This window comes from Magnolia sinica, chromosome 18 (genome assembly GCF_029962835.1).
Source record: "Magnolia sinica isolate HGM2019 chromosome 18, MsV1, whole genome shotgun sequence".
Classification (NCBI taxonomy): Eukaryota; Viridiplantae; Streptophyta; class Magnoliopsida; order Magnoliales; family Magnoliaceae; genus Magnolia; species Magnolia sinica.
This window is the reverse complement of record NC_080590.1, coordinates 52,066,243-52,138,331: the sequence shown is the minus strand read 5'-3', so window position 1 is coordinate 52,138,331 and position 72,089 is coordinate 52,066,243. Positions and strand designations below refer to the sequence as shown.

The following is a 72,089-nucleotide window of genomic DNA, read 5'->3' as shown; positions in this document are numbered from 1 at the left end:
GATCGCACAACTTCTCTTGGGCCAGATACGGCCACACATCCCTAAAATAAGTATCTTGCATAGAGCTGGGCATGAACCGACTTGACCCAACTAACTTGACTCGTCCGACTCGACCTGAAACTCAATCCATTAGACTTGACTCAAGTATGGTATGTGTGTGTGTGTATAAAACCTAATTTCTAGCCCAATCTACCCTACTCTCCTCCTCCTCCTCCTCCTCTCTCTCTCTCTCTCTGTCTCTCTCTCTCTCTCCTCTCCTCTCCCATCTGGCAGGGGGCAACCAACTGCCCATCAGGTGCGTGTCTAGTTTTTTTTTAATTTTAAGAGGATGGACCATGCAGGAAATGGTGGAGATGGAAGGAAGCGAGTTGCGAACTGAGTAAACTCTATGAGGTCCACCATGATTTATGTATTTTATCCCTTCCGTCCATCCATTTTATCCCCTCCGTCCAGCCCAATGACCTGATTTGAATCGATGCCAACTCGATTCGACTTGGTATTTCTGATCGGGTCGAACTCAGTTCGGATCAAACCAGTCCAGACCTGAACTCGGATCAAGTCAGGCATGTTGGACTTAGTACCGAGTCGAATCGAGTTTAGGTCAGGCAATTTTCAAAACTGAATCGAATTAGGTTGGACCTAACTCGGTCCAACTCGACTCGATGCCCACCTCTAATCTTGCTTTTCATCAATCTGAACATGAGTATCATTCAAATCACTTGAACCATATGTACGATTGTGCATTTCAGAGCATAAGTGGTGAGCTCAGCGAGAATTTTCCTCAAGATTAGACATCACCGTATTAGTTAGGTATAGTTTTATACAAGAAGACATACAAAACAATCCATGATGCAATCTTATTTAAATATATGAATGCGTGAATGCACATCAGCCTATGAATGCTCATCTACTAACTTTTGTACAAAACCCACGAGTGGGGTGAAACCCACATGCAATCTCAAATGGCTAATCACTAGCAAAAGTACAACAAGTACATGATCAAATGATAGCTCACACAAAATTGGACATTCATACAATGCATTGGTCTTTCTAAATAGTCGACTAGACACCGAATAACGCCTATGTGCCATGAAATGTATGATTAGCCAGCCTTTATAAGTCTAATTACAAACAACCATTTTAAGAAAGCTCAAAGGTCATTATGGGGGAGCTCATCACCCAGCATAGGCAGACAACTCGAGCATAGTGTCCCATAGCACTTTTCCCGACTCATGAGACTCCAACACTAGAATGCTTAATGGTAACACCTTCACCTAGTGGCCAATCATAGTTCAAAAAGTGAAACTTACCATCACAAGGTTATACAAAAATAATCCATCAAAGCCACATAGGGTAAATAGTCCATCAAAAGATGCGATAAAAATGGATTATTCACAAAATCCACATACAAATGATTCACAAGATGGTAAGTCCACAACAAAATTTCATTTAATCCAATAGAAAAAAATAGTCATTAGATCGAGGGTCCATTGCAGTCATAATCAATCAAGTTTACATCCCAATTATGGATATACATATATAAGTGAGGTTTTCCACTAATTGACGTGGCAATTCAAGCTTCATGAATAATCCACAAGTATGAGAAGATATTCATGTGCAACATGTAAGTGTTTATACAAGATGAATGTTGATCATATGATTTGAGGATCTATTCCAATAATTAACACAAGTAATCATGAAATAAAACTATCGATTATCAGTTAAAATTAAAAGAAAAACTCTATACACTTAAACTAACATGAAAGCAGAAAGCCGAAGGAAAAAGGTCATCACCTTATGAGTCGAATCACCTCCTAATGTTGCTAGGAAGTGCGTGCGCCCTTAGAATCGAATCCTCTTGTCTCAAAATGCACAGAGTTGATTAGATTTGACTAGAATTGGATATAAATCAATTGAATGTAGGCTCAACTAAAGAAATTGGAGAAAATAAATCCCTACACTCAAATTAAGACTTAAATTAATTTTAAAAAAATAAATCTATTTCAAACTTTAATAAGAGCCTAAGGGATCAACTCACCTTAATATTTGAGTCATCATAACTTGATATCAAAACCCGAGCTCAGCTTGCTACAACTCAAAAGGGTTTATCTAAGTATGAGAAATATAGCTTTAATCCCCAACTAATAATTGAATAAGATGAACATACATGTTCGCATGATTCGACTCGAATCGTTCAAACCTGAACTCAGTTAAACTTGTACTCGCTTTTGAATCAACTCGAAGTCAATGCACTCTATCATGAACAATTCTAATCTAAGTATTGGTTCAAAACTAATTAATTCCAATCAAACCTGATTTCATACACTTCTGCAATTAAATTTGATAGAGAATAAAAACATTGTGATTAACTTACCCAATTGTTGAGTCAGCTCAACTCAACCCAACTTGATTTGGATGCCAGTCGATCTCTAATTCAAATTTGCTTGTTGGAGGTTTATTTGAGATCAGCCCTTATAGTAAGGAATTAAGAACCTAAAGTCAACAATCCACCACTCAACTGATATTTTAGGGACACACACAGTGACTCACTTACTTACAGAGTCAATTTGACTCGTCTTTGAATCGAACTAAACTAACTTAATACGATCTTGGCTCGACTTGAATTAACACTTCACAATTACACTAGATTTAGAGTAGGCCCAACTTGGTTCTCTCTTCAACCCAAACTCAATGGTTGAACTGAGTCAACTCAGTAACACAAAAGAGCCTGATTAACTTGATGAACCCGAGTTCAAAACTATGTACACCCAAACCCATGATATTGCAACTAGTAACTGGACCAAGCCTAATTATAAACTAGGTTACTAGATTTAGAACTCACCAAGAGAATCCAAACCCAGAGCTGAAGTCAACAGAAGCTTAGACGACTTAGCTCGACCCGAATCTAACTCAACAACAAAACCTTCCTATCTTACTCTTTAATTTCCTCATTCTTCCTTCTTCTTCTTCTTTTTATGTCTGAGAATATTTAGCGAAAGCTGAACTCAGTTGAACCAACCATGACTCACTTCAATGACCAAACAACAAGTCAGGTTTTAAACAACCAAAACCTAGATCGACACTCAGACTCGAGGACCAGTCGTTGTCCGGCCTCCTACTCTTTTCTTTCTTTCCTTCTATTTCTTTTCCTTATTTCTTCCTTAGCAGATCTTCTTCTAAGATGTCCAGGAGGATCTGGACTCGACCAGACTCAACCCACAACTTGCCCAGAAACCGGCAGATGCGGCGCTACACAGCTAAGTCCGACTCGGTGATGACCCACACCCAATCAGTGAGTTGAATACTTCCTTTTAATGAAACTGGATCGAGTTTCTTCTCCACTCACAAAATGGAGAGGCTGAAACTCAGTTAGAGTCACCCTAAACTCAGTGAAGCACGGTGTGGCAACTCAGAAACTCTCATTCTCTCTCAACTCTCCTAACTTTTTGTGAGTGAAGGGATGTATGGACGAGCAAAAATCCATGTTATATAGCTCCAACCCTAACTTAGAAACTTCTAAAACTAATCATGACATTAGTTATGAAATCACATTTAAATTCGCATGTGGAACTTAATTCTTGGTTGTTGTTACTTTTAGGATGGCTATCAACCTACATTTAGATTGAAGTTTGTTATCATGGTATACAAGCCCCATAGCCCAACCAATGATCAATTTTGATCAATTAAAGATCAAAGTCCATTCACACAAGTGCAATTTTTTCATCTCGACGAAGAAGATGACTCCCTTAATCATGACATATCTCGATCGAATAGTTTATCTTTTGATCTGAAGGTTGTGAATAGTTTGGATTGGTTAATTAAAGCTCCATGGACCACAAAAGCAAAGGTTTGGATGCAGTATCCTTATGGGTTAACAAGTTTTCCATCTGCGCAGGTTTTCTGGTGCCCACGAGATCTCTCCTGAGAACTCCAATTTGTTAGAAGCTTTCGAGTGCCCTAAATCTAATGCCTGAGATGATAAGAGTGCTATCGGATGGCTTAGAGTGCACCTGGCGAAATATCTTCTAACTGAAAGATTCCCTCTTCAGCTTCTCTCTATCTCTCTTTTATAAAACCCTAGTTCGAATGCTTGGTTGGAGGGCTAGGATTCTTTGGATGAATGGTCAGGATAAAGAGAGATTTTCTCAGATTTGCCAGCTCACTGAGCTAGAAACAGGATTTTTGCTTTCAAAAATCATCGAATGTAACTACGTTTGTGCACACACATGTGCAGTTACACGTTCAATCAACGGGTTTAGGTTGGAAGCCTCGTTTGAACATGATGGATGGCTTGGATTGTCGAAGCCATTCATGATGGTGAGCCATAGTCGATGGAAATGAAGGCCTTCTATTTAAACCATTGTTGAGTTGGAAATGGAAAATGAGAGAGAGCCCTCTCCTTTTTCGGGTTTGCATCGCATTAGCGCCTGGTTTGACCTTATGACTAGTTTGGTGAATTGCGCGTGCACCTGCTGATGTACACCCGCACACAGTGAGTGTGGGGCCCATGATGATCCTATGTGATATCCATTTTGTCCATTTGATTCTACTGACCTTAACAAGGATCAATCCAAAGACAAGGGAGATCCATAGTTTAGGTGGGCCTTACTCCTAAATTTTGAGTTCTAATTGTGGATTCATGTTGATCTGATGGTCAAATCGATTCACCATTACTCGCCAATGATCATTGAATGGTTAATTAATTATTTATTTAGTACATTGGATGGTTTTAAGGGTAGATTGTCTAATGGAGCATCATAGGCTTGATGAACAATGGATCTTGTGCTTCAGACTTTGTAATCTAGGATGGACATTTATATTTACTTAATTTAACTCTGCACAAAAACACGCGCAGGGATGAAGGGAAGCCTATTGGAGATTTAATTTTTCAATCATGAGGAAGAGAATACTATATACAATATGGGGTCTTTAGTTTAAGTGCACTATAAGTTTTCAATCATGAGGAAGAGAATACTATATACAATATGGGGTCTTTAGTTTAAGTGGACTATAATTTTTCAATCATGAGGAAGAGAATACTATATACAATATGGGGTCTTTAGTTTAAGTGGACTATAATTTTTCAATCATGAGGAAAGGAAGGGATTGTTTTAGGGCCAGATTTGGAAATGAAAGATAGAAGTACCTTAAACCAAAGTCCTACGCTTATATTTATGAATCTCCATCCTAAAAAAAATATAAATAAAAACTAATTGTAATATCTCGTGAGTCATGATGGTAATAAGGTATACTAATTTATTATGCTCCATCTTAGTTATAAAACTCCATCTACACCCGTTAATTAAGTAAATCTAGTGTAAGTCCTCTAAAACTTATCATCACTAGGGGATTGATATTATAACAAATTTATAAATGGACTAGAAACAATTCATCTAAACTCCAATCACTTGTCCTAGACCATTGAGTTTAATCACACTCAATAGAGCATATTTGGTTCCATTTATGCACGCGCACAAATCTTAATGCTCCAATTATTACACGTGCTTATCTATTTTTGAGATCGAACGAATTTTATCTTCGCAAACCTAATCAATCAAAGCCTATTAAAAATGTTAATTATAATAAATAAATATTTTTAAAAAATAGTTCATAATAAAATCCAACCATCCATTCAATGTAGTGCCTAGATACATTTGATGTGCATCATCATTATCGTACAATTAGTTATGATATTGTTATTTTTCATCGTCATACTCAATTTGATTTAACTGTTTTCCTAGTATACTTTCAATCCATCCGAATATGTGCACATGGCCTTGAGAATACACGTTAAAGTAACATCACCTCATCGCAATCTTGCCACAACTAAAAAGTAATAGGGACTTGATAGTCACCTATGAGACCTAGTATACTTATAAAATGACTAGATTGAAACCATCTATTGGTTGTATGTAATTGTTCTCATAGCACGTATAACTTAAATTACATATCGTGGCATTTATCTTATATGCGATCATCACGCGGGATCCAATTGATCAACTAATGATCCATACCCACTGTCACGCCCCAAACTCGGAAATCGGATTCACAGGAATCCCGATCACCAAATCCGGTGCCAACAGCCTCCGTAGTACCCCATTCTCGGTTCCTAGCATCCATATGCTAGATTCCGATTCTGGGATCCTACAAGGAGGATTTTTTTTGTACATTTAACTCATAATAAGCATAACCATAAGATTACCTAATTCACAAAGGCAACATCATCATCACATATCTACTAATATAATCATTTGAGTATATTACTGAAAGGAAAAATACATAAATCGAAAATCATGCTCCAGACGATCGCTGCACACTCCAAGCCTAACACTGCTGCAACCTAACATCACCTGCACGCATCTATTGTGCATAAGCTTATAGAAAGCTTAGAGGGTGCTATAAGTGTGTGCACAAAGTAAGTGCCAAGTATTCAATACAATGTCATAGTCATACAATACCAAAAATACTGGTAATCCATAAATCATACAATGTAGGAATAAACACAAATACTGACAAGATCATGAATTATTAGAGTAAGCAGAAATACTGACAATATCAGGAATTATCAGAGTAAACAGAAATACTGATAAGATCACAAATCATAAGATAACAGAGTAAGCGAAAATACTGACAAGTCCATAAGTCATACAATATTAAAATACACAATACGAATCAACTATGCAAATGAGGAGTCATAAAGCGCCAAATATCAGATGCAGAGGATGCAATGTAATATACATTCCTGATGAGTAACACAAATAGCGTCAGCCGTACCTAGACCATATAAATGCAGAAACACAATAACCCAAATTGTCATATGCCGCAGATATAATGTAGTATGCGATGCGAATGGAGTGATCATGCTAGAGTGTGAAGTCGGGATGATAGTACGTAGTATCGCAGGCTATAGGGCCCATCACAAGAAACTTCTATCCAAACTAGTCTCATACCTAATTTGGATAGCTAGTCTCAATGTGATAAACTCCTTATCTCAGGTTAGTCGCGCGCCCCAACCGAAATCCTGGCCATTGCAAATGTACACGTAACAAATAATTGCGCACTATAAGCCCGAGTGGATAGTGAATGAATGAATATACAACTCCTGCTCAATAAGTCCACGTATCAGTACAGTTCATCTTTGGGATCATCATCGGAATTTAGTACACTGTAAATGGCACCACCTCTCTCCCAGCTGCACAGTCCAAGTGAGTGTAAGAAACCTCACTATCCGCCTGGCTAATAGTCTGTCAATACTTATTCGGTATGTCAATAGCGGACCCATTTACGAGTTGGTCAAATTTAGCCTAGCAATGCCCCCTACGCTCGGGCAAGTAAGGCCACACCCCCTCCCAACCGACCACGACACAGTGAAAGACGCAGCTTCCTGGTATTCGGCACTCAGGCGCTCATGTATCCACTCGGTCTCGACGTTGGAGCGTCCTCTGGTACCAAGAGGGTTTATGGATTTTCACCCAGGGCCATCTATGGCAGCCCGATGCTAGAACAAATTTTCTGTGTCTCCTTTAGTCATCCACGATAAGCCTGTGGAGGCTATGGCCCTGATGTCGCTAGGGCGTACAGTGATTATAATGCAAGATGCATGAGTCATACAATCCAGTCATGCATCAATCCTACGCATATCGTGCGCTCGTATGAGATAACCTCCATCGATCAGGGAGTCTCATAATAACATGCTCAATGACATATGCAATGATCAACCACATCTCATAACAAACATACAGATGATGCGTATAGGCATGTATCATGATGCTATGTTGTCACATACTTATAATCAGTATCAATAACCGGCATTGATAATCAACCTTGACAATGTGGACATTTAACTAACATTGCCCTCAAGGAATGACCCACATAGAGCCTAACATATAGTGGACCCATGGCCTCACACAAGAGCCAAATATACAACACCATGGGCCTCACTCAAGAGCTTAATACATATCACGATGAGCCTCTCTCATGAGCCTAATATATATCACAACGGGCCCCATCGCCTGGCCCTCAAATGCACCACAATGGGCCTCATACAATCATAATGGGCTACAACACATGGGCCTAATACACATCACATGGGCTGCATCACATGGGCCTATATACATCGGATGGGCCACGTCCCATGGGCACCAAAGACATCACAATGGGCCTATATACTTCGGATGGCCCACGTCCCATGGGCACCGAATACATCACAATGGGCCACAACTTATGGACCCCAAGCACATTGCAATGAGCCTCTCACAAGGTCCATTATGCATCGCATCGAGGTGGGCCTCAATGGATGGCCATAAATACATCACATTAGGCCTCATATACATCCAGTGGGTCACATCACATGGGCCATATATACATCACAATGGGCCTCTAACACGGGCCTAATATACATCACAATGGGCCTCTAACACGGGCCTAATATACACTACAAAGGGCTCCATAGCCTTATATACATTACATTAGGCCTCGACAATTGGAATCGACCTCGATAATCAGAATCGGCCTCAACAATTATAATCAGCCTCGACAATCTGACTCGACCAAGATACTCGGCCTCGACAATCGGAATCAGCAATCGGCCATGATAATCAAAATCGATTAATAATCGGAATCGACAATCGGTCACGATATTCGACCTCGATTGCTAATCGGCAATCGGTCACGATAATCGACCTCGATTGCTAATCGGTAATCGGTCACGATAATCGACCTCGATTGCTAACTGACAATCGGTCACGATAATCGACCTCGATTGCTAATCGGTAATCGGCCCCAAGGCGGGGTTCATAGATGGATGACCAATGATGGATCAAACAATATCAAATGGGCCCAAGCGTTTGGGTTAACTCATTGGGGAACGATGAGAATGGGCCTATCCAGGCCTAAAGGAAGGTCACAATGTGGATATTAAACCATCATTGCCCATCAATGTGGCCTTTTAACCAACATTGCTCCCAAGGAGTGGTCCACATAGAGCCAAACATATCGTGGGCCCATAGCCTCGCACAAGAGCCTAATATACATCAAATGGGCCACACCAACAGGCCGCATCACATGGACCTCGAACACGTCACAATGGCCTCACTTATGGTCCTCATATACACCACAAGTGGGCCCTACACATGAGCCTCAAATACATAACATGTGGGCCCTACACATGAGCCTCAAATACATAACATGTGGGCCCTACACATGGGTCCATTATGCATCAAATGGGCCACACATCTGGGCCTTGAATACATCAAGTGTGCCGCATCATATGGACCTAGAATACAACTCAATAGGCCACGCCAAAAAGGGCCATAAATACATAACAGGCGGGCCCTGCACATGGGCCTAATATACGTAATAAGTGGGCTCTGCACATGGGCCTCGTCGTATCAAGTTAGGCCGTGTTAATGGGCCGCACCAATGGGCCTCATGTACAACAATTGAGCCGCATCGTTGGGTTGTACTAATGAGCCCCATAAATATATCAAGGTAGGCCTCACAAATAGGTCACAAGTATATCAAGGTGGGCACCTCGAATGGACCACAAAATACATCAAAGTGGGCTTGACGGATGGGCCACAAAGTACATCAAAGTGGGCCCGACAAATGGGCCACAAAATACATCAAGATGGGCCCGACAAATGGGCCGCAAAATACATCAAAGTGGGCCCGACAAATGGGCCACAACATACATCAAGGTGGGCCCGGTAAATGGGCCACAAAATACATCAAGGTGGACTTGACGGATGGGCCACAAAGTACATCAAAGTGGGCCCAAAAAATGGACCACAAAATACATTAAGATGGGCCTAATCACATGGGCCTCATTTATATCCAGGTGGGCCTCAACATCGGGTCTCATATATCACATCGGGCCGAATCAATTGGCCGATCGAATGGGCCGTGCTAATCATCCATCAATAGAGGTCATTATAGAGCATTAAATAAATAAATCAATAAATAAAATATATCATATCCAAAGATCATCTGGACCATACCACAAAAAGGACAGTGGTGATGTTGATTTCCACCGTTGAATCCCAGTGGGCCCCACCGTCGTACTTATTTTCCTTCCAATCTGTCCTTAAGGTCATAAAGACTTAGATTTAGAGGAGAAACAAATATCATATTGGTTCCAAAGCTTCTGTAATCCCTAAAAGGGTTTCAATGGTGGGTGTTCAATCCACTGTTTTCTGTAGTGTGGTCCACCTGATAACTGGATCTATCATATTTTTAGTCTCAAGCCTTGAGACAAACTCACCAGATGAATGGATGGTTGGGATGTAACCCTCACATCAAAGGCGGGGTCCACTGACCGTCCAGCAGCCCATGGCTGGATGGCATGTATAAAACACATACACCGTGGTGAGTGCCACCGTCCACAGCTGTGGACGGTGAGAATAAAACACATACATCAGTGGGTCCCATGTGGGGCCCACCATAATTTTTATCTGCAATCCAACTCGTTGATCAGGTCACACGGTACCTGAATGCAGAGGGAAAATAAATTTCATAAAAATTCAAAGCTTCTGTGATACCTAGAACAAGTTCAATGGCAGATGTTCAATCTCACTGTTTCCTGCTGTGTGGGCCACCTGAGCTCCACATGTAGCTGATTTTTGGGGGACCCACTATCCCAAAGGGGACCCAGCAAATGCACGGTGTGATGAACAACACACATCATGGTGGGGCCCACGGTCGAGACCGTGGGTCCCTGCCTGCCCGTACGCCCGTGGCGCAGGACGCCTGCGCGTCCTCAGCACTGACAGCAGCAGCAGGCACTGTTGCTACTTATACGTATATATTTTTATTTTTATTTTTGGAAAGTGATTTCTTGTGGTTTTTCACAAGTGGGGCCCGCATCAGAAAAATCCAACCCAACCATTGGTTTCTTCAGCTCAAGACAGACCCATCAAGCCCAATATTGGATTGGTTTTGGTGTACAAAAATATCAGGGTGTATTTCAACGGTAACTATACTATTCTCTATGCTATGGCCCGCCAGAAGGTTGGATTAACTTCATTTTTTGGCTCAACGCCTAAAATGATCTGGGGAACGGGTTAGATGGTGTGGATTAGATCAATGAATCAAGATGGGGCCTTTAGGAGTGGCCCATCCAAAACCACTCTTTCCCTTTCTTTTTTTGTTGACATTAGTACACCCCACTGTCCTCACACTTCACTAATAACGTCCAGCATCCCTAGACACTGGACGGTTGCACATTCATCAAGGTGGGTCCCACATGGACGTGGCTCACTTGATCATTTGATATTTATGTTTTCCCATCACCGTTAAGTAAGGCCCATTTCGCTTGGACGGCCATGGGGTCCATTTGATGAACGGCTTGGACATCACATACATCAAGGTGAGTTACATCCAGGTGGGCCACACGGCCACATCATCGCACCAAAATATTAAAAGAGAGGGGGGAAGAAAGAGAAAGAAGCACCCACCTCTAAGTCTTGAACTCCTCCTTCCTTCAATAGGTCTTAGAGCTCCAAGGAAAGAATTTCAACAGTTGAGATTGGTTTCGGAGGGTGGAGATGAGAGATAGAAAGGTGGGCCACACTAGCTCCTCTCATAGAGCCATGGACGTTGGGTGCTCTCATGGGGTGTTGTTTGAAAATGGAGAGAGAGAATGAGAGGGAGAGGGGTGATGGGAGAGGAGTGATGGGAGAGAGGGATGGATGGGTGTACTTGGGTAAGGGATAGAGTTGACTTTTAAGGGTTGCTTTTGTACTTGGGGATAAGATAGATTAATGTGTGTACTTTGACAAGTGAAGTGATTGATGTGATAGATTTTCTAGGGATTGCAACGTGTGGCATTTTTTCTCGAACTGAACGCGGGCCCACATCTCCTGGCCTGGGTACCGGCTCAGTGCGTGATACACGGCGATGGCGCGGTCGCAGTGATATAAGTCTTAGGTCGAGCCGACTCAGACCGACAGCATCCGGCTCAGGATCACGCGCAGACGCCGTTTACAGATTATGAGTCGCCAGAATACAACTGGGAGGACCGTAAAGGCATACGAAACGGTACAGGCTAGGATACGGGTCTTACACCCGCTACTATACATAGGCTTACACAATCTACTTGAGTACAGAGCCGATCATGCCAATCTATAAGAGATCTCATGTTGATTGTATTATAAATCAGGGTGGAGATACATTTCATATATACATGCATCTTAATATACATTACACATTACATGTGTTATGTATATCTGCATAATGGTTTACGTCGAGAAGCGGATCAAACATTTAATTAACAAGTTTTGGCCACATATCATCATGGAGGACAGTTAGAATATTTATATGCATACATTAGCATAAAATAATCACATCCTTACATATAAACCTAAACATCAAAAAATTTCAATATAATTCAATGAATAAATATATACTTATATCAATAACTGTCAATTGGGCCGCACAATATCTAACAAGTTTAATTTGACAATTTTCTTGGATCGAATCAAAGCTTAGCTTTGTTTTTATGGGGATGTGGAGATAAAGAATAAGGAATATAAAAAAGAAAAAAAAAGGATATGATGATAAAGATGAAGACTATTTGTAATAAAATATTTATTATATTATAATAAATAATAATAATTTCTTGTCTTCAAAATCTGATTCTGAAACGTCTCGGAAAAATTCGTACAAAGACCCTAGTACCACCTTAGGCAGAAATCCCTAAGGACCGTACCCTGTAGAAATTAGACGAAAATTTAATTAAGTACTGAACTAAAAATCGGTGGATTTAACTCCAACTACTATTTATACAAATGGCAAGACCCAAAACCATCAGAATCGCTAACTCAACACTACTTAAAAACTCAGGAGAAATCTCAAAAGCCTGTTGCTCTCGGGAGCACATTGAAACTCCGTATCGGACCTGGACCACACGTCGAAAGTCCGATGACCCTGAAACTATAGGATTATGACCGTCTTATTGGGCTTGATAACCGTCGGGGGAATTGAGCCCAGATAGTATCCTAAAACGCACAACTTGAGCCCTGAGCGAAGTGTGTGAGAAACGTGAATATCTTTAAAAAACGTAACGAAACTTAAGTAATTTGGGCCTTTCGCTTGCGAGCAAAATTGAAGATTTCGAACTGCACCCATGGGTCAAGGAAATTTCCCTGCATATATCTGTATACTCGTGGCCCTGATCGAGCGACAACGATCGTTGATCTGACACTGGTCCTCCGCGATCGATCCACTAATCCGATTGAACCGAAATCATAACCTGACTTAAATCCATGGTCAGGGAACTTTCCCTATGACGTAGGTGAGAAATAGACCTTCCTAAGGGCCCTGTTTGTCAGAAACAGGCACTCTTTGGTTAGGACCTAAGTATGCCATGGCCCTGGGGCCATTGACATCACTTATGAGCCTATATAAAGCCCTTAAACCACCCCATACCTATCCCATACAAATTTTCTCTAACCCTAGGAGAGAGAAGAGAGAAAGGAAGAGAAAAGAGTAGGGAGTGAGGGGAAATTCTTAGAGTTTGCTGCAGTGATTCTTTCCTGCTACTCCACGCACTGGATCGCCTTTACATCTAGCTAACCGATTCATTTCAACTACGATTTGGGTAACAAATCCTAACCCTAATCTTGATTTAGAAAGCCAGATTAAGTAATCGACGAAATAGCTAACCTATTTCGTGATTTAAGTACCCGTTGTTTTGTGTTTGGGAACGTAGGATTCGAACAGCGTCCGAATCGAGCATTCCGATGAAAGGTGCAAACTATAAACATTTAGGTTATGGTTTCAATGCTTTCAATGTCAGCTAATGATTTATATCTGACTTGATTGCTGCCATATGATGTTAGTCACGACATTTTTGATAAATTATACATGTGCGAACTATGTTGAATATATAATGCATCTCATATGTTTATTGAAATGTTTCAATGAACATGAAAATATGATTTGTGTTTGCCATGTCTACTGATCTAGGAGTCATCGTTATTATATGCATGCTGACCTCTTTGTATAAGGATTTGCTAAAATATAGGTTGTAACTAACCGAGTCTATGTATTTGGTGTATTGTTGCCTAAGTGTTTGTTAAATTGTCTGAATGAGAAATTGTTGATGATTTGTACTTAGTACAAGTATTGACTTAGGATTTTGTATTGCCTTATACAAATGTATAGTTCTTTCATGTAATCTTATTTACCTCTACGCAAATATATGGACGAAATGCAAATACTTGGTAACATGGTCAATGTGTTAGATAAAATGCTCAAATGAAGTATTTACTTGGATTGTTTGCTAAATGCTGATATGATTATCACATGTATCTACCTACTGCATCTGAGTAAGATTGGGGCCATACCCTGGCCCAAGCAATCGGTAACAATTCCTGTTTGAGGGCGGAATTAGTCTCGCCACATTTAATACGTTCGGTGAATCCGAGTCGTATAACGATTGTCGACAGTGGTTAGGCTACGTGGAGTGCTTATGCACTCCATGTCGATTAATTCAGCGTGCACTCATACCAATCGAATTTATCCAACAAAGCTGATTGGCCTATTGTGTGCTTACCATGTATGAACATCCCTGCTTGAATCTAAGGTACCGTTTGCCAATGTAAATGCCCATTTCAACCATGGTACCTTGATCCGCTAAAACTCATGAGCCGAGTATGGTGGTATGGGACACCGTAGTCGAGCTGTAGGCCTACGCTGGGGTGACGAGCCTCCCCGTAGTGACCAGTGAGCAACCCAAACTCGTAAATTAGGCATGGTGGTATGGAACACCGTGTTCGAGCTATTGCCCTATGCTGAGGTGACGAGCCTCCCTATAGTGACTTTAAATATAAACTCTTAAATTTGCCCATCCGCTGTTTTCATTAGGATGATGCCCTACAACTTGCCTATCGTATGTGGTTAACTAGGATTGACGACCCTAGATGGATCCTTTATTTGGGTAAATGATTTAAAGGGAGGTACCTTAGCTTTCAAAATCTATTGTATGAATAAGCCTAATTAAGAACCCAGCCAACATGACCATGCACTGCATTGCATGTGCCTTTATAGATGAAGGGCATGATTAAGGAGTTGGACATCCGCGAATGACTGATGTTGTCGCTTGTGAGGGAGCTTTGTGTGAGTGCATGCATCATTACTGTACTTCATTCTTGCATTAACCAGAGTATTTAGGAAGTGATTGTTGTATTGCTTTATCATTACTACTTGATTGAATTAATAACATGTTAACCTTTGCCTTATAGTGCCACTGAGTTAATCACTCACTCCCACTCTGGGACGATGTTTTAAAACACCAACCAGACTCTGTTGTAAATGTAGGTGATGATGGAGCCTATGCAGCTGAAATGGACTTCATGGATGAGGAGGAGGAATTCTCCTACGTTCAGCTATTAGGTAGGTCTTCGTAGACCTTGTTCTGATTTAACGGGATTGCGGGTTTATATGGATTAGTCGGACATTTACATTTTGATATTTTGTATATTTTGAAACAACACTTGTATATATTCAGCCTGGTACATATTCATACTCCGGTTTATGAAACACTTTCATGTGTTAATACATGTACTTAAGTCTTCCGCTTGCTTAATTTGATTGCACCTGGAGTATAATATGCTGATTTAGTATAATCCATCTCATGTTTAATGCACTAATATGGACAACATTTAAATATCATTACCTATGTTGCATAAGTGATGCATTGGATCTTGGGAATTGAGCTTTGCTTGACCCTCGAAATCCGGGGCGTTTCAGATTCATGGGTTAACTAGTCATCGATTCACTAAGTCTTGTTTGCAAACTTTGTTAAAAAGGAATATTAAATATGCAATTATTAAGCCAACAAGTATGGAACCATTGCTATGCCACCATAACACATGTGTAAGAGAGATATGACATTGTTATCACGTTCTTCTAGTATTAAAATAGAACCGCTTCACTCCTTGAGTGGACCACATTGCACGAAAACAAATGGATTGCTATAAAAAATTATTTTTGTTACCAAGTCTACTTTGTACACAATGAGTCACCCAATGAATAAGATGGCTTACTTTCTAGGTTAGAAGGTCTAATGATGCATGCTCATACCAGATGAAGATCCCATACTGTAACGCCCCATGTTTTCAAGACCCAAGTATATGACCCGTTTTTCAAAAACCCGATTGTTAACCTAAAAAGAGTCAAATTCCATATATAAACATTTTCTTTTATCATAGTTAACAGATAAGCATACAATGGATAAGTCAGCATAAAAGAAAATTTTTATTTACATTTAGAATATATAAGAGGTTGCTCATAATGACTTATACAAACCAATGTCTCTACATTATCAATTACAAAATTTACATACATGAAAATTTTAAAAGCATATAAAATATATCAACGAAAGTCGCAAGATCACGCAGCTCCTCTTAGCAATACAGCCGTGCATCCCTAGCACTTGTACCCGGCTCTTCATCATTCTGAACCTGAAAGTCACCTAAGCCACCTGTGCTACATGTACGGTTATGTATTTGATGGATGAGTGACCAACTCAATGTGAATTCCCCTCAAGATTACACACCACCACATTAGCTAAGCATAGTTAAAAACAACAATGCAACCAAAATAATACGTGATGCAGTCTTTTTAAATGCATGGATGCATGAATGCACATCGACTTGGGGATGCTCATCCAGTCAGACTTGGACTCATCACTCATGCAATCATTAATCTGGGAATTATCATCCAGTCGGACAAATAGGTCGATATTCGGTAGTCTGGGAGCTAGCGAAATGATACCCCAATGCTCCTAACGGCATGTGCTACAGCATCTAGAATTAGCCACCCGTCATCGCCAATATGTTATGGATGCATGATTAGTCAAACCATTATTATTCTAATTACAATCAGTCAATTAAAATAAGCTCAAGGTCACTACAGGGGCTCGTCACCGCATAGGCTGACAGCTTGGGCATAATGTCCCATGACCACCATCCCCGGCTCATGAAGTTCTCTCATCTTAGGATGTTTAATGGAACTCATCAACTAGTGGCCAATCATATTTAGTATATGGGGCTTGCCATCGCATGATTGCACAAAATAAAACATCAAACCCACAAAGGGAAAATACCAAAATAAACTCACATAGGACGAATATAAAAAACTAAACCACATAAGGCAATTATAAAAAATTATGCAATAAAAGACCATCCTTAAAAATCACTTAGACACAGTAACCCCTGGATGGCAGGCCCACATCAAAATTCAATTAAAACCACCATTCAATAACCAATAAGTCGCAAGTCCATTACAATCACAATCAATCGAGATACATCCTAAGTATGGGTGTACATTTATAAGTGGGGGTTTCGCACTGATGTACCAGTTTAAATTCCAGAAACAATCCACAAGTAATCCACGAGCATAAGAAAGTATGTAGGATAAATATTAAGCATGTAATCTAACAATTCAATTCCCACAGTTAACTCGTGTGATCATAAGATAAAGATATCAATTATCAATCGAATTTAAATAAAAAGTATTACTTAAACTAATTTGAAGATGAAAAGCTCAAGGGGAAGAAATCATCACCTGATGTTTTGAACCGCCTACGTCACCGCTACGAGGTGCGTTCCCTTAGAATCAAATCCTACTATAAATCACAAAGTTGTACAGTTAGATCCAACTTACACACTATTTGGGGTTAAGGTCTTAACCTAGGGTTTGAATTGATTATTCTTAGGGTTTCATCCTAGGGTTTAGTTCTAGGAGTTGTACTATGATGTATGTGTGGTTTAAACACAATGTAATAATGTGGTCAATTAAAATTTAACGTTAATGATGTATTTTAATTTTTGTGACCCTGGTAATAATAAGTGTTACAGTGGTAATAAAATAGTAAAATCTATTATTAAGGATAATATTTTCAGGTGATGGATACCATGCTAATAATATTAATAATTTCATGGTAATGATATAATTGATATTAGTTAATAGGACACCAATAATCATTGTAATGGGAGCAATTTGTGTGCTCTACTATTAAGGATGATTTTTAAGAATGAAGAATAAAACACTTTTATTTAACCATTGAAACCTGTATGTAATAACCGATATTAGTATAGGTAACTCACTAATGGCTATTAATAATCCTAATAAATGTTAATTTAATAGTTATAAGATATTTATTAACATCAATGTTACGACTAATGTTAGCTAATGTAGCAATAACAATTACTATCCAAAATAATTATTTAGGATGATAAATAAAATACTACCATTTAATAATTGCAATTTGTTTATAATAATTAGTTCTAGTATAATGATCTACTAATGGCTAACCATTGCTAATATTAATAATCCTAATAATAAAAATGGTAACAAATGATAACAGTACATCGAAATAAGACTAGAATGGGGAGCAAAGGTTGACTCACCTTAATGACTCGGTTCGAGTCGAGTTGACTCGGCTCAACACAAGCACCCATCTTGTTCTCTCTCTCCTTCTCTCTTTCTTTCCGCTGGAATTTCCAGCCATACCTGGATTGGACCCAAGCTCAGCTGGACCTAGACCAAGTCCAAGCTCAACTCGAACCCAGACTCACCAGCCACAAAAGGTAGCGAGTCGACTCACTCTCAAACCCACTCTCTCCTTCTTTCCATCTGTTTCTTCTTTTCTTTTCCTCCTTCTTCCTGTTTAAACGGGTCCAGCAATACCTGGACTCAGCCTCATGCATCAGGCCCAACTCGTAATCTAGCGAGTCGAGTCGAGGTGGTGCAACGGCCCACCTCCCTCTCTCTATTTCTTTCCTCCTTCCCTTTCTTTCTTCTTATTTCCTCTCCTTCACTCTCCTCACTACTGGAAATGTCCAGCAATGGCTGAAACTCGACCCCGACTGGTGGCTCGGGGGGGCCAGCATGGTGCAACACCTAAGATGGCAGCAGCCGCTGCTTCTCCCCTGAACTCTCTCTCTCTCTCTCATTTCTCCTCCTTCTCTGCCATCCCCTCCTTCTCTATCTTCTTTTGTTGGAGCTCCTACAAAGCCTAGAGCGGACCCGAACCCACAAACTCGATCCGACTCGGCCTGAGCTCGAGTGGGAGTGTGGCAGCGACACCCACCATGAGCAAAGACTGCCCGCTTCTCTCTAGAAATCTCTCCTTTTCTTTATTTCTTTCTATGCTTTTCCTTCCTTTCTCTCTGCTAAAGGTCCAGCACCCTAGGACGACTTGGTTCGACTCGACTTAAAACGCGCCAACTCAGTGTGGTTCGAACGGGGAAGAAGGAGGTGGTCGACAATGACAGATCTCCATATAGGGTTTATTTCTTCAATAGGAAGGCATTGGCTGACTCGGATGGGTATGAGAGAGCTCGTAGAAGAAGGATTTTGAAGTTTGAACGAAGATTTCTTAGTGGGTTCAATGGAAGAAGGGAACGGCTGGTTTTCTAGAAAAACTGGGAAGGACGGTCGGTTTGGTTTTGTTATGGGAGAAAACCCTAAACCACGAATTGGGTGGCTAAGATCTCACCGAATGGAAGGCTGGGATTGACGAAGAGGAAATCACGGGGATTGCCAAGCTGGCAGCCGCAGAGACAGTTTCCTTTTTTAGAAACATGATTTTTCACAGTCCGTGTGCGACTAGATTTGTGCCCTTAAGAGTACACATCTTCATGTGAGACGACCCGGGTTTCGTTCTAAATTGACCCATCTACAAGATGGGTGGATCAAATCAAGTGCCTAGGTCGGATGGTGGGCCACTAATGAAAGAAAATAGTATCAGTTCGTTTGAAACGAACGCTGGTAGGAGATCCGCTTTTTTTGGAAACAATCGGGTCAAACCCGATTTGACCACCCTTATGGTTCGATACACAGTGAGCGCTCCTGCACTATGTACACGCGCAACCGAGTTGGGATCCACGAGTGGATTTGACGAAATCCACATCGTCCATTCCACTTGGGGGTTCCCAAGAAGGGCCCTTGATAAAAAAATCTAGCAGATTAAATGCCTAGGTGGGGCCCACAACTTGATTTGTGGTCCTAATGGTGGTTTTCCACCAATCTAATGGTTGGATGATTCCATGATTGAACGTTAACGGTTAAAAGTACTAATGGGCCATATCTATATTCAAGACCCTCATAATATGTTAGTAAGCGATCAATAGTTTTAATGTCTTATTATTACTTTATTATTATTATTATCTTAATTTAGAATTGTAGGGCCTATTTCTAACCAGAGCCGCCCTTGCGGTAGGTTGAAACCTACAAGTCGTGCATCTAATTCTCAAAATATTTTAACTGTTAAGTGGAACACGCTGTATAGATGCCTAATTACCACTCTTTGATATCCTGACCATTCAACCAATCTAACGGTTGAATTGATTCCAATCCACGCTCCAGAGTCCTAGGAACTTGTCTGAGTGGTCGGGATACTTTTAGGGCCTACTATGGATGGTCAAATGGCCAAGTTTGTGATTAAATATGCTCATAATCTAAACCGTTAAATGATCTCGAGATTCAATGGATGGTTTTAAGGTCCAATGGCTACTTGTTTTAAATCATTGATCAATGGCCTTGGATCAGTTTACACAACTAATTACTCAATGATATCGGATCCTAAAAGTCTAATATTAAATCTTGAATTGAATAGCCAATCCAACACATTTGAGTGGGGACTTTGCCTAACCAGATATCATGGACTACTAGATAGTGGATTTGGTGATCCGGATTAGCCTTCAAACATGCTTAAGTGTTAGTGGGCGTTCACTAACGATCACATGATTAACGATCATGACATTCCATGGTCTACAATGGATGACTAGATGGTCGATCTTGCGATTGAACAGAGGTATAATCTAAACCAAATGATTGATCTTGATGATGATGGCATGGTTGGCCTTATTTCATGGTCATGAGGAAGGTTGTTGATCGAGGCCCTAGAAATCAAGGTGGGCTCTCTGATTCCTTCATCAAAGTGATTGGTGTCCTAAAATAGGTTTCTCTAATGACGTGATGGTCCCTCTCAAGTAATAACAGATGGATCGCTTTGCCCTATAAGTGGGGATTTCTTTCAACAGTCAGATTTAAACTAGGATGCATGTGAATGTTTGCTTAAGCTAGACTTGCATTCTGCTAAATCAGGTTACATGGTAACACTCGAGTATTGGAAAGTACGGGGTGTTACACATATGTCGTGCATCTATGTTAAATTGGCATGTGCCATTTTATATGAATGAATTAGAATATTAATTTCATGTGCCGCCTGCTGCGGGGATTCCTGTATCCCTTAGCTCTATGGGGCATGAAATATTTCTACTAATGTTTTTTGGTGTCCACCATTTTGCTATCTATGGTTGTTCTTCGACTCAAGGTGAGACTCGTAATATATATAAATAGTATGTGCACATTATTCATCAAGAAATATTCCACGAACATGTCCAGGATTGAGAAATAATTCTTATCTGATAGTAAGGCAAATAAAATGATATAAGAAAATGGGTAATTAGAGAAAGAAGTAAGTGGGTCACTTGATGAGCGCACTAATGAATTTTTGCTATATGGCATGTTCACCATGTACACCACCTAAAATGTTTCATATCTATCCCTTTGTGAATTCAATGGTGGACTGAGATATTCTATCAAAACTCTCTACAATTATTCTTTAACATATCTTGACTCCTCCAATTAAGAATTTTACTTCTCACAGTACATATGTCATATGACTGACATTTATGTTGATTGGAAGTGTTGTTGATTAAGTGAACTCATGTGGATGGTGCGGGACCCACCGTGGGTATGATAGGCTGGGTTTGAGGCGCGACAAATGATCCACTTGTTAAAACTGGGAGTAATTGGAAAACAAAGTATTATTAGTTGAATGTAAACCACTGTTTTATCCTCATGCAAGAGTCCACTTAGTGTATGGCTATGCTGATATAGTACCATTTTCCTTTGGGAATATATGTGGCCCATCAAGGAACATGTGCATTAGCATAACATGTCCACAATATATCCTGATGTTTGGAAAAAAAGATTTATACATCCATCAAATTCATGGCCTCATTTAGCACAATGGATTTGAAATATTCTATATTAGAAATCCTCTAGATTTGAAATAATTTGGATGTAGAATCCTTCAGTTGTGCTTAGCACCTTGGATTCAAAATCCCCTATAATCCAAAAGCAGTTATACACAATACATTTATAGGGGTTTGAATTTAATTACTAAATCAACTTTAAATCCCTAATTAGTGTATGTATGTAATGTTTGACATAATGATTGTAATAAGCTAATTGAAATATAAACTTTGGTTGAAAATGGTGAAATTCCAAGACTCGAATGGCCACAAGCATAGGATCACATCCGAGCAACTAACCAATGATTTTTAACCATTGATTTACATGGGCAATGTTTGAACTGTACATATCATCATATTAAAGTAATTTCAATGATGCACTTGATAATCTGATTGTTCTAGCCTTCTGGGATATCATCAGTGGGCCACGTTCCCAAATAGATTAGTAACCTAGTGTCACACATGTTACCCACACGACTCGTATAAGGATTTTAGATGAAATCCTAGCTTCCACCTTGGATTTCAAACCCTCTCTTTGAGGGGATTTGAAATCCCCAATTACTTTATGGTGCCAAACAAGCAGGGGATTTGAAATCTCTTTAACTCCCCCCAAATCCATGGTGTAAATAACCTTTGAGTTTTTTGCTTGATTTATTATTTAATTGCATAATAAATAAATTTAAAAGTAAACTATTTTTTATTATTTAATTATTTAATTCAATTAAGTTGACTTGACCAAATTCAATCATGTCATCACTTCAATTCAGCCATAAGAAACTAGGTGTAATAATCCAATGAATGTTAAAAATGGATTTTATTAATGTAAATTTGGGTAATTTTACTAAATTATGATATTTTCTTTTCTATTAAAATATGTATCTGTTAAGATCTTTACAGATCTCTTATAAATCTTTTTGCTTTTTTGTATCTTTCTATTATTCTTGAAATGAACAAGTTTTAGTTTTCATAATGTAGTCTATTATAGTTTAACATGATATCATAATGATATTAATCTGATCAGTGCTCATTTCATCACCACTATTAGTTCCAATTTTCATTCTTCACATCTGTCAAACCCTAATCATGCGATTGTCGTGCTTGTGTCATTCATCAGCCTGACACCAAGATCATGTTTTTGATGCATGCCACCTTATTTTTGACTGCTTTCATCTTCTATGAAAATCTCATCTCCATCATCTCCACTCTTTGATTGCTGAAGATTTAAACAGATTTATAAGATCTGACGTTGTCTTCCTCTATTACTTATTCAAATCCACATCATCATTATTGCAACACCACTGAACTCTATCTCTGCATGAGGTAATCTCGTATATACAAAAATATATGTGTATATGTGCTGGAGGACACGCGGAAGTAACCCCAAGTTAGAATCAAATAAACCAAGCACACAGAGAACACAAGGTTTTACGTGGGAAAAAACCATGGCCCAAAGTGACAGTGAATCACTATGATAATCAATGTTACAAGAGATAGAAGAGTTTGCCGATTCGAGAATACACCTTGAAAATCACAAAAAAAAAAAAACAACCTAGCTTTAAACTCCATTTACTCACCAAAATTCCTAAGCACATTTCTAATAACCTAAACCCTTACTACAAACCCTTAAAACGATTAAAAATGAATTAAAAAACAGAACCTACAATTCCATGCGCAAGTCGCTTGATAGGAGCTTCTATCATATCGAGTGTCATTGCTGACCCATTGATGGGATTAAAGCCACATTTGATCAAATCGATTTAGACTAAAAAATGTCCAACGATGGGATCAAAGCCACATTTCTCGATGGGATTAAGTAGGTTGTCGATGGAATAGACAACTGCTACATAAGATCGAATGGTCTGTCGATGCCATCAACAAACCCAATTACAGACAAATTAAAGACATCTAACAACAATCTTCAGCATATTTTAATTATTATGAACCACAGTTCTAAGCTCCATCTCTAATTACCTCCATCATAACTCCACCATCATCGTCGCTTCTCATGCACACTCCGCCTTCGTTAAGCCTTCGCCAAACCCAGAGAAGTTGCAAAGAACTTAAACTTTTCTATAAGAACCTAAACTTTTTTATAGGAACCACCTTCGTACTCATGTCCGCTAGATTCACGCTTGTGTGGATCTTCTCAAGAGTCATTCCGCCTTCCTAAAGCACCTATCAGATAAAATGATAATGAAGATCAATGTGTTTAATATGAGATTCGTAAACTGAGTTCTTCACTAAATTAATCGCACTTTCACTGTCACAATTTACTGGCACGGCTTCCTGCTAATCCTAAGCTAATTTATCATCCATATCAACCAAACACCTTATTTGAATGCTTCTATCACCACTATATACTCTGCTTTGATTGTGGAAAGAGCTACCGGAGACTAAAGCTTCGACATTCAATTGATCGCTCCACCCGTTAGCACAAAATAAGTAGCCAGAAGTCAATCTCCTGTTATCCACATTTCCTGCATAATCAGCATCCACATAGCCTACCAACTTGTCCTCAGACCTTTTAAATGTAAAGACGTAATCTATTGTACCTTGAATATACTGAAGCAACCATTTTACTACCTCCAGCATTGTTTGTCGGGATTAGCCATGTATTTGCTCACAACACCCACTGCATATGAAATATTAGGTCTCATAGAGACCATGACATACATCAAACTGTCAACAATGCTCGAATAGGGCACACGAGACATCACTTGCTTTTTTCATCTGTAATAGAATATTGTTCAAAAGAAAACCTAAAGTGAGCAGCATGGGGTGTGCTAACCGATTTCACCTTGTCTATATCGAACTTAACCAATACATTCTCAATGTATTATGCCCGTGATAACCATAGCCCACTCATTTATCTGTCTCTATGAATATCTTTGCAACCCTCGGATCTTTCATTTCGAATGTCTCTGATAAGTGAGTCTCCAACGTATCGATCTCATATATGTTATGGCTGATAATAAGTATGTCATATATGTACAATACTAGTACGATGAACTGTCCATCATTCAGTATATTGTAATAGATACAATAATTATATTCACTTATCGTAAATCGTTGACCTATTATGAAAGTATCAAACCTTTTATACCACTGCCTATGCGACTGTTTTAGGCCATATAATGACCTCTTTCACCTGCAAACTTTATTCTCTACTCCTTTCACTTCGAACCCTTCTGGTTGTTTCATGTAAATTTGCTCCTCTAACTCTCTATGACAGAAAGCAGTCTCCACATCCATCTATTCCAATTTCTAGTTGTATTGAGCATCCGAGGCCAATACAAATATGATAGACTCCTACTTGAAGTGGACACCCTCTTTCTGTGCATGCTCTTTTATAACCTTGCCTTATATTTATCCTGTTTCTTCTTGTAAATTCACTTACAGTCTATTGCTTTACACTCTAGTGGAAGCTCTACCAACTCTCATATTTCATTCTTACGCATGAAATCCATCTCATCATGCGTGGCCTCTATCCACTTCTCAATATCAAAACCATCTAATGCTTCCTGAAAGGTAATCCATAATAAGGGTGAATTCAACATTCAAGCCATCCCTGTATCGAACTAGTAATCTACGATATCTTGGTGGATTTTTTATGAGATATGGCAATTCCACCTGCTCTTATACCTCTGCCCACGGCTCAAGATCTGGCTGTGTATCGAATTTTTTAATCTCGACATTAATGACCATCTATTTCTCCGATTCATTACGTTCGTCCTTGCGGAATAAGGAATCTTCATTAAACCTGACATCTTAGATAATTATGATATTTCACATGACTCAATCGTATAGCCTATATCATTTCATATCATCACCATATCCCACAAAAATATACTTCTTAACCATTTAGTCTATCTTATCTCTCTCAGCTGATGGTACATGAGAGTAAGCATTACAATCAAATATATGCAAATGTGAGTTGTCTATCTTATGACCACTACACACTTCCTTAGAAATCTTGCAGTCTATTGGCGTAAACGGAGATTGATTCACCAGGTAACAAGCCATGTTAATGGCCTCCGTCCATAACTCATTGGTCAATCCAATATTACTCAACATGCTTCGGGCTCTCTCTAAGAGAGTCTGATTCATCCGTTTTACTACTCCATTCTGCTCAGGAGTGTGCCTCACTATATTGTGTCTCACAATCCTCTTATCTTTGCAATATTGATTGAATTCCTTCAGTTTCTACCTTGTCTATCTTTTAGCAATTGTCTTTCATACTTTAAATGTAGCAAAAACATCGGATTTATTTTTGAAGAAATAAACCCACACTTTTATAAAGTAGTCATTGAAGAATGAGACAAAATACGATGACCTCCTAGTAAAAACAACATGCGAGGAGCCCCATACATCTAAATGCACATGCTTAAGTACACATTTACAAACATGCTTTCCAGTTTTAAAAGTTAGCCTTGACTATTTATGATATATACAATGCTCGCATACACTATGTTTAATACTTTTAAACATAGGAATCAAGTAATGATCAGACATCACCTTTATATAGCGGTCACTCATGTGGTCTAGGCGTGCATGCCACAATTGTGCCAGCATGGATTCTACTACAGACGTTGCGTCTCTACCCATTTCAATGTTTACAATCAACTTATATAAATTATTTCTCTACTGTGTTTTCATTACAATAAGTGCCCCTTTTGAAACTTTATAGATCCTGTCATAACCAATGAACTTGCAACCAAGTACCTCAAGAACCCCTATAGATATCAAATTCTTCTTAAGGTTTGAAATGTTTTGAACATCTGTCAGAACACACTCCATCCCATTGAATATTCTGATGCGCACTGAACTAATTTCAGAAACTTTACAAGCAATGTCATTGCCTATAAAAACATGTCCATTGTTGTACTCGCTATATATAGTGAATCAATCCCTATGAGAAGTCATGTGGTAAGAGGCCCCCGAATCCAAAATCCAATCGTTAGTAAGGTAATTGGATTTAGATGTGATCAAACATCACCACCATCCACCTCCTGACATGATTGCATTGTGTTGTTCTCTTTTGACGCATTCTCTGATTTTTCTCCCTTTTAAGCCTTAGAATTCCTACAGTCCTTCATATGCCCAGTCATCCTACAATTATAGCACGTTATCTTGTCAATCCCTTTCGATTTTGATCGTGATTGAGAATTGCCCTTCTCCTTTTCAGTATTCCTTCCCTTAACAACTAATGCATTCGTAAAGATAGCTCCGTTACTGTTTTTCTTTCTCAACCGCTTCTCATATAAGGCTGAGATGATAGTCTCTACATTGATGGTATCCCTACCGTGGATAAGCGTGTCTATCAAATTCTTGAAAGATGGTAGAAGCGAATTTAAGAGAATCAAGGCTTGATCTTCCCCTTCGATCTTAACCTCCGCATTTGCAATTTATATAACAACTCGCTGAAAGTGCTCATGTGTTCATTAATGTTAGACTCATATGTCATCTTAAGATTATATAATTACTTCTTAAGATACAAACGACTACGTGAGGATTTATTCATGTACAAACCATCCAATTTTGTTCAAACCCACGTGGCGGTCTTTTGATCCAGGACATTATATAGGACATTTTCCGCTAGACACATTTGTATCGAGGTCATGGCCATCTCGTCTAGTTTATCACACTCTTTATTAATTATAGATACGGGACACTTCACCTTGCCAAGGAGAGCGTATTGCAATTCTTGCTGAATTAGGAACCCTCTTATCTTAACCTTCCATAGTTCAAAGATATTTCTCCCAGTGAACTTCTCCATTTCATACTTAATATTAGATCCCTTAGAAAACATATTTTTATATTAAAAAAACTCAAAACTCCAACGTTATCTTTGATACCACTCATGGGGGGATGCGTGGAAGCAACCCTGAGTTAGAATCGAACAATAAGAGATCAAATAAATTAAGCACACAAAGAACATAAGATTTTATATAAAAAAATCCTCGCGAAAAAAAAAAACACTGCACAAAGCGACAACAAATCCATTATGATAATCAATGTTATAAGAGATGGAAGAGCTCACCGATTCAAGAATACACCTCAAAAACCATAAAAAAAATTCCTATATTTAAACTCCCTTTGCTCACCAAAAGCTCTAAGCACGTTTTCAATACCCTAATCCTTAATTACAAACCCTTAAAAAGGATTAAAAATAAATTAGGAAATAAAACCCACAATTCTACAAAACTGTACAAGTCGATCAATAGAGCTTCAACATATCAAGTGCCATCGATGGGATTGAAGTTACCTTCGATTAGATTGATTTGGACCAAAAAACCGTGCAACAAGCAAAGGCCAAAATACATGATTTTCTAGATCGAGTGGGTTGTTGAGGGTCAAATATTGCATATCAGACCCAATTGCTGCATAGTTTTACAAGCATGATACCGTTTAATGGCCTGATTTAATTGTGTTTGTGATGCAGAGTGTATTTACGAGCATGGACTGAAAAAGGGTGGTAAATGCATGGATTTGACGCTCCAGGAGCACCAAGGCAAGGAACGGACTCTAGAAGACCAAGAACGACGGAATTATACACCAGGAGTCCGCGGAAATCGAGGAATTGAAGCTCAAGTGGCCTGAAAAGTGTCCAGAATGCAAGATCATAGGGTTCCCACCATCTGATCAGTTCGAAACTTCATACGTGGCTTGAGGACCATAAATAAACCGTACACATAAAATTTCAGCCCCTGGATCACTGTGGAAGTGGCCCAACGGACAGATCAGCCCCTTTAATCATTATGTGGGGCCCGCCTGATATCCGGATATGCTTCAAAATTGTTCTAGACTGTTTAAACCACGTGTCAAAGCGGATGGACGGAGCGGATTTCTCACGATCATCACAGTGGACTCCGTATGCACAGCGCGTGTACATAGTGCACCGCTGCCCGCGCCGCACCGGACGGTCAGCCCGGTCAAAGACAGGCTGACCCGTCTTCTTCTTCCGCATCAACAGCGGACGGACGCTGTCCGTCCGTTTTTCATTAGTGGGCCCCATCCATCACAGGTATCGGAAATCAGAACCGTCCATACGCTCTGCAAGGTGACTAACACCGTCGCCTAGCCTTCCTTTTTGGCCCATACACACACACAAAGGCAGATTACCTGATAAACGTCAGATGGACGGCGGAGTAAGCTAGCTTATGGACCACACCGATTTTCTCCAAAACTCACTCATTTTCGGAGGGTTTTTTGTCCTGAACTTAGTGGACGGAATGGATTTCTCAAAATACATCACTGTGGGGTCCACCGACCATCACAGCGCTCAAACGCGTAGGCTCTGTTTCGCAACAGAGCCTGCGGCGGATCGTTGTGGGCCACTCTCTAAGGCGATCGGTTCAATCTGGACCATCTAATGGATTCCAAAGAGGCCTGGAACCATCACCTAGGTGGAAGTTTTCTAGGAATCAACGTGTAGCGGATTTCGACCGCCAAAACTCATGATGGACAGCGGAATACAATATCCAGTGGGCCATACAAGAACCTGCAAAAATCACTCTTTCCTGACTGGATTTCCATGAGGATTCCAATGGACGGCGTGGATTTCGTTGACAAAACCGATTATGGGCCCCATCAGCAGCTCAGCGCAAGTTTTGCGCAGACAAAGTCTCCAAGGAGAACACGGACGCTGCCGTGCGTAAATGGGTCTTGGGCACTCTCCGTCTGTAGGAAGGATAAAAGGAGAGAGGAAGTTTGGAGGGCTGGTATCGAGAGAGAGCAGGGTGTGCTCGGTCTTGGGTTTGGGCAGCGTGAGGAGGAAAGGAAGAAAAAAATAAAAGAAGAAAAGAAGGAGGAGTGCACGATTGAAGGTGCTGGGTTCTAGCTGCTGGCATGTGTGCTGGAGCAGAGGCTTGAACGGGAGGATTTGAGACGGTGGAGGCAAAGGCAGAGGTTTCTTTTTCTTCTTGTTTTCTTTTCTTCTTATTTGTATTTTAATTTATTTATTTTTTCCAGCCCATCCATGTCCGGCTGAACCTCTTAGCTAGGGCCAAGAGGTGAAGCTTGTAGCCTGATGGGAGAGATGTTGCTTGTGCCTTTTGATTATATTAAAGAGATTTTTGATTTAATTTTATGGGAATATTTTTAGTTTTTAATGGCATGTTGTGACTGAAATTACAATGGGCTTGCAATGGCTTTGAGTATTCCTCTTCTCCTATTTTGATTATAATGTCAGGAAGCCCTGATGTTCACCATCGTCTCCTGGGCATGGTTGGATGTCGGTACCCTTCCTAACCTTCATAATCATCTGATTGGTTGGTGATTAGTTTAATTCTGTTATTTGCTCTGTCTCTTGGGCATGGTTTGATGATGGAATCTATTCTGATTCAAATACCTTTCATCCCTTTAAAGTTATATTAGAGGAAATTCAATTTAATTTCCATGATTCCTGATGCAGGCAAAAGATCTCCCTGATCCCTACAAGTGGATCCTCTGAATCCCTAGTATCCCTTTTCTGAATTCCTTAAGTTTTAGATAATTATTTCACAATTATTCCTTAAAATTCTATTTGGTTAGATCACATCTTAGTCTAGTTCTAGTTCTACTTGGTTTCAGATAACGTACAGGTATCAGTCCCTGTGGATTCGACCTCGGTCTTACCGAGTTTATTACTACATCACAACCCTGCACTTGGGGTGTGAACATGGGTTGTAAATGAGATCGACAATTGCTCAATGGGATCAAGTGGTCTTACAAATATCTATATATATATAGTTGTCTCATCAATGGTCGCTTGCCACAACAATTGCATACTATCGCAACTTGTGATAGTGGCTGATCACCACTCCTCTTGTTTATAGTTGTCCAATTACGATCCCCAACATCTCCATTTTCAGCGTCTTCTTCATCGGATCTGTGTGTCGCCCTCCATTGTCATATCTAGATCTAAAAACCATACCCTCACCTTAGGTTGTTAGGGTTCTCAAGTTAGATTTTTTTTTTTTAAAAAAAAAAAAAAACTTACACTTAATAAAATATATTATTTCAAGTGTGGGTTTTATTGGTAAAGAGGAATTAAATTGATTTTAAGTGATTTTTTAATATATAAATAAGCTCCATGCTGCAAGCTGTCTCATACCATAAATAAACCAAAAAACTCAAGAAATCCATTGGACAAGTAAATTCACATAACGTACCACCTACAAAATCCTCTATTTTGAAAGTAGCTAGAATTTACTTAGCTTTATATATGTCCCAATATATCATTTCAAATAAATTTGTTGGGCAGGTCCTACATGTTGTTAAGCTTTTGATATTCAAAACCTCTCGATAAAAAATAATTATAGAATCCAAACATTTATCTATCCATCTATGAGGTAAATTAGCATCTACTCTCCTGACGCGAAAATAATTATGCATCATTCTCATATATGCGACAACTTCAAATAGATCATGTAGCAATTCCCTGTTTCTAAAAATATACCAAGGGGTTGTTTATTTACTACTTAATGTCTCATCGAAATCTTAAAAACATATTTTGGCGACTTAATATGTTATTTTGGGTATTTATGTAACACACTTAAAAATAGTTCTTAATTAAAATGAATCATGAAATTAATTCAAGAGTGGTGTATGCATCAAAAGAGGTAAGTGATGTGGCCATAATGTGGTAAGCAGCTTTAGGTTTTTTTTTTTTTTTTTTCCTTCTTCTTCTTAAAATGGCAACTTTGCTCCTTTCCTACATTATCATATATTGAAACCTACTCCTCCATTTTGACGTATCAAAGTCCCATGGGTTCCATTATGATGTATTTGTTTTATCCACATCGTCCAATCATTTTTTCAGATCATCATAGGGCATGACCCAAAAATTGAGGCAGATCCAAAACTCAAGTGGACCACACATAGAAAGCAATGGGGACAATGACATCCACCACTGAAACCTTCCTAGGGTCCACCATGATGTTTATTTTCCATTCGACCTATTCATAAGGTCACATAGACTTGGATGAAGGGAAAACACAAATATTAGCTTGATCCAAAACTATTGTGGCCTCGAGAAGTTTTCAATGGCAGTGTTCAATCCCCATTATTTCTATGGTGTGGTTCACTTGAGCTTTGGATCCCTCTCATTTTGGGCTCATGGCGAAAATGATTTGACAAAATGGATGGATGGTGTAGATTTAACACATATATCATGGTAGGGCACCCCATCTAAGTATGCTAAATCCCGTGGTCAAGGGGTGTTACCATGTTAACATGTTAGTGGATGTTGCCCTGAACGTGGGGCCCACCTTGACGTATATATGTTTTGTATATCTATGCCGTCCATCAATTTTTACAGCCCATTTTTGGTCATGGTCTACAAAATTAAGCATATCCAAATCTCAAGTGGAACACACCATAGGAAATAGTGGCATTGAGTGCCTGCCATTAAAACTATACTAAGGCCCAATGTAATGTTTATTTGCCATCCAACATGTTGATAAGGTCACGGGACCGGGATGAAGGGAAAAAATGAATATAGCTTGATCCAAAACTTTTGTGGCCCACAGGATGTTTTTTGTGCTGGGCATTCAATCTTTGCAATTTGGTCAACTCAGATTTGGATCTACTTCATTTTGGGACCATGGCATAAAATGAGCTGTAAAAATTAATGGCCGACGTTGATGTACAACACGTATATCAAAGTGGGCCCTACGGTCAGCGCAGCATCCATTAACGTGTGAACCATTAATCCAACAAATCCTAAATGCCTCAAGCCACATCAAATGAAAAGCTATGTGACTCAAATCCATCATAAAACCCCTATCCGAGTTGAATGAAATTCAAGCCGGGTTGCAAACAATCAATGTGTATTTGAGTTAAGTTGAGGTCGGATTGCGTCAAGAGTTGGGTTTGAGTATTGATGGCTTCACGAGTTAGATTCAGGTTAGTCCCATCACCTCTCCTGGCAGGGTTAGGCTGCGTGTTGTGTCCTCTTAAGGCTAAAGCTAGACTTGGGTCGATCCTTAACCCAACTCAAACTATCTAAGTTTATCCAAGCTATCTATGAAACTCTTCATAGACAGGATCTCGCACTTGGAAACCATTGTTTGTCTTTATATTTGAAAATTAGGACGTGATTGGATTTCACAGCTAGATGGTATAACATAGTATTTTTTAATAAAATATACATTTCAGCTGGTTCGAATCCAAACATCAACACGTAGTCTGCTGGCGGCCCAAGTACGTCGTCGAACCATTTTGCATCGTCCATGCGTCTCGTCCGTTAGACTACAATGCAGGCCGTAGTGCATTGCTTTCATTGCAATACACTGTCATATCAGAGAGATTTTAAAAAAAAATAAAAAAAACCTTCTCATCCGGGTCGTTCAGCGAACCATTCCTTGATGCTACTCTCTCTTTTGCTTTTCTCCTGCTTCTCACAGCATCGGATGTGAGAGATCCTCCGGGTGGTTCAGTATGAGATATGTTATTCATTTTCTCATTTGGGGGTTGTTGGTAATCAGATTCACGGGGCACACATGGGAAAAACAATCACAAGGAGAAGGAAGAATTACTATCTCAGTTATTGAAAGTTCGACCCCCAATCAAAAGTAGCAGTTCTGGAACATTAAAACAATAGGTATGCTCCCAAAGAACCAATCTTCCAAAAAATCTCAATGGCAGAGATCCAATGCTTGTGATGGATGACCCGTTGATCGAAAGAAACCAATCAGTTTCATCTAATCCTTCTGCATAGAGAAGTCTTGTTCTGAAACTCAAGAGATTGCCGGAGGATTCCATGGCTTCTCCAAGGAGCAAGAGAGTGGAGACCTTGTCCAACGTGGATGGTCTCACAGATAATGGGAACAAGTCCCCAGAACTGCCAAGCATAGCTTCAATCCGTCAACAAAAGGCACTTCTTCTAAAGCTGGTGGTTGTGCATTGAAATTTGTAAGAGCTCTTGAAAATCAAGTCTCTTCTCTGAGAAGCAAGAGAGTGGATATCACACTGATTTTTGAGTTAAGGCATCTAGACGATGAGGATCACCGTACTTCATGACTGCAACTAGTGTAGCACAACCAAGACTCCACTCCCAAACATTGAGTGTGGAAATCCAAAATGTTGATGTATGCAAGTGTACTCTTACCCAAACAATATGAGTAATAACCACAATTTTCATGCCAACTTGCTACAATATTGCAAATACCGTGACGGGACAGTTTTGCATTACACTACAATACTATACGCGAATCCAAACAGGCCCATTAGATTGGTTGACGTATGATCCCTTTGTTTTTCGAAAAAAGACCATTGGATATTTTTCATTTATAAATGTCTAATAATTGTCCAGTGGACAGTTTAGCAATTTCTTAATAATTTCCAACTCCTTGCGTACCATCCATCAGAGTATGCAAAAATGTACGGAAGATTGGAAGTATTTATTGTGGTTAAAATGGTTTGTAATTGTATGATTACCTACAACTAGATCTGAGTCACCAGTCTCCTATCACGTGCACCGTACGTGGTCTCTATTCCCATATAACATCCTCTCGAAGTAGAGCTGGTGCTGCTACTATTAACCTAGGAAGCAATATGCTGAGAGCTTCCTTTCAAAAGCTCCGCCCCAACATCAAAACAAAGAAGAAAAAGAAGTCAGCCACTTCCCATACCATCTCCGAAACCAAGAAGAAGAAGGACAAAAAGCCAAATCAAGACGATCGCTTCCCTATCCAAACCCCATTTCTTCCCCAGGAATTTCAAGGAGTCGAAGAAGAAGAAGAAGAAATCGAAGAAGAAGCACCTGCTTTTGACATAAAATCATCAGCTTCTTCTAACATACACGGCGTCCAACCCTTAGGCAATCTCCTCCTCTCTCACTCTCCCTACAATTCCCGAAACCCCGGCCTTGGCAATCTCTCTTCCCTCCCTGATGACCTCCTCATCGACATCCTCTCCCTCCTGGGCCCCACCCAACTCGCCCAATTATCGATCGCCAGCAAAGCCCTCTATGTCTTCTCCAACCATGACCCCCTCTGGCGGGCCCTCGTCCTTGATAGCCTCCACAGTGGCTTCTCCTTCACCGGCTTGTGGAAATCTACCTACGTCTCGGCGTTCTATCCGTCTCTCTCCGGTCAGGCTTCCAAGGGAATCCAAGTTCGAGACTTCTATTCGGACTACCTCTTCCAGAGCTGGCTCTGCGCGAGCCTCGAGATGAAGCCAGAGTGGCTGGAAATTGATAACATTGAGCGTCGGTGTGGGATTTCAGTGGAGGAGTTTGTGTTGGGTTTCGAGGAGTTGAATAAGCCGGTGCTGTTGGAGGGGTGTTTGGAGAAGTGGGCCGCGGTTGAGAAGTGGGATTGGGACTACCTTGTTCGGGTTTGTGGGGATACTTCATTCTCGGTGGGGCCTGTTGAGATGAAACTGGGCGAGTACTTCCAGTATGCGGATTTGGTTAAGGAGGAACGACCGCTGTATCTGTTTGATCCCAAGTTCGCAGAGAAAGTTCCACAACTGGGCGCAGATTATGAGGTGCCTCCTTACTTCCGGGAGGATCTGTTTGCAGTTTTGGGGGTGGAGCGGCCGGATTACAGGTGGGCCATTATCGGCCCGACAGGGTCTGGCTCGAGCTTCCATGTGGACCCAAATTCGACTTCAGCTTGGAACGCAGTTATCCGGGGATCGAAGAAGTGGGTCTTGTTTCCACCAGACGTGGTCCCGCCAGGGGTGCATCCAAGCCCAGATGGAGCCGAGGTGGCATGCCCGGTTTCGATCATTGAGTGGTTTATGAATTTCTATGGGGCGACAAAGAAGTGGAAGAGGCGGCCCGTCGAGTGCGTTTGTAGGGCTGGGGAGGTGGTTTTTGTGCCAAATGGATGGTGGCATCTGGTGATCAATCTCGAGGATTCCATTGCCATTACTCAGAACTATGTTAGCAGGTATGGTTATTTATCCTGCTTGGCATTGCCAAATTAGTATACTTTGATTCCCACTATTATTTTATAGTTAGGGGTTGTTTGGCAACCTGGAATTAGGTATTTTCTTAATAATCCTATCCCAGGAATTGGAATCCTGAGAATTTCATTCTGTCAGCCTTGCTTGGCAACATGGAAGTGGAATCCAGTTCCCAGGTATTTGCAATATGAACTTTTGAGAGAGAATCAGAAATGGCTTAAAATCAGGAATTGATTACAGCCAAATTCCAGGTTACTAAACATGAAAATTGGTCCTGGAATTGGATGCCAATTCCAAAAGGGCAAATACCAAGCTGCCAAATGATCCATTAAGATAATATGTTTTATGATTTGATTATCGTGATTGGATAATTGGTAAGAACACATTCAATCCGATTGGGATCACGTGAAGAATGATTCAACTTGAATTCTGTTTGGTGATACTTGTAAATGAATTGTACGACGCAGAGAGTCATGCCATAGGATGCCACGATCATCAAATATTGATGCTTTTAAAAAACGTAATTCGTCATGCTCAGGTACTCAGACCGAACTTGGCAACCACTCCTTCATTAGCTGTGTTAGACTTGGATGTGAATTTTATGAAGGGACAGCCATAACATTATTGAGTACGGGACCTTTCTATGAAATCCTTGTTTTGGCATGAATATCGGCACTGAGCCAACTTCATACTAGTCCAAGTTAATTTCTGAGAATTATTTGAAAATATATGTTGCAAAAGAAAAGCAACTCACCAATAACAAAACAGGAAAAAAGAAATAAAACTGTGTGAAGAAGTTCAAGTAGGGAAGTGGGAAGTGCAACAGTGATGAGAAAATGTGGCTTGGGGTAAAATCTCATTGCTCATTCTACTTGAACTGCAGAATGTCAGTTCCAGAATAAAATGGTAGGTATTCCCCCTCCAAAGAACATATTTTAATCCTATTGTGGTTTTAATTAGAGAGTAGAAAGCCTTAATGCCCCTAAGTTTATCCATCCTGAGGAAGTTATTCTTGTTCTTCCGATTATGGGATTTTATTGAAGAAAGAAAAAGATACAAGATCAGTTATCAATTCAGGCAGTGGACAGTGATTACCAAAACATAATTCAATCTTGGGACTCCTTAGCTAGGACATGGATTTGGACTGGAGTTCATCACCTAGAAAGTTCTCAGTGGCAGTGGGTGTCCCCGCAGCCCAAGCAATGGCCCCTAAGTGAATCAACGAAAAGTGAGATGCCCACTTTGATTGCTGTCAAGTCCGCAAAATTAGATTCTTCACTCTCCATCACTTGACAGAGTGGAAAATACAAATGGGATGATGCCTTTGTTGTTGCTAACAACGCCTCCAATGTTGATGTTGCTTGGATGTCCCGTGGAGCATCTGTCAATACTTAACTTCCAAATGCCATAAGTGGTAGCTTTTGTTGCAAGGTATTCCATAATGGTAACGGTGGCCATAATAGCCACTGCTATAATCGTTACAATATGGGCCATTACGGGTCAATTTTTCCGTAACAGCCATTATGACCCATAACATGTAATGGTTACCACTGTTACCATTATGTAGCAGCCATTATGCAACCGTTTTGGGATATCTTGTTTGTTTGCCGGTCTTCTTTCCAGGATTCGATGAATCTTAAATAATAGCTCCTAATTTTGGTCACAGTTGATGCTCTCACGCCTTAAAAAACTCTGCAGTTGCCCCCAATTAATCAAACATGCCCTAATTATCTCTTTTATGCTTCAGGTGGGTGATATTCTTTTGTTTCTCTCCTTCCAAATACCCACATGATCACATGCAGAAATCTGTTCCAATGCATTGCTCTTCTTGGTTTAAGAGGCCGATTATCCAACCTTTCATAACTCATAAGGTCCTCCAGCAAACTTGGTTGAGCCCAAGATAAGTCAAGCATTCAAAAAAAGAATGATCAAATCTCTCAAGCTGACCCACACTGAAAGAGGATACGATCCACCTATTTTGCATCTTTCCAACATACAAAGCAACTGTTTGTTTTAGCAATGTTCCTTTTCCCCATGAAGGTGTTTTCTGGTCAATATTTGTTGGCCATTTTTGTCCAATAGGGCTTCAACACATGGGGGCTGCATGGGCTCCAAACCTTTGGGCACGGGGGCTTTTAGGAGGCTGGTCAAACACATAGCCTTAGATAATTTTTTATAGGAGAATATTCCTTTGCTGAAGGCTCCCAAATGATGTCATTGTTCTCTTTGGGGAGAACATGTTCTGTGTTCAAAATTATCAATGACTCTTCAAAATTTTGATTTCGGAGTTTTATAAGTTCCTCTTAAACACACTTCGAATAATCTTCCCTCCCAAGTCCCAACAATGCAGTTTTTGACAAGGATGTTCTTGGAGGAAAGACTGTAGAGTCTAGGGAACCTGGAAGCTAATGGTTTGTCCCAAATTGAAACATCCTTCCAACAATGAACCCTTTCCTGTTGGTGAGTTTGAATCTAATCCCGATAGAGTTCCACCCACGCCTCTCAAGGGTTGCTGAACATCCCAATCTGCTTCTTTTTAACCTTTTATAAAAAACCAACTGAATGATAACAATTAAAGAAAAAACTTGCAATTGTGGAGAACAACACCAAGCAAGAGGTACTTAGAGTAGAATGGTCAGCCATCTGAGGTGTTTAGCAGGTGGTCACAGTGTACATGTCCAGTATGCTGGAGTCTGTTCGAAGGTGGAGTTTCTCAGATTCCGCAAGGGTAGGGTTTATGAGGGAGAGGGATTCAGGAAACCTCGGGGATTTGCCTTTGTTTGGTTTGTGACATAGGAAGAAGTTGATTGCTATCAACTGAGTGAATTGTAAAATGCTTAGGGAGGAGCTGATAGAGGGGATTTGATGAAAACTGGAAGCACATCTCACAAGAATGGAATTGGGAAACAAAAAGGGATGTTGGGGAATTCCAAGTGAAGGGGATTGCTATTCACTAGCCCAATCACCACCCAACAAGGAAGGGGGAGGCATCCAAGCTTTCTCTCTCTCTATTCTCAACAGTTTCTCCAAACTCAAAACTATAGTCCAGTCAAAGACAAAGCATTTGTAGAACTCTTGCAACTAACCTCTAACTGATCTTGAGATTAGTGTGGCAATCACAACTGATCTTCAAGCAACATCAATCAACCTAACCAACCTCCTCAGCACCTAATTAACGAGTCAGGGATGCTATGGAAGCCATGCTGCTATGGGTGTCCTTGACTGGCCAAAGATTGGATGCAGTTTTTGAATTTTGAAGCCATAATGTTGAATTGGTGCCATATTTTTGTGTTCAAGGGTGAGGACAATGGAAATAGGCGGGAGAGCATAGCTTTCTTACTATCTTTGAATTTCTGCTAGATCTTGATCACCCTTTCATCAAGAAGCAGTGGATGTGGTTTATAATGGAGAGTTTGTTTCCGACAATAGCCAAATCTTCGATGACAGGTTCTTCAATTTACATGGCATCATTGGGGACTTAAGACCCTTTCCTTGATGGTGAGAGACCCGACATTTCGTGTGGAGCCAATCCAATAACTTGGCATCGTGGATTCCTAAACATGACGTTAAGAGGTTTGATAAATGATTTCAAAACTATGATGCTGCCATGTTTGATCATGATGCGGTGTACAATTATGTCATTTGTAAAATAATGCCATCTTCAAAAAAGAAAGATGGTTCTCCTGAATGTGTGTGTGATGTGTTATCGAAATGCAAAATATGTGGATCATCTTTTCCTTCATTGTTCCTTCGTGGGCAAGATGTGGGAGGGGTTTTTCAAGTTGTTTAGTGTGGATTGGGTGATTTCGGGCTCTATCGGTTCGTTCTTTGAGGCTTGGCATGGTGGAGGTGAAGGAAAGGTTGGGAAATATCAAATATGTATGGCGCATGGCGTTGTTAGCGGGTATTTGGTATATATGGCTAGAAAGAAACAATGGATGTTTAAGAAATAAGCAACATTTGGTGCCATCGATCTTTCGAAAGGTAATATCACTTGTCAAAGAGTGGGTCTTTGCGCCTAAGGGTGTGGTGCAACAGTTCCGTGAGAGTTGGGTTGAGTTGTAATTTCCTTTGTTTTGTTTTACTTTTTTGGCCGTAGCCTTTTTAATAAATTTATCATCGTTTAAAAAAAAGAAGACAGTCACTACCATTTTTTAAATGGTGCAAAACTAGCATAGGAGTACAACCCACTTACCCAAACTCTCTAAATTAGAGAAGTTGAAAGGGTGTATCCAAGAAAGTCTCAGGCTTGGTATTGATATCTTGGGCTAGGCCTGGGCCTCTCTGTTTAGGCCTGCTACGGGCCTAGGTTCTACTTAACAGGTTTGGCTTGGAGAGACCTTGGCCCAGCCTAAGCTCGGCAGGTTGACAGCTTTAGGCATACTTGAATTGTGCGCCATTTTTGCCTCCAGCGGACCACCAACCACTAGGAATGCAAGCCGTTTTGGATGGAGGGCCATGTTTGGCGGGAATAATTTCCTCTAGTTTAAGATCCACCCTTGGCTGGCAAAAATCCATTTTCCACCACCCATGGCCATCCTTCTAGTACAGCCATGTTGGTGATCCCAATGGTGGTTCATTAGAGGTAGAAATGGCTCATTGTTAAGTACATCCTTGGGGGCTTCTCTCTAGGTGTTCTTGGCGCATCTAGCTGTCCAAATGTGGGTCCACAGGGTCCACAATGAAAGGGGCTCCGCCATCCTCTCGATTGAAAATGAATGTTTGCACATGACTTGATTTCAATCAGAGGCTCCAAATGACCAAACAGTGGTCTCCTCAGTAATCACATGTATCAGTTGTCAAGCTTGATATGGTTGGGAAGAGAGGTAAGGAGGGAGGCAAGGGAGGAGCAGAGGAAGGCTGGGCCAGAAGGGAAACAAATTCCACCAAGGGAGGAATCAGCTTTTGGGGTGGGGGATGAGACATATAGTGATTTCTCTTCCAGGGGTATACCTTTATAGCAAAAAGAAAAAGCCATAGCCTGCATAGTGGAGAAAGATCAGTAGAAAATGGTAATGATTAAGCAGAGAATAGTGGAGGAGATGAGTGATAAAATGAAAGGAAGTTTGATTTGAACCGTGTTTAGCAAGCGCACATCTATAGAGGAGATTTCAAGTTGGTTCGCAGACGGTAAACACTCTAACCCCATAATGAAGCGTCTCAGGGATTGTCATGCATGCTTGGTCAATCAAGGAAGTCAAAAAAATTAAGCAGGGGTTGAAAGATTCTCTGAGGGTCCTCTTAAAAGGTTGCTATGCTGGGAGGTCTTTTCCATGGAGTCTTCACTTGCAATACGGGAAAAATTGCATGGTATCCTGATCCAGGCCTGGACCGCCTGGTGCTATGAAGTGTTGTGGTCCGTCAGCTCTTGTCCGGAGAATTGGAAGCAACGGACAACGTTTATGTATTTGACCATATTGGTTGATATTTCTGCTGTCATTGGTCAACAATACAATACCATCCCAAAATACAAAAAATCCAATGTATTGGTACATGCAGTATATATTGCGATATCTGCAATATTTACTGATATTTCCTGCGATATCCGTAATATTTAGTAATATCTACATTATTTCTGTGCTATTTCCCACTCTATCTTCCTCTTAATGATCTTATATTTCCCTTTGTATCTTCCCCTTAATTAACTTACTGAAATCGGTTTCTCTTCATTAATCTTCTCTACTTCACATCTCATTTTCTTTGTATCTTTCAATCATGGAAGTGACTTTTAATCACTTGTACTATAACTCCTTTGTCATGTATTCTTTCGCCGAAACTTCTGCCCTTTTACTTGCTTATTGATAGCTCTCTTATTACTCGAGTTGCTATTCGGTCTTCCTCTTTCCTCAAGTGCTTGCCATTGTTTCTCACAATTGGCCATCTGATGTACCACATTCCATCCCTTTGATTTGTGGGCCATTTGCTCCATAAGATCCTATTACTTCTAGTACCTTGTAGTCTACCCTTGTTGCACTGGTACTCATTAGAAGATGCTACTCAAACTTAGCACAATAGCACTCCTCTTTGTTATCCTCCAGGCTTCCCTAGAAGGATGTTTGTTTGTCTCTTCTTTTGATAACATTCTACAGACAAAAATGAGTTTGGATCAGCGAGACAAAAGCACTCTTTAAATCTTCTTGTTGTTCTTCTTCAAGCTTTTGAAATCCCCAATATCATTCCCACTCTCTTAACAAAATACGAAAGTAGTGAATCAAATATGAATTTTGGTCTCAAGGACCCTTAACTTACCTCTAGATACAAAAAGAAAGAATAGAATTTAAAAAAATTAAAAAAATGATTTAAAAAAATATACATGTCAAAAAATATACGTCCTTTTTTTACTAAATTGTATCATAATATTCATGATCAAGTTGTACTGTTTGAATCCAGATCATATGATTTGATATGATTTTGATTCAATTGAACATTCATAAATTGATTCAATTACATTGTTCATTCACTTGAAGGGTGTGGATTAGCTTCCTTAGGATGTTCAAAATTTCGTGGGTGATGCCAGAATCAGTTGGTGATCTTCTTTTGGTTTGGCACGGTGTTGCGCTTGGGAAACAAGAAAGGGTCATTTGGAGATTGGTTTCGATGGCTGCCCTCTGGGCTATTTGGGGGGAAAGGAATGGAAGATGTTTTTGAAATGTGAGTAGTGCGACGGTGGAGGTCTTTAGTCTAAGCTCCATGTAGTGGAATAGACCTCTTTTATTAAAGCTCTAGAGGATTGTAATTTTTTTTTTTTTTTTATCCCTTCTTTGGGTTAGTCTTTTGTGCCTTCTCAACACTTTTCTTTAATAAATTAATGTCACCTTTCAAAAGAAAAAAAATCGTGTGCTTTTAATCACATTGGTTGTTGGAGTTGTCAGTCAGTTCGCGCATGCTCCTAGGATGGGTCATTTAGATTGTGTATTGGACCCTAAGGTATTTGATGAGTTCTCTTGTTAGGGGTATTGTTTACTCCAACAATGGTTATCTATACTGTATGTAAACTAGCAGCATTTGACTAATTTTACCCGCACAATTAGTTTCTCTTGGGCAGAGAACTTAAATATTTAGGAGCCATGGGAAGACATTTTAAAAGAAGTTAGGGGTATTTTGGGAGCTAAAAGATGCAACTGCTGTCCAACGCATAGTTTAGGTGCCAACGCACAGTTTAGATTTCACCCACAAAAGCCACTAAACGGCTGGGATTCACTCGCAAGAAACTGCAGTGGAAGCATTTGTCAATTTTATCCCTACAATAACATCAACAAGATATGTAAGCTTTGGTTTTTACAATCATTTTTGCCCTTTCCAATCCCTCCTACAAGTAGCCTGAACCCATCTCTTCTCTTTGTGTGTAGCTCGCACAAGCGTCTTAGTAGGAGTGTGTGCGATAAAGGCTTTATGAGGTACACTGTGATAACTGTGTGACATCCACTCCATACATTTGTTGTGTCAGCTCGTGTTAGGATGTCAGCCCAAAAATGAGGTAGATTGGAGACTCTAGTGGGCCACAACATAGGAAAAAGTGAGGATGGACTGCCCACCATTGAAACCATTATGCACCTTCCTCTTTTTTTTTTTCCTCTTTGCGTGTAGTCCACACATTTCCCTCCATTTCTCTCTCCTTTTTCTCCCCTATCCGTTCTCTACATGCGTTGCACATGCCACACCCCCCTAATATTATGTATAGATAAACTTACAATGATGTAGATTGGATTATGCATAAGTCTAATCAGGGATTGAATATTGGCTATTGCATGGTGGGAGGCGGTTATTTGGTTAAATGAAAAAGTTCAAAAGAAAAGAAAAGAAAAAAAAAAAAAAAAAAAAAAACCAAGTCAATTGTAGGGTTCAAGTGCAAAGGCAAAAATATAGCCATGGTGGATGGAGCATGTGGGATTATGTGGTTAAAAATTCTGCATGGAGAATATTATATTGAGGTGCAACTTCCCATGAAGCTTGATTGCAATAATATGGCTGCAATACACTGCTGTTATGGTCCAATATATTATAAAAGGGCCAAGCACATTTTATAAGGAGAAGGTGACATGTAATGTGGTATACTGGTATGTTTACCTTATCAGTGTAGGTTAGTGATGTTGGATGGAGCATGTGAGATGATGTGGTTAAAAATTCTGCTTAGAGAATAGGATATTGAGGTGCAACTTCCATGAAGATTTATTGCAATAATATGGCTGCGGTACTTTGCTATTGTAGTCCATTATATTATGAAAGGGCCAAACACATTGAAATTGATTAATATAAGGAGAAGGTGACATGTAATGTGGTATGTACACCTTATCAGTGGTTGATGGATCAACTGGCAGATTTTCTTATGCAAACTAGAATGAGAAGAAGTGGGGAATAATATGGCTGCGTTACATTGCTATTGTAGTTCATTATATTATGAAAGGGCCAAACGCATTGAAATTGATTAATATAAGGAGAAGCTGACATGTAATGTGGTAACCTTATCAGTGGTTGATGGATCAACTGGCAGATTTTCTTATGCAAACTAGAATGAGAAGAAGTGGGGAACACAGGCATAGGCCCAAGCTTCTATCCAAGAGCAAACATGTATCCAAAGTAGCCCAAAACAGAGGCGAAACGGACCCGACAATCTAACTATGGTTTCAGGAAAACCTGTCCCAACTTGTTGGAGAAGAGGGGTTGTGCATCAGGTTTTGAGGATGAAACAAGGTTCACATCAGCTGCTGATGTCATCATGAGTTGGGCCTTTTGGCCTGAATGTGTATGCACAAGGCTCAAATCAGCTGCTGATGTTAGCATGACTTCAGGCCTTTTGGCTTGAATAATGTGTATGCACAGGGCTCACATCAGCTACTGATGTCGGCATGCTTACATCAGCTATTGATGTTGTCATGACGTCAGAACTTTTGGTCTGAATCCTTTGGGAAGTCCAAAGCATGTGACTTGTATAGCTTTACATGGAATTTTTTAGCGACTGCTGAGTTTTGCTATTCCTTTAACTACAGGATATGGCACGTGCAATGCACGTGGAGACAGGAAGGGAGAAAGAAAAAAGGCATAGAGGAGGAGGAAAAGGTGTGGGCTACACTTACACACATAGAGAGAAAGAGCAAAGAGTGCCCATCCTCACTCTTTCCCGTGCTGTGGCCCACTCGAGTCTTCGATCCACCTCGTCTTTGGGTTGACATCCTAACATGAGCCGATGCAACAAATGTATGAAGCGGATGTACAATCATCATGGTGGGCCCACATAGCCTTTGTTGCACGGGTTCTAAAGTAATATGCTTTATGCGGGCTACACGCAAAGAGTAGAGATGAGTGCAGGTTACTTGTAGGAAGAAATTGAAAGGAATGACAAAAATGCCCTTAAAAAATCAAAGCTTACATGTGTTCGTATACCATTGCAGGGGTAAAATTGTCCAAACAATGGTCACGGGTAAAATTTTAAGTTGTTTAAAGGCTTTTTGTGGGTAAAATGTGAACCATATCTTGGACAACAACCACATTTTCCAGTTCCCAATATACTTATGACTTTTTTAAATTGTCTTCCCATGCCCTTTGAATATTCAATGTTCTCCACCCTATGGAAATTAATTGTGGGGGTAAAATTGTCCCCCGCTATTCGCGGTATATATAGTATAGATTGTTTTTTGAATGTTAGCCTTGTTGTTCTTCAAAAGTCTTTGAATAAATTTGGATAGTGGAGATTTTATGAAAGCAAGAGCTGAGATTTAAAGTAGATTTTAGGTTTATTTGGGACTATTAGGGAACTTATATAGGACCACTCAAAAAATAAATTAGAAAACTTAGCTAGACCTGTTTTCAGGCATATGGTGGAATGGCTATTATTTTCCTTTTTTTTTTTCTCACCCTTGTTTGACTTCGTTGATGACTTGAAAATGTTGAAATATATTGGGTTTTGGGTTTTAACCTGGGTATTTAATTTAAGTTGTGATCTTCTCTCCATCATGACACTGTTGCATGTGGTGCTGGTATGTACTTATTGTTATTGTTGCTGAGATTCATTCTAAGTGCTTAAAATTGCATTATTGGTTGACAAGATTCATCCCAGGTGCTGAAAACTACATCAGAGGATAGGATGGGTTGCTGGAATTTTAGCTAGCGTTGCTGGGAATTTAAGTATAATTGCTTGCAATCTGTTTCATGGGCTGGAATTTCAAATTTTTTGATGGCACTCATCTCCAGCTGCTGGACTTATCCATGGGTGTTGGAAATTTCTCTCTTTGATTCTTGTTGAAAATTTTGAGAAATATTTGTATTCAAGGATAGAAATTGTTCCAGCTCAATTAGTTTGTGGTTCTAGTGCTGGTCATTTCCTTCTTCGTACCTTAGCCTACCTTTATGCACTGGCAAGCCTGCAAAGCATCTGTTGGACAAGGTTATTGAAAGAGTTGAAAGGAAATTGTTGAGGTGAAAGCCGGCACCTCTCATTGGGAGGAAGATTGACGTTTATCAAAGTAGCATTATCGGACTTTCTGTTTTACTTTATTTCCCTTTTTAAGTGTCTAAAGGCTTTGTTGGACAGGTTGGAGAATCTTAAGGTGTGACTTTTTGTGGCAAGGTGCAGAAAAGAAGCAAAAGTTTCATCAGTTGAAGTGGGATGAGGTGTGCAAGTCTTATGAGGAGGGGGGAGCAGGTATAAGGAAGTTGGAGGTTATGAATTTAGTATTGCTAAGAAAATGGTTATGGAGATTTGGTACGGGAAAGATTCATCCTTTTATAAGGCTTTGGTGTTGGGGAAGGCGGTTATCAGGATGGGACCAAGTTCAAGGAGGGGTTGATTCTATTTAGGAGATGAAAAGAGGATTCACTTTTGGGAAGATGTATGGACGGGTGAGAGGGTGCTTCAAGACGACTATCCGATTTTAGCTAGATTATTTCCAAATGCGAACACTCTCATTGCTTAGTGCTATTCAATTTCAGGTAATGGGATGGTGTGGTCTCTATGTCGGAGGAATTTGTTGGAGGGGCAAGATGATGAGTTCATTCATCTATTGGAGCAGCTTCATAGTATTTATCCTTCTTCATGAGTTAGGTGAGTTGGTGTGGAATAAAGAGAAGTCCGGTAAGTTCTTGGTCAATTCTTTCTACGTATTGATTCTCAGGTTATCTTTCGGAGAACATAGTGGGTAGTGGGTACAATGGTTTCATGTGGCACTATGGGGCTCCCCCTAAGGTAGCAACTTTTGCGTGGCCGACAAGAAGAATTGAGGTGCTCATAGTTGATAATCTTTGGTGATCACTAATTTTTGCATGTCGGTTGATCATGTCTTTATTCACTGTCCCTTTGCTAGTGAGATGTGAGAGAGGTTCTTGGAGACCTTTGAGGTGTTGTGGGTGACGCCAGGAGCCATTGGGTCTCTTTTTGTGCTAGTATGGGGGTGGAATTGGGAAGAAAGGGAGCCTTAAAAAAAAAAAAGAATTGGGAGGAGGATGCTTTGGAGGCTATCCCTATTGGCAGGCATTTGGGCATTATGCGGAGAGATGATGAGGACATGGATGACCAGATGCTAAAGGATTGGGCTAATATATTTGTTGAGTATTAGAATGAATTAGATTGTGGAAAGGGGCACAAATCCTTTCCATGATGGAAAAATCGATAGATCCGTCAATGAACCACATAAAGTGGCACCATTGGCATTTATGGTCCACAAGTGGGGTGTGTGATCTAGGCCATCAATTTGGAGACCTTTGATTATTCATTGGTTATTTTTTTTTTTTTTAATTTTTTCTTTTTCTTTGGGTGTGTTTGGATTTTTGTGCTAGGGTTTGACATAAACCATGTGAGTGACGAATCTCGTCTGTTGGCTATTAGTATTAGCTGATTCTGCCATTGTTTCTTTGTGTGAAGTTCCTATTCTACAATCATTGCCGTGTAGTGGTAAGGGCTGTGGTGCACAGGGATTGGATAAGTAAATCATAGATCCAATAGAAGAGAGATTTACCACATTAGAGAGGCAAATGTAGACCATCTCCCAACTGCTCGCTACAATATTGGCAAGGAATGAACCACAGACTCGGGAAGATGATGATGATGAGTCGTGTGGGAGTGATATTAACTCGTTCCATCGTAAGGTTCTGTTTGTTGAGCCACAACGAGTCGAAAGGAGGGATCATTATGATCGAAGTCAAGGGTTGGAAGTGAAGGTGAAGTCCTATGAATATCATGGTAGTTCGCGTGAGGACGATTTTCTGGATTGGATTGAAGCAATGGAAATGATCTTTGATTACAAAGATGTGGAAGAAGCAAAAAAAAAAAAAAGATAAAAAAAAGGATAAAATCTCCATGAAGTTGAAAGGGAGAACTTCAGTGTGGTAGAAATAGGTTAAGGCCACCCAAGAAAGGCGTGGAAAGTCTAAGGTGAAAACATGGGAGAAGACGGAGTCTCTCATGAAGGAGGCCTTTTTACCCATATACTGTGCAGTCTCTCGTCCATCAATTACAATATCTAGCAAGGGGATTGGATTGTAGAGGAGTACGCGGAAGAGTTCCATCATTCGGTGGCTTGGGATAATTTATTCAAGATCGAGTTGTAATTGGTCTCATGTTTCATGGATGGGTTGCGACATACTATTGTAGATTAGTTAGGAATTCAACTGGTGTTTACAGTTACAGAGGCATGTAGGTAAGCTTCCTTCATTGAAAAGAGGAATAAGGTTAAGTATGGTCACATGGAAGTTTCTAATCGATTCAATGATATTTGGGGTGGTAGAAGTAAACCTATGGGAGGCTTGAGCCGGCAAAAAATGCTACTTCGGCGTTTGAGTCACAAGTTCTAAATGACGGGGCAACCAGATGGACAAGTCAGAAAAAACATCCGGTGCTACAAATGTGATGAAGTTGAGCATATTTCCTCCGAATGTAGGAAGCGACAAGTCATTTTGTTTGGTTCCAAACAGGAAGTTGACGATGAGGGTGAAACTACAATGGGAATGATTATTGCAGATTATGATATTGGCATTAGAGATGACAGGATATATGGTGGTGGTTCGGAGACAATGATTTGAAAGGCTTTTTTTTTTTTTTTTTGCACTCAAGTTGCCCGTAGAAGATGATTGGTTGTAGACTAATTTCTTCTACATGAGCTATACAGTGAATGATAAAATATATGGAGTAATTGTTGACGGCGATAATTGTGAAATGTCATCTTGGAAGAGGTTGTAGAAAAGCTCCAGTTGAAGACCAAGAGACATTTGATTCTATACATACTTGCTTAGTTTAAGCAAGGAAATGAGGAAAAGGTTTCCCGTTGCCGTTTAGTTTTATTCACTATTGACAAAACCTATTATGACAATGTGTAGTGAGACATAGTCCAAGGGATGGACGTGAGCCTCATATTGTCAGGCCGATCGTGGCAGTACGATCGGCAGACCATTCTTGATGGTTGGAAAAATACATACACCGTCATGAAAGATGATAAAAAATAGTTTTGAAACCCATGTGAAACCTGTAACTACGGGAGGCATCGGTCTTCTGTCCTGTGCAAAGTTTTTGGAGGAAATTGAGGGCCATGATGTGGTTTATATGTTGATTGGAAAAACATTGCTTGAGTTGCAACCCCTATGAGTTGGTAATGCAGGGGCACACTCGGGGCGGGTGGTCTGTGTGAGGCGGAACCCATGTGATGTGGGGCCCACGAGGGGGGTTCGGATGAGAACCTAACCCATGAGATGTGGGGCCTGGGCTATGAGATAAAGGGATTGATTCGCCATGTTCTATCAGTTCGAGCTTTTAGAGCAAGTGGTTAGTTATCCCACATCAAATTGGTATTAGAGCAGGAGGTCTCGTGTTTAAGACTCCTCACCAGGAGTGATTAATGCAGAGGCATTTTCACATTGGGCTCGAGTGGGTGGCCTGTGGGATGCTGGGCACACTTGGGGTGAGCGGCCCGGTGAGGTGGAAACCATGTGATGTTGGGGCCCACGAGGGGGGTTCGGTCGTGGACCTAACCATGAGATGTGGGGCCTGAGTTATCAGATAAAGGGATTGATTTGCCATGCTCTATTTGTTCGAGCTTTTAGAGCAAGTGGTTAGTTGTCCTGCATCAGTTGGTGAATATAAAAATATATTCTTGAACGAGCTTCTTTTGAGATTACCGCTGATGTGGGATATCTAACATTGCATTGACTTGGTGCTAGAGTCGAGTTTACCTAATATGGCAACCTACACAATGTGCCCGAAAAAGCATGATGAGTTGAAATTGTAAGTCACCGAGTTAGTTAATAGAAAATGGGTACATTAGAGAGAGTATGAGCACATGTATAGTTTTGGCTCTAGTAGCTCCTAAAAGGATGGTCGCAGAGGATGCGTTGATAGTAGGGCATTCAACAAGATCACCATAAAATATCGGTTTTCGATACCCCGATTGGATGACATGTTTGATATGCTTTTGGGGGCGAAGATCTTTTATAAAATAGACCAACGGAGTAGATATCATCAGATTTGGATCCACCTGGGTGATGAGTGGAAGACTGCGTTCGAGACATGGGAGGGATTGTGTGAATGGTTGGTAATTCCATTTGGTTTCTCTAACGCATGAAGCATGTTAATCAGGGTGATGAGCCAGGTGCTATGACCCCACATTGGAAAGTTCATAATGGTATATTTTGATGACATTCTAATCTACAGTCTGGATATGCATACCCATATGTATCATAGTGCATGTAACACTTTGAGACATGAAAAGTCATATGCTAATAAAAAAAAAAGTTTAGAAACAGATTGGGTTGTGTTCTTTGGCTATGTGGTGGGTGGACAAGGAGAAAGTCTGGGTGGTGCAGGAATGGCCCATGCCTAAGACAATACATAACTCGTAGAGTTTTCTTGGATTGGCTAGTTTTTACTGCATATTCATTAAAAAGTTTAGTAAATTGGCAGCTCCTTGGACAGATTACTTGAAGAAAAGATAGTTTTGGTGGTCAACAACAACACAAAAAGTTCTATGGTCATGAAGAAGACGTTGACAGAGGCACATGTTTTAGCTTTGATAAGGTGTTTCAGGTAGATTGTGACATGTCCTACGTTAACATTGGTCGGTACTCGGCCAAGATGGCTGGCCAATAACTTTTTTCAATGAGAAGCTAAGTGGTCCAAGGGTGTGTTACTCTATATATGATGTGGAATTCTATATGATTGTACAGGCTTTGTCATTGGAGGCATTACTTGGTGCAACATGAGTTTGTATGATTCTTTGATCACGATGCTTTAAAATATTTCAATGGGCAACAAGAAGTTGATCGGTGGCATGCGAAATGGGTATGTTATAGAAATTCATTTTCGAGTCATTCTCACCTACGCACGTGCGCACCTTTGCACAGGTGTCATGGGTGTCTAATTTGAATGGTCCATGTGATGTGGAATCCCATGATACCTTAAGGGACAAATTTTAACCTTGATCTAAAATTCTGGTGGGCCATAGCAAAGAGAAATGCAAATCAAGGGAGGAAACTGTTTTCATTTTTCATGGCCCACCAAAGTTTTGGATCAAAGTAAAAATTGGGCTCAGGGGTTTCATGAGGTGTTGCTTCATGTGGACCATTCAGATTTTGGAGTCACATCACGTATGATGAGTTCTCAAAAAAGTTTGCATGAGTTCCGTGTGAACTGGTGCGCTGCTGAGCATTCGGATTATATATATATATATATATATATATATATATATATATATATATATATATATATATATATATATATATATATATATATATATATATATTGGTGACCGGGATATTGGGCAGATTTGGGCCAGAATGGAAAGCGGGCAGCAAAGAGACTATACTTTACAAGATGGTTTCCTCATTCAGGGTACAAGATTGCGTGTCTTGGATTGTTCTTTTTGAGAGAAGCTATAGGCAGAGATTCATGTAGGGTCATTATTAGTGCATGAGGGTCGAGATTGAGCTCTCGCGTTGATTAAGGAAAAGTTCTATTGGCTACTCTTGAGGAGAAATGTGGCCAAGTATGTGGAGAAGTGTCGGATATGTCGGACAACTAAAGGGCATGCATAGAATGCATGATTATATATGTCATTACCTATTCTTCAGGCACCATGGGTGGATGTGAGCATGGATTTCATATTGGGGTTATTGTTACACAACGTGGTAACAATTATATTTTTATTATTGTGGATCAATTTTCTAGAATATCTAACTTTGTTTCATGCAGGAAAACTAGTGATGCATCCTACATTGCAAGATTATATTTTCGGGTGGTAGTGAAGCCGCATGGGGTGCCAAAGATTATATTACCTTGGACTGATAGCAGGTTTGTCAATCATTTTTGTTTGACAATATGCAAACAGTAGGGCACTTTTTTATCCTTACCGTAGTGCATATCATCCACAAACTGATAGGCGAACTGAGGTAGTAAACTGGAGTTTGGGCAACTTGTTATGTACATTGGTATGCGAAAAGCTCAAATAGCAGGACTTAACTTTACCACATACAGACTTTGCATATAATTGGGTGAAGAACAGGATTACTCGGAAGAGCCCATTTGAAGTGGTCTATGGTGCTAACCTTTCGAACGTGGTTGATCTTATACTAGTTCCCAACATGACTAAAGGTGCCAGATGATATTGATGAATCGATGGCGCAGATTCGACAGGTGCATGGACAAACTTGCAAGTGGATTGAAGCAAGTAATGCAAGTTACAAGCAAGCTGCAGATAAACGGCTTGGGAGGTTGTTTTTTAAGAGGGAGATCTAGTGTGGGTACATGCGGAAATAAAGATTTGTGGCTGCCACATACAATAAGTTGAACCAGAAAAGGATTGGCCTGTGAAAGATCTTGAAGCAGATTAACAGCAATGCCTAACACATTAGGTTACCACATGGGTTAAACACTTTTAATGTGTTCAATGTTGTGGATCTCACACTATATAGAGCAGCGGACAATGGACAACGGATTCGACTCGAGGTCGAGTCCTTTCCAACCCGGGGAAGATGACGAGGGCATGGATGACCAGATGCTAATGGGTCAGGCTGATATTCTTGTTGAGGAGTATTGGGATGAAGTAGATTGTGGAAAGGGGCACAAATCCCTTCTATAATGGGATAGATGCATAGATTTGTAAATGAACCACATATAGTGGCACCATTAGCACACATTTTTTTTCAAAAGGCAACACTACTAGGGATTGAACCTTGGATCACTCACACACTACACCATCTCTACCAGCTCATCTAACGAGTGGGAGCACCGATATCAAACTTTGTAGTCTGTATGATGTTCCTTTGGTGGAACATCTCAAAAAAAAAAAAAGAAAAAAAAAAGATGTTCCTTTGGTGGCATTTACTTTTAATTACGAATTGTACATTATTTTTGGATGAGTTATGGTTATTTTGCTTTATTTATGTTTCACTCAAGTAGATAGGGGTATTTAAGTCCCTTTTCTTTAGGGTTAACTTCTGTCACAAGGCTGCTCCTTTTTAGTCCCTATCTCAGAGTTTGAAGGTGCTGAATGTTTGAAAGATTTTAGGCTCAATAACCTTATCGGTAGCCCTATAAAATCATTGCCAAGATTCAGAGCCAAAGGTTGAGGGTAGTGCTTCCTAAGGTTATTTCTCCTTTCCAAAGTGCCTTCATTTTTTGTAGGTAGATCCTTGATAGTGCTCTTATTGCCCACGAGTGCCTTGACTTGTGTCATAGGGCTGGTAGGCAAGGAGTGCTTTGTAAGCTGGACCTTGAAAATGCATATGATCATTGTTGATTGGTCCTTGATTATATGTTGGCCTGGCTAGGATGTGGGGCCAAGTGGAGACATTGGATCCAAGCCTGTGTCTTATCCGCAAGGTTCTTGGTTCTTATTAATAGTTCTCTACTTGGCTTTTCAAAGCCTCGGGGGGTCTCCATTAGGGGGACCTTTCTTGCTTCTTGTTTGTAGTGGTTTTTGAAGCCTTGTAGGATGTGGATCAAGGGTCAATCCATGGGTCTATTTCAGGGCATTCAGGTTGAAAATGTTCCTTAATGCGTTAGCCACCTCCAATTCGCAGATGATACCCTTCTTTTTTACGAGGCTGATGAGTTCATGGTGGACAATCTTAGTAAGATTATCAGATGTTTTGAAGTTGTGTTGAGGCTTAGCATTAACCCTGCTAAAAGTGAGTTTCTTGCCTAAGGAGTTCTCTCGATTGGCTGGCATTGTCGCCTACTGGACTGGGCCTCTCCCTTCTTAACTTGGCCTTTCTTTTAGTGTCAACAAGCCCGTGAAACATCTGTGAGACAAGGTGATTGAGAGAATGGAGATGAAGCCTTCATCGTGGAAGAGTAGACTCCTGTCCCTTGGGGGTAGAATTACCTTAAGATGGCCTTATCCAATCTCTCTCTCTCTCTCTCTCTATTTTATGTCATTGTTTTCGTGTCTTAAGTTTGTTCTTAAGAGGATTGATAGGCTTAAAAGGGACTTTGATGAGGACATCCGAGCATCATACTAAAGGGGGAGGGTTGAGCCAGTCTCCTTATAGCTAGATGACCATCACGTGGGACCCACTTGGCCCAATTCACATTCCTAGCCACGTTGAAGACCTCGCGTGCATGTTTGTGCATCTTTTAAGACCCCACACTGGGAAGATGCAGGTGGGCTGCATGCATGTAGGAGCTTGATGGATACGATGATCGGGCCGTTTGATCATCATCATTAGACATCTTGATCATGGACCCCCATGGGCCACGAAATGGTTTAGTTGTTTAGATTATTTATATGCTTCGTTATTTTTTATATAACTTATATTTGTGTTGACATTAGGGAGTTAGGAACAACTTTAAATTTATTAAGCGTATTTACGTTGAGAATCTTATTTGAGAGCGCTTTTTTGTAAAAGGTCTTTTCTGAGACTATAAAAGATAAAAGAGGGTGTGTGGAGCCCTAATGCCATTATTTCGGAAAAAAACCAGTGTTTGCTCTTCTTCATGTGATTTGAAGAATATTCTATGTGATTTGGAGCTTGGGTGTGGTGTGATTCCACTCCCCATTCAACGGAGGTGCGAGGCTTCCATCTATCATCATCATTCTCTCTTCATTTCTATCCAAAAGAGGTATTTTCTCAAAACCTTCATCTCTCTTCTTCATTTCCTATTCAAAACCATTCAAATCATCTTTTTCTTCAACTTTCCATAATCCAACTTCAAACTCAATCGAAATTAACCATTGAGGACCCCAAATCCCAAACTTTCCTTCATCCAAAACCTTAATTCCCCTCTACCAATACCTAAATTCATCAATCCCTTTAACCAATTTACCCAGTTTATTCCTAATTTCATCTTTTCCTCAAATTCTAAAAAAACCGTAATTCCAAAATTCCCAAGTCCCATGAACCATAATTTTTCAAATTTTAGATTATCCCCTTCCCTAACCCTAATCATAGAACTTACAAGTCAACCCCTTGAGTGTGGAACATGCCTATGCTAAATTGGAAGTTCTATCCTTCCATCGGGCCTAGTTTTAATTAATTTATGTGATTTTTTAGCATGCAAGCATGTGATTTAGGTTAAATCGGATTTTATTTCTTATTATTTACTTTTAATTAGGTGGTGGGTTAGCATCTTTTGTTAATTGAATTACTTTATGGACTCTTTCATAATCTCCCTATTGCATGCTAGGATTAAATTATGTGTCCTGCATCAGACTTCCTTTGGCAAGGTGGAGCGTCTAAGGGTAAATTCCAGTAAATTCCATCTTTGTTGAAGTGGAGGGAAGTGTGCAAACCTTATGCTGATGGGGGTTCGGGTGTTAGATGGCTCGATGTCGTTAATTTAGAGTTGCCGAGGAGGTGAGTTTGGAGATTCAGAGTGAGTCCAGTTTGTGGAGGACCATCATCGTTAGTAAATATGACTCATCTATCATGGGTTGGTGGGGCAAGGATTCTTTTCTCTATTAAGTGTCATTCCCTTCCAGTTTGCGAGTAAAGTGTTCGTTGGTATGGGTTTTGTTGTTGGGGATGGTACTGAGGTTAGATTTTATGAAGATGTTTGGTGTGGGGAGTCCTTACTCCGATTGTTCTTCTTTGGCCAGTCTTTCTTCCGTTGATGATGTTACTGTTGCTTGCTTCTTCTTTTTTTTGGGTTTAGGTTGTAGGGGTGTGTGGGTCCCTTGCCGTCGGAATTTATCAGATTCAGAGATTGATGACATGGTGCAACTTTTATCTCCTTTACTGGGCATCCAACTTTCTTCAGGTGTGAAATATTCATCGTATTGGTGGAAAGATAAATCGGGAATATTCTCAGTGAGGTCTTATTCTCACTCGTCCCAGTTTGAGAATCGTAGCTGTAGAATCACACTAGCCCTGTCTAGTCCTACGATGCCCCTTCTAAAGTTTCGCCCTTCGTTTAGCTTGCCAGTAAGAATATGATTCTTATTATTAACAATTTTCATAGGTGGGCTATGATGCTATTAAATGTTTCTCATTTGCCCCAAAGATGTCGGTGGATCATTTGCTCATCTGCTGCTCCTTTGCTAGGGATGTTTGTGTTAGAGTAATAAAGTCCCTTGATATACATTGATACACCACACTCTGATAGCTTAAGCTTTTGGAGTGAATGGTTGTTTGACATGGTATCAAAGCGGAAGATCCTATGTTCGAATCTCGAGAGCAGCAAATATGCCTCGCTAATATATTATTCTCCCACGGGGGGTCAGGAAAATCAGGTCCGGCCCAGGGACCAGGAAATTAAGCCCGGCCTATTTATGGTGTGAGTGTCCCTCCACCTTCGTCAATATGTTCCCGTGTGGAGTTCACACCTCGCACGTGCAGGGGGGTGTTGGAGTCCCTTGATATACATTGATACGCCACACTTTGATAGCTTAAGCTTTTGGAGTGAATGGTTGTTTGACATGGTATCAGAGCGGAAGGTCCTATGTTCGAATCTCGAGAGCAGCAAATATGCCTCGCTAATATTTTATTCTCCCACTAGGGGTCAGGAAAAATCAGGTCCGGCCTAGGGACCGGGAAATCAAGCCCGGCCTATTTATGGTGTGAGTGTCCCTCCACCCTTCTCAGTATGTTCCCGTGCGGAGTTCCCACCCCGCACGTGCGGGCGGGTGTTAGAGTAATAAAGTCCCTTGATCAGGGTGTCCCAAAACGGTTACGTATTGGCCGTAACGGCCGATACGTAACGGTAACGGTGGTACCCGTTACGCGGGCCGTTACGGGCCCGTTACGGGCGTAACGGCCGTTACTGACCCGTAACGGCTGTTACGGGCCTTGGAAAAAAAAAAAGAAAATAAATAAAAAACCCTAACCTTTTTCCTTTCTTTTCCTCTTCTTCTTCTCTCTCTTCTTCTTCTTCTTCTTCTTCTTCCTCTTCTCGGCCTGCTACGGCCCTGCTGCGGCTGCGGCTGCGGCTGCAGCTGCGGTCCTGCTGTGGCTGCGGCTACGGCCTCCTCCTCCTCCTCCTTCTTCTTCTTCTCTCTCTCTCTCTCCCTCTCTGTTCTTTCCCTCTTTCCCTCTTTTTTCTTCTCTTCTTTCCCTCTTTTTTCTTTTCGGTTTCCCTCTCTCCTTCCCTTTTTTTTTTTTTTTTGGGCAGCGTAAGCTGCTGTCGGTACGTGTCACGCTGAGACGAGCGCTGACACTCCTCGAGCTCCGAGTTGTACGAACGGTTCAAAGGAGATCAAAGTTTTATAGGCTCCACAGTGATGTATTTATTATATCCACACCGTTCATCTATTTTTAAATATTATTTTATAGCATTACCTAAAAAATGAATCGTATCCAAAGATCGTCCGGACCACACCAAAAATAGCAGCAGAGGTGATGATTTTCACCGTTAAACAATTCGTAAGCCCACCGTAACATTTATTTTCCATCCAATCTGTTCATAAGGTTAAAAAGACCCGAATGAAGAGGAAAAGCAAATTTTATATTGATCTAAAAGTCATGTGATCCCAAAAAAGTTTTCAATGGTAGACGTTCAATCCCCCATTGCTTTTTGCAGTGTGGTCCACTTGATAATTAAATCTGTATTATTTTTCGTGTCAAGTCTTAAGACAATCTCGTCAAATGAATGGACGGTTTAGATATAACACATTCATCATGCGTGGGGCCCAAAAAATTTTGACATGTGTGCTACACTTCACAATCCAAGTCTCACCTAATTTGAGGCCATAAAAAATTGTACCAAAGACATATTAACTTAAAATTTACTAATTAAATTATAAACTGCAATTGCTAACTCACAATGCCAAAATCAAATTATTTGAATAGTTTTTAATTGTTATTCGGTGTACTCTTATTTTTTAAAATAGGGCCTTTTGGTTTTTTTCATGATTCACTATCCAATAAATGTCCACTAATACATAAGTGGGATAATGACAATAAATTGCATGAATTTGAGGCTAATTTGGGGCATAGATTGGTCCTCCAAGTCAGCCCGAAATTGGCAACGCCATCTACCTGAATTTAATTTCATTTTTGCAAAAGAACTACTAGGAGAAAGATATTAAATTATTAAGTATATAAATTAGATATTTAGAAAATTAAATATATACATTTTGTAGTCAAATTCAGGTTACTTGGTTCAAAAATTAATCAGACAGTCCGATACAGCTTCTCACCAAAGAGTGGACCGTTACACCACCATAAACATGTTCCAATTTATAAATGAATGCATATTTGGAATGCTTAGAATATTCCGGATTTAATACATATTTTTTAATATTTTTTTGGCAAAAAATTTTACGCCGTTACGGGCCATTACGCCCCCGTATCGCCGTTACGACCCCGTATCCGTATCGGTTTTGGAGGTCACCGTTACGCCAACCGATACCGATACGGGACACCTTGCCCTTGATATACATTGATACACCACACTCTGACAGCTTAAGCTTTTGGAGTGAATGGTTGTTTGATAATTTGGTATGTGTTCTGCTCTCGTTTAATGTTTCTTGAGTGATGCCAAGCTCCATTAAGAGCATAGATTGGAATATCGGTATTGTATCAACCAATACAGTCATATCGTACATATCGATATTGGTTAGATACGATACGTGATATGGCACTGTATCGAGCTGTTATGAAAAAAATATGTTGGATTGGCCCATATCGGTTGTATCAGCATAGATATTTCATGGCCGTATCGGCTATAAAAGCCTCCAGCGGTTGGGTTTTTTGTGTTCTCTCTCTCCTCAACGTTTTCTCCTTATTTTGATTTCTTTGTAGAGAAGGATTGTTTCAGAGAAGGATTATTTTAGAGGCATTTCCGACTAGATCTAGGTTAGATTTGAAGAGCGATATATATATATATATATATATATATATATATATATATATATATATATATATAGAGCATCAAATTGAAGGATCGAAGCTCCTGGGCTCGGTTTTGTAAAGATCGAAAAAAAGGTAAAAAAATATATTTTTTACCGTTTCGATCTGGAACCCCCATCAAAACAATTGTATAACCCATTTCGATCAGATCGTAGCTGATTTGATCTCGATTTGTTTTTTTCTTTAATTTTTTTGATTTACGTAGGGATTTTTTTGGAATTTTCAGAAAAAAATTAAATTAGTTTTTATTTAATTTTTTTATTCTTGTTATGATGCTTTAGTATTAGAAAACTACGGATCTACTGATTTGGTCTCGATTTGGGGGGTTTCTCTATTTTTCCTTTATGTTTTTTATTTACGCGGGAATTTGAAACATTTAGATTTTTTTGAAAATCATTTTTTTCTTGATTCTTGTTACGATGCTTGAGGAGTATTAGAAGACTATGGATCTACAGATTTCACACTTGAATTGATTAGAATTTCTACATATTTTTTTCTATTTTCGGGTTAATTTTTTGGGCATTTTCTTTTCTTCTTTTTTTTCGAAAATAATTTTAGGGATGTTATGTGATTATGAATGATGGATCTAAGTTTATATATGTTTTTTGGAACATAGATTTATCACTTACAGCTAGATTAAAATTATTTTCTTATATTCGAGCCAATTTATCCATTTTAAAGGTATTTTGTTAATTTTGTTTTTTTTTTTTAATTTCAAAATTTCTTTGGCGGAAAGATAAATCTATGTTATTTAAACTATGTCTAACTTCTTTTAGGGCTTGTTTGGCTGTAAATGCATGTAAACTGTGGTAAACAAGTTATTATGACAAGTGCTCCGTGTTTGGTTTAGAGTTGGAATTTCATCTAAAAAATTGAGCAAACTCAACCTTGTAATAGGTGGGCCCCACCACGATGTATATGTTATATCCACGCCATCCATTCATTTTTTCATATCATTTTAGGGCATGAGCCCAAAGATGAGGGAGATCCAAAGCTCAAGTGGACCCCACCATAGAAAACAATAGGGATTGAATGCCTACCATTGAAAACTTCTTGGGGGCTACATAAGTTTTGGATCTGCCTCATTTTTTGGCTCATGACCTAAAATGACTTGACAAAATGAATGGACGGCATGGATGAAACACATACATCATGGTGGGGCCCACATAATATACATTATGCAATGAAGTCTCATTTAAAAAACCGTACGCATCAACATCGGCAAATACCCAAGTCATCATTACTTGTTTACCACCATTTACATGCATTTATAGCTAACCAAACAGGCCCTTAACAAACATTTATATTTTAGAGGTTGTAAATTTATTTTTAACATATTTTTGCATTTATTTTGGCAATTTGCAAATGTTTTTTTTTTTTTTTTTGTTGTTTTCAAAAAATCAGATTGGATACTTCTTTTCTTTTTTTTAATCAAAATTTCACCTCTTACAGACTTACTTGTATATCAAATTATCAATACATGTCATATATTTATACTCTTCTGTTAATCTTATAGTCCTAATGTATGTATACAAGGAAAATTTTCATTTTTGGTGGTGAGCTGATTAGTAGGTTTTTATTAAGATAAGTATTTTTTTTAAATATTATTAACATTTAAAGTAAATATTTCTAGTTTTTTGCACTTACACATTCTTCAAGCACACACTTGACACTGCTGAACTTGTGTTTAAAATAACTCCGCTAACAGTTAATGGTCCAATAGTTGATAGATAATCATATTAGCAATATATGATAACAATTTTTGAGATACATCAACAACTATAGAAAATAAAAATAAAAATCAACACCACACCTTACAGTATGTTAGCCTGCCGGGATTGCATTCTTACCAAAGAATGGTCCTATACACCATTGAATACATGGTCAAAACACATTTTAAAAAAAGATTCTTGGATATCTCATTTTTTTCTATTTTTAATTTAATTTAATTTAATTTTTTTTGTATTTTTTTGCTAAAAAAGATTCTGACTGATACAAGCCGATATGACCCTGATTCCGATAGGCGCTGCCATATTGTATCATTTTTTTGCCGACCTGAGACGCTTCAGATACCAACATTCAAAACTATGATCAAGAGCCTATTTTGTTTGTGGCAGGCCGACGGAGGCAGTGTATGGGTAGATCCAGATGGAGGGTCGCCTTGTTGTTTATTGGTTTATCTGGGGTGAGAGAAAGAACCACTGCTTCCGTAACAAAAGAGGTTCTGTTGTAAGGGTATTCAACTGAGTTGTCTTGGGTGCCCCAGGGGCTACTTTGTATTTTTCTTTTTTCCTTTCCTTGTTGCCTTTGCTTTGTTTTTCTTTTGTTGGCCATTTGGCTTTAATAAAGTGAATCATCTTTAAAACAAGTCATTTTCTTTTAGTCAAAGATTGTTAGGCTGAAATTATAACATCTGCCTCTTAGTTTATGCTTAATTTACAACCTAGATTAGCAGGGCTTAATTCTGTATACCCCATATATAACTCAACAAAGAAAAGTCATCCAAGGGTTTTGGACGTTTTCTCTTCTCCATGCATTGGATGTCAACCTCTTTTCTGGGGTTTTGTGCAAGCTTAAGCCCTGACAAGTGGGCCATGTGATCTAGGCCATCATTTAGGTGAAAGCGTTGATTATTTGTTGGTTTTTGCATTGATGTTTCCATTCTTTCAAGTTGGAAAATCTCTATTATTGGATTGGGTGTGTATGGAGTGCATTTTTGGTGCTAGGGTTTGACATAAACTGTAAGTTACCAATCTCATGCATTGGTTACCTCAAGAGAGGAATAATTGATGCTTCCATAATCATAGGGAGCTGGTTTCAGAGATCTTTAGAAGAGAAAACTTGGATGTAATGTGCTGAGCCTCAAATATGCCGAGTGTCCCTTCACGTCTTTGGAAGGGCAAAATTGGATGTAATGGGCTGGGCCTCAAATATAAAGGTTCTTGCTGACTGTCCCTTCATGTCTTTATCTTGGTTTGCCTTGTAATCTCTCTTTGTTTGTTCTTTGATTTTCATTCTTCTTTTATAATAAAATTGTTCCTTGCAAAAAAATAAAAATAAAAATCCAGCTCAATCGGTTGCCATCGGAACCACATTGTGATTGATCAGGTCGTTTCTAACCTAGATCTATCTGAGCCTCTTTCTCAATAAAGGCATTAGAATTATCTTCAAGGACAAAATTGACATTTGTGCTGTCAAGGGGAGTGTTGTGGGAGTTTTTATTAATGGTCTTTCAGAGTACAATATTATGTTATTTTTGTATCATGGTACTTAGGTGTACCATATTATATTTGTTTTTGGTTGGTTATTATAGTAAGACAACTGGATCTAAACTGAAAGGCAGAGTGCTGCAGTTTGTCCACATATCTTCTACAACCTAATTGGTTCTCTTGTAGCCCATTTAGAATTGATGGCAGATAGAAATTGTTATAGTGCAAAATGGTTCGATCCCATTGATGTGGGGTGGAAGCAGTGATAAAGGGCTTGTGTTATCCCTTGTCAAAAAAATTTCTTCTCATTGACCTTCATTGCTGCAGGATGTTGATAGTTGGATGGCCTCGATTGCCCACACTTATAATCTTGATACTTCAAGAACAGATAATTCAATAATTTTGAAAACAAATTATTAGATCTGTAGATTCAGATCAAACTGCATGAGTTGAAAACCAATTGCGCCATCTAATAATGAATAGCATTGGGCCCTGCATCTGAGAGGAGAGTTGTAGTGATGCAGGACAATTAACCACTTGCTCTAAAAGCTCAAACTGTTAGAGCATGGCGAATCAATCCCTTTATCTCATAGCCTAGGCCCCACATATCATTGTTTAAGACCTTAATGCAGGGGCATTTTCACATTGGGCTCGAGTGGGGTCGCCTGTTGGATGCAGGGGCACACTCGGGGTGGGTGACCCATGCGATTTGGGGCCCTCGGAGGAGGTCTCGTGTTCGAGACTCCTTACCAGGGGTGATTAATGCGCATTTCACACCGGACTCTAGTGGGGTAGCTCGTGGGATACGGGGACACACTCAAGGTGGGCGGCCCATAGATTTGGGGCCCACGAAGGGGGTTCGGCCGAGGTCCTAACCCATGAGATGTGGGGCCTGGGCTATGAGATAAAGGGATTAATTCGTCATACTCTAACAATTCGAGCTTTTAGAGCAAGTGGTTAATTGTCCTACATCAAATTGATATCAGAGCGGGAGGTCTCGCGTTCGAGACTCCTCACCGAGGATGATTAATGCAGTGGCATTTTTACACTGGGCTCGAGTGGGGTCGCCTGTTAGATGCAGGGGCACACTCGGGGTGGGTGATCCATGCGATTTGGGGCCCACGGAGGAGGTCTCGTGTTCGAGACTCCTTACCAGGGGTGATTAATGCGCATTTCACACCGGGCTCTAGTGGGGTAGCCCGTGAGATGCGGGGACACACTCGGGGTGGGCGACCCATGTGATTTGGGGCCCACGAAGGGGGTTCGGCCAAGGTCCTAACCCATGAGATGTGGGGCCTGGGCTATGAGATAAAGGAATTAATTCGTCATACTCTAACAGTTCGAGCTTTTAGAGCAAGTGGTTAATTGTCCTGCATCAGACTTCGGTCGAACCCCCCTCGTGGGCCCCAAATCACATGGGTACCGCCTCACACGAGCCACCCGCCTCACAAGGGCCGCCCACCCCGAGTGTGCCCCTGCATCCCACAAGCAACCCCACTCGAGCCCGGTGTGAAAATGCCCTTGCATTAATCACCCCTGGTGAGGAGTCTCGAACACGAGACCTCCCGCTCTGATACCAATTTGATGCAGGACAATTAATCACTTGCTCTAAAAGCTCAAACTGTTAGAGCATGGCGAATCAATCCCTTTATCTCATGGGTTAGGACCCCTTGTGGGCCCCAAATCACACGAGCCACCCGAATCACATGGGTGGGGCCCGCCTCACACGTGCTGCCCACCTTGAGTGTGCCCCTGCATCCGACAGGCAACCCCACTCGAGCCCGGTGTGAAAATGCCCCTGCATTATCAAGTCATTACTCATTAATATCATTTTCCAAAACACAGATCACTCAAAAACCTGTGGGTCAGTCCACCACACATGGGACCCAAGGCCCCATGCAACAAATTCTGTCAACAAATAAATTCTGTCTTGCTGACATAGCATGCTGTCCATACCAGGGTCCTGTTCAGATGTGTCCTGCAAAGGGAGAGCTCATTTGAAATTTCCTGGGGCAAGTGATTTGCCTCCTGGTGTCCTTAATAGCTGCAGGCAGGTGCCCTACCACTTCAAAATATTCGTATTGATAGCAGTTTGAGTACCCATAAGGAGAGCTAGCACCTCCAGCTTCAATGGGTTGGGAGATCCAAAGTTGATAAAAGCAGCAGCAAACTCTCCCTTGTCAACATGAATAATACACGACAAATAACCAGCATTGTTATCATATTGCAGCCCTTCATCAAAATTAAGTTTAGCAAACCATGAAGTAGGGGTGTCAATGCGCTGGGTTCGGCCAGATACGTAGGTACCCATACACACCCCCCAATGGGTATTGTACCCATACGGCCATACCCACATCAGCCTTGAAGCAGGCACCTATACCCAAACCCATTAGGGTGTTGGTGTACCCATTGTCATATCAGTAAACATTTACGATTTGAGATAATAAATTTTTTTTTTTTTGACCCACTTGATGATCAACTTAAATTTATCAAACATGTGCCAGTCAGACCAATTTGTCAAAATATTGCAGATCCGGGCCTCACAAGAACATGACTACATGACTCTAACTTGGACACATCTACCTTCCAGTGTCGAGCGCATACCTGTCAGTGCGACTTTAGAGATATGCTCCATCCATGATGCACTCGACACAGCACACATGCATGAGAACCAATTTTTTATGAGATCCAGCCACCATATCTCGTCAATCCAAGCATAAGTGGAATGGATTATAAGTGTTTTAAATAGCTTACGCAAGGTACCATGTAGCTCACACTACCTTAATGCTACGTAGCTCATGAAAATAGTTCAAGTCACGTCTGCCTACAATACATGCTAATTTGCATACTCTACATGCTACATAGCCTATGGTACATACTATGTGGCTTACATTAAAAGTTATTTTGCACTTAAACATTAAAATCAATTAATGTTCTTAATGATTTGTTACATTTTCTATTTTGAATAAAAATTAGATCTTTTGGATGATTTTAGTAAAATAATTTAAGTAACAGCATTAAATCAGTTCACTTGCTCTTTCTTCATTTTATACTTACTCTTTGGCCTATTTTCCTATTATTTCATGCTGTTTTTGTTGCACCAAGTATCATAAAATTTCATTGTTAACCAGTCTAATTTGGTGCAAAAATATCATGAATTTCATGATATTTGGTGCAACTAAGCACAACCTTAATTAAAAAACTGGAAGTAGCATGTAGCTTACACCTCACACTTTAGAGGGGTGAATGCTACGGTACATGCTATTCACTATTTAAAACACTAAAAACTGCACATGGTAATTCGTGGTGAATACATGTTGCATAATCTTCATCAACAACACATGTAGTCATGTGGTGTAGTATGTATGCTTGTAGTACATAAATGGTGGGGTTCGGGTATGGGTTTTAGTATATCCACACCCGACTGAATTATTAATCGGGCTAAAAAAAAAAAAACCCAAACCCAGAACCACACCCGTTTAGCTACACCCATGCCCAGACTGTGTTGGGCTGGGTTTGGATACCCATTGGGTTCACCTGGCCCGTTCACACCTGATGGGGGTGGTTTCCAAACACAAGTCAGATGACCCAGGTAACGGTTGCAACAAGTCTACTTGAAAAGCTGTGGGAGTAAGCATTGGAATATTTTTTTCACAGAAATACTCCTCTAAAAAAACGTAGTTCCTGGCCAACCATATCTGCCTCCAGGTATAAATGGCTAACAGTAAGCTCTTCTTCCTGGCAGTATCAAACACTTGATTCCAGGATAGGAACCAATACTTAAACGCATCACTGAAGTTACTCTAATCGAGAGAATTCCAATACAAATCAAATTGGAATCTAGAGAATCCCAATTCCTTCTGTCAAGCTCCCTAATAGTTTTCGAAGGGAGGCCGCCACAAGCCATTTGGTAAGCAGACATCTCAGCCAGAGTGGATCAAATAAGAGTGAACCTACCTGCCTGGTGGAATAATTTACTCCGTCAACTGCAAATCTCTTAAGAAGCCGTTGGAAAAAGAGAATTAAAATAGTTGCAGCTACTATTACCAGGATAGAGCATCACACCTGTAGGTTTTGAGAAACGCTTGTCATGATAGAATCTTTATATGTATATATCCTTTCTCAAAGCAATAGAAACCTTAATCTAATCCTAACCATTCATTCAGTTTAAACCTTACCATCTATTTTAGTAAAACATTAGAAAGGACTTGGAATATCTGTAAATCCCGTGACCACCATACAAGTTTTACGTAAATGGGTCGTAGCTCAGTTGGTTCATGTCAGTATTGCATGATCTTGACCCCTTTGCAATATAATAATTTATAAATAAATAAAATGAATTGGCTTTGCAGATTCTAGCTCTTTTTATAGTACAATCTCTATCCTGGCATTGAACACTCGTTTCTTTCATTTTTGCTCCTGGGCTAGGAAATCTTCCTATGTGTTCGCTATTTTCATCAGATTCTTCTTTATTAGCCATTGATGGTCATTGATTTCTTGGACTGCAGGAGGAATCTTTTGAATGTCCTTGATTTCCTTAAGCGGCCAAATGCAAGCGAGCTTGTCTCAGGAACAAGAGATAGGGTGAATCTCTATGACAAGTTCAGGACTGCAGTTGAAGCTTCTTATCCTGGTATCATCGATGAGGCCACACGGAAAGCTGAAGAGAAGAAAGCCCAACAGAAAAAACCAACATTTTGGGAATCAGTAACAGATGCTAAGGTGGGAGGATTCAAGTTCTCTTTCTGAATTTTTTGAACTGAAGAAGTGAAGTGAAAAGATGAAAAGAGGGATTACAATTTGTAGAGTTCTTCAATGCAGCTCTCCTTAATGTTACATAGAGAGGACTTCTATATAACCCAGCTCCAAGAGGGAGGATTGATAGACTACTCAAATTCATAGAGGTATGTTATGCGGCTCCTTAATGTTAAAGAGAGGACTTAATACCCGCTTCTAACAAATTATTTTTCGGGGTAAGGAAAAGTTAGGTCATTGTTTTAAGTTATATAATATGTTTTCTTTCCTTTTTATGTATCCATATCTAGAGGTTTGCTGAGCCCACATGCGTGTACAACTTGTGCACACACTACCACGTGTCCCAGCCTGATGCACAGGTGCAATATCCAAGATGTCCATCCGGTGGGTTTGACTGTGGAGATGTTCTTTGCTTGAAAATAAATATGGCCCCATTTGTCAGGCAGGTCAGTTGATATTTGTCTCATAAACTCTGGCCCACCTGATGAGTGTACAGAAATGATTATTGGGCAAGAGCATCTATACAGTGGCAGTGCTCTAATGAATGTGATTGGATCCTGTGCTGATGTGCCATGCTGGCAGACAGTCCAGTGTGTACATGAGCTGTGTGTGGGGGCTTGGCAGAGCTCCTCTGTCTATATCTATATACTTAAGTGGTACGCTCTGTGGTCGCAGGTTTTTATGGGGTGCACACGATGTGCAAATGATACTGTCTCCATCGTGTTACTCCCCTCATATTCACCGTAGACCCCAAAAATCAGGCTGATCAAAGACTCAAATCAGCCACACCATCGGAACAATCTCAAATCATGCCTAAAACCTCTCAAATTCAGGTGGTGTGATCTGCAGTCATGCCTAAAAACTCTTTAAGTTCACACATATTGTGGCCCACTTTAGTTTTGCAAGGGCCTGATTTTTTGCATCCCCTCATCCTGCCTGGATGCTTCTGATGAATGGCTTGGATGGCATAGACACTGCATGGCAGGCCCTATGGGGAGGTTTTGTTGGTTGTGCATCACCTCTGTTGTGCGTCACCTCTCAACTATCCCCTCAGATGCGGCCCATCTGAGTTTCTGATGAAGCTGGTATTTTACCCGATGTTCTAACATCCAAGGGTGACCCAATGGGGGGGGATCTGATGCCCACATCACATGAGTGCTATAGTAGCCCGGCTAGAAGAACAATCCAGATGCAACTAAAAAACATCTAAAGATTGTGGGCTAACATCTTCCAATTTGAAAAACTTTTGGACCATGGTTCATCCACATTGGGACAACACATCAGTGGTTTGGTTTATCTGAACAGGGACCTCAACTTGTCACAACTGAATATTGGTGTATGGTGTGCAAAACCTCTGGCACCTATGACACCTTTGAAATAGAAGGATTGCTTGCTCTAACATACAAAATATGTTACAATCCTACATGTGGATAGGAAGAGTTAGTTTTCTTTTTGATAGGAAGAGTTAGTTTTCCTTTGAATTTGAGTAGTTAGTTTTATTTTGAGTTTTCCTTTGAATTTTAGTAGTTAGTTTTATTTTGAATTTGATTTGAGTCTTTTGAATAAGGTAAGATCTAGGTGGTTGCCAAAGGATGCTTACACCTCATTTTCCACCTTAGATTTGGGGGTAAATGGGTGTATTTCAAATCCATATAGTTGCTTTATGCATTTGGTAGCCTTGGATTCGGAGGTAAATGGAATTAAAGGTATTTCAAATATACTTTTTTAGTGTGGTTTGAAATCTCAGCAAAACGCTGAGATTCCGATCTTATTCAAAGGAAATGCCTTTTTTGCCTCCTTTTTCAAAGAAGGAGAGTAGCGGAAGTAATAAAGGTGTCTTTAGGCTACTAATCCATTGGACACATGGAACGGTGATGATATCCAAAAACAATTCAATTATTGGCTGCAACACTAAAATCACATAAATAGAATGATCTGAACCATTTAAACATTGGACATCTAGATGGACAATTGGAAAGCATTGATGAGTTGCTTGTTTGTGATCCTTGCATTTGTGGTCCACCTAAGGCTCGAAATTTCCTCTTTTTTGACCGAAGTATATATTTTAATGGGCTTATTACAATCATTCTCTCTCTCTCTCTCTCTCTCTCTCTCTCTCTCTCTCTCTCTCTCTCTCTCTCTCACACACACACACACACACACACACACACATGTATACTAATTTAGGATATGAAAACTGATTTAGTTAATCAAATTTAAGTCTTATGAATATACCAAAGAATTCAAATGCCCTCCAAATACAAGCTTCTAAAGGAAAGATTTGGATTCCAATGCATTTCAACTAAAACACAAATGAGGATTTAGAATCACCTTGATTCCAATGTAATTGTGATTTAGATTCTAATGCATTTCAAATCCGAGTTGATAAATATATCATGTAAGCATTTTTGGATTATCAATGAAAATTTAAAGTTCTTAGTTCTCTTTCTAATGAGAATAAGAAGTTTGAATTCTCTCTTTGATGAGATTTTAGTTCTTGATTTTATCTAGCTCTTTTTTGGTATCAACAATAACAAGATTGTTACAATTGGTATTGAAGGGTCTGATACTAGCTCGAGATTGTGACCATAAAATTAATTTACTGCCTGGAAGTGGGCTTGTCAATATGTGGCCATAGATATCTTCATTTCTAAAAAGGGGAGATTGAGCGCCGAGTGTCGGAGATGTTAATAATCGGGATCATAAGACCAATTAGCAACCCTTATTCTTCTGTGGTAGTACTAGTTTGCAAAAAAGACAGCTCATGAAGAATGTGTGTTGATTACTATCATTGAACCAGGTAACAATGAACGATCGGTATCCTTGTAATAGTGATTGATGAACTCTTGGACGAGCCGAGTAGGGCTTCCTACTTCACCAAATCAGATCTTTGTTCAGGATACCATCAAATTTGAGTGAAAGACCAAAAATGGCATTCCACACTCATGACAACCATAATGAGTTTTTGGTAACGCCATTTGGGTTAACAAACGTGCCAGTCACCTTTTGAGCTCACATGAACGACATCTTTTGCAAGTATCTATGTCAATTTTTGGTGTTTTTTTCTGATGACATCTTAATCTATAGCAAACGTTGTGATGCACATTTGTCACAGTTGCATATTGTTTTAATATACTAGGCAAAATCGGCTCTTTGTTAAGCGTTCTAAAAGTAACTTTGGGAGTAAGCATGTAGAATACTTGGGCCACATTGTATCCAAGGAACGAGTGACTCCCGACCTGAAGAAGGTGCAGTGCATGATGTGGTTGCCTTGACCCACCACCATTAAAGGCCTGCTGGTCTTCCTTGGACTCATGCGCAACTATGGGCAGATTAGTGCGCCATTGATAGCCTTATTACGAAAAGACTCTTTCAAATGGGAATGGATGAGCAGAGTTGTCTTTTGAAGCATATTAAAAAAGGCAATGTCTACAAGTCCAAGTCCAGTGTTGTCACTCTTCGAATTTTCCAAGCCATTCGTCATTGAATGCGTTGCTTCTGAAATGGCAGTGGAGGCTGTACTAATGCAAGAAGCACGTCTGATAGCCTTCCTTAATAAGGTTTTTTTCACTTACCAAAAGGAAATGCCTGCCATAATTTATGCCTTCACCAAGCATGTGATATTTATCGTGGCCGTAGATCAGTTTAGTAAATACTAAACACTGCCACTTTTTTTCCTTATCAAATTCTTATAATGCAGCCCAAGTAGCACTAGTATTCATTGATCACATTTTTAATTTGTATGGCATGTCTAACTTCATTGTTTGTGACTGTGATGTTGTTTTCACTAGTGTTTTTTTGGAAAGAATTGTTTCTTTTGCAAGAAATGGAGTTTTGATGAGCTCTGCCTATTATCCTCAAACGATTGGACAGATTGAGTGGATTAGGCGATGCATGAAGATCTATTTACATTGCAACAGGACATCAACCACAACATTGGGTGCAATGGTTTTTTCCATCATGTGGAACAAGAGTTACTAAAACGAGACAACACTCTTTGACTTATGAAGGAAAACCTTACAATGGCCCAAGTTAGGATGAAGACCTAGGCAGACAAAAGGTGTACTGAACAGTCATTTGAGATTGGCGATATCGTTTATCTTCGATTACAAGCCTCTCGACGATGGTCGTCCGTGGCATTGCACAATTCTACAAAATTAGCACTTCAATTTAATGGGCCTTCAAAAGTAGTAGAAATGGTAGGAAATGTTGCATACAAAATTGAGCTACTAATCAATGCGCATGTTCATCCAATATTCCATTTGTCTTGCCTAAAAAAGAAGATTGATAACCAGTCAATCATTTTTACTACTTTGCCGGCTTATTTAAACGTTTGGGGGGTAATAGAATTACTAGTAGAGGCTACTTTTGGGCGTCAAGATCGTGAAGAGGAATGATAAAGTTATCACTCATGTGCTGATCAAATCTTTGATTATCAGTGAAATTTTAAAGTCGTTAGGAGTTTGAAGCATGGCCTTCATATTTGCACAATAAACGCAGGTTATCAATCTGACAAGTGGGTTCTACTGTTTAGTAATCTAGACGGTTCGTTTTGTCCCAACGTGGATGGACTATGCCTCAAAATTCATCCATTTTTAAAAAAAAAACCTAATGATAAGACCGTTAAGAAGAGATAGCTACCCACGTTCAAAGTTTTTGCTTTTTTGTTTATCAACTGAAAGAGTGCAATGATTTATAAGCATGCACTCAGAAACTATACGCTTGTCTGACACGTGACTCAATTAAACCGTCCAAATCGTGGGGGCCACTTGATATGGGTCATATCCAAAAAATTAACGGTGGAAAAATAAAAGGAAAAAAAAAAAAATCCCAACGGGGCAATTGGTGGAAATCTAATGGACAGTTAAATGAAAAATAGCCATCACTTCAAAATTAACAAACACATGTCGATTAA

At 39.9% G+C, this 72,089-nt stretch overlaps 1 protein-coding gene and 1 long non-coding RNA gene across 4 annotated transcripts; both read left to right on the top strand.

Annotated features, from left to right (window-relative positions):
• Window positions 1-34,472: 34,472 nt before the first annotated feature.
• Window positions 34,473-67,447, top strand: LOC131234050 (arginine-specific demethylase JMJ22). Of its 3 annotated transcripts, none has more exons than XM_058231021.1 (3): window positions 34,473-35,929; window positions 36,413-36,483; window positions 66,928-67,094. In XM_058231021.1, exons 1-3 carry the CDS (start codon window positions 34,587-34,589, stop codon window positions 66,939-66,941), a joined length of 1,428 nt encoding a protein of 475 aa, XP_058087004.1. In that variant the 5' UTR covers window positions 34,473-34,586; the 3' UTR covers window positions 66,942-67,094. The 3 variants fall into 3 exon arrangements, with proteins under 3 accessions (XP_058087004.1, XP_058087001.1, XP_058087003.1); XM_058231018.1 differs by lacking the exon at window positions 36,413-36,483 and adding an exon at window positions 52,114-52,212 and having other exon boundaries at window positions 34,475-35,929; window positions 66,928-67,447; XM_058231020.1 differs by lacking the exon at window positions 36,413-36,483 and having other exon boundaries at window positions 34,493-35,929; window positions 66,928-67,447.
• LOC131234051 (uncharacterized) lies at window positions 43,969-48,229 on the top strand. Its single transcript, XR_009165471.1, has 2 exons — window positions 43,969-46,781; window positions 46,872-48,229. It is a non-coding gene; the product is annotated as an uncharacterized LOC131234051 (long non-coding RNA).
• Window positions 67,448-72,089: the final 4,642 nt, after the last annotated feature.

Excerpts from the sequence above, each read along its gene's own strand:
- LOC131234050 (XM_058231018.1), top strand. The coding sequence starts at position 34,587 with ATGCTGAGAGCTTCCTTTCAAAAGCTCCGCCCCAACATCAAAACAAAG. Across the intron at positions 35,930-52,113 it reads ACTCAGAACTATGTTAGCAG|GAAAACTAGTGATGCATCCT; the intron begins GTATGGTTATTT and ends TGTTTCATGCAG. Across the intron at positions 52,213-66,927 it reads TTACCTTGGACTGATAGCAG|GAGGAATCTTTTGAATGTCC; the intron begins GTTTGTCAATCA and ends CTTGGACTGCAG.